General features: G+C 34.1%; 7 protein-coding genes and 2 pseudogenes across 9 annotated transcripts in view; 5 read left to right on the top strand and 4 right to left on the bottom strand.

The window, feature by feature from the left end:
- Nucleotides 1-662, bottom strand: part of LOC116006495 (cysteine--tRNA ligase, chloroplastic/mitochondrial-like) — a 7,375-nt gene extending 6,713 nt beyond the window's left edge. The window contains exon 1 of one of the 2 annotated variants that reach the window (XM_031246894.1): nt 358-662. The gene's annotated coding sequence lies outside the window, so the exon portion shown is untranslated. The remainder of the gene's footprint in view (nt 1-357) is intronic. The other variant, XM_031246895.1, reaches the window with a different exon arrangement.
- Nucleotides 663-4,122: 3,460 nt separating this feature from the next.
- LOC116006336 (mediator of RNA polymerase II transcription subunit 20a-like) lies at nt 4,123-8,563 on the bottom strand. 2 transcript variants are annotated; one of them, XM_031246668.1, is made up of 6 exons: nt 8,406-8,563; nt 7,510-7,621; nt 6,932-7,074; nt 6,228-6,406; nt 5,707-5,796; nt 4,123-4,665 (listed from the first exon to the last, which is right to left on the bottom strand). In XM_031246668.1, the coding sequence occupies exons 2-6, from the start codon at nt 7,521-7,523 to the stop codon at nt 4,423-4,425; spliced, it is 669 nt and encodes a 222-aa protein (XP_031102528.1). In that variant the 5' UTR covers nt 7,524-7,621; nt 8,406-8,563; the 3' UTR covers nt 4,123-4,422. The 2 variants fall into 2 exon arrangements, with proteins under 2 accessions (XP_031102528.1, XP_031102529.1); XM_031246669.1 differs by having other exon boundaries at nt 7,510-7,652; nt 8,406-8,555.
- A 4,746-nt stretch (nt 8,564-13,309) lies between these two features.
- Nucleotides 13,310-17,740, top strand: LOC116006076 (uncharacterized vacuolar membrane protein YML018C). Its single transcript, XM_031246342.1, has 8 exons — nt 13,310-13,846; nt 14,621-15,019; nt 15,270-15,487; nt 15,928-15,998; nt 16,087-16,188; nt 16,844-16,961; nt 17,130-17,265; nt 17,476-17,740. The coding sequence occupies exons 1-8, from the start codon at nt 13,766-13,768 to the stop codon at nt 17,536-17,538; spliced, it is 1,188 nt and encodes a 395-aa protein (XP_031102202.1). The 5' UTR covers nt 13,310-13,765; the 3' UTR covers nt 17,539-17,740.
- Nucleotides 17,741-18,460: 720 nt separating this feature from the next.
- Nucleotides 18,461-20,720, top strand: LOC116005864 (replication factor A protein 1-like). Its single transcript, XM_031246102.1, has 9 exons — nt 18,461-18,562; nt 18,676-18,946; nt 19,082-19,178; nt 19,260-19,387; nt 19,472-19,559; nt 19,644-19,782; nt 19,883-20,167; nt 20,264-20,491; nt 20,577-20,720. The coding sequence occupies exons 1-9, from the start codon at nt 18,461-18,463 to the stop codon at nt 20,718-20,720; spliced, it is 1,482 nt and encodes a 493-aa protein (XP_031101962.1).
- Nucleotides 20,721-24,987: 4,267 nt separating this feature from the next.
- On the top strand, nt 24,988-30,799 carry LOC116005865 (annotated as a pseudogene).
- Nucleotides 30,800-33,330: 2,531 nt separating this feature from the next.
- On the bottom strand, nt 33,331-36,940 carry LOC116005867 (synaptotagmin-4-like). Its single transcript, XM_031246103.1, has 13 exons — nt 36,836-36,940; nt 36,529-36,633; nt 36,188-36,238; nt 35,958-36,078; nt 35,742-35,863; nt 35,464-35,565; nt 35,313-35,387; nt 35,106-35,185; nt 34,842-34,992; nt 34,493-34,723; nt 33,997-34,284; nt 33,779-33,892; nt 33,331-33,477 (listed from the first exon to the last, which is right to left on the bottom strand). Exons 1-13 carry the CDS (start codon nt 36,938-36,940, stop codon nt 33,331-33,333), a joined length of 1,692 nt encoding a protein of 563 aa, XP_031101963.1.
- Nucleotides 36,941-38,603: 1,663 nt separating this feature from the next.
- On the top strand, nt 38,604-48,662 carry LOC116005868. Its single transcript, XM_031246104.1, has 12 exons — nt 38,604-38,616; nt 39,247-39,349; nt 39,646-39,869; nt 46,417-46,475; nt 46,569-46,845; nt 46,927-47,035; nt 47,256-47,380; nt 47,458-47,545; nt 47,631-47,763; nt 47,851-48,129; nt 48,206-48,427; nt 48,504-48,662. Exons 1-12 carry the CDS (start codon nt 38,604-38,606, stop codon nt 48,660-48,662), a joined length of 1,791 nt encoding a protein of 596 aa, XP_031101964.1.
- A 2,993-nt stretch (nt 48,663-51,655) lies between these two features.
- Nucleotides 51,656-55,310, bottom strand: LOC116005869 (annotated as a pseudogene).
- A 10,672-nt stretch (nt 55,311-65,982) lies between these two features.
- On the top strand, nt 65,983-69,260 carry LOC116005870 (receptor kinase-like protein Xa21). The gene is made up of 2 exons (XM_031246107.1): nt 65,983-68,569; nt 68,777-69,260. Exons 1-2 carry the CDS (start codon nt 65,983-65,985, stop codon nt 69,151-69,153), a joined length of 2,964 nt encoding a protein of 987 aa, XP_031101967.1. The 3' UTR covers nt 69,154-69,260.
- Nucleotides 69,261-71,886: the final 2,626 nt, after the last annotated feature.

Below are 71,886 nucleotides of genomic sequence, written 5' to 3' on the forward strand. Positions count from 1 at the left end.
AAAATAAAAATTTTGACTTAAACATGTTCGTGTAAGAAAAATATGGACTATGTACCACAATTGAAGTGAAAATTTACGAGAGAAAGCTGTCAATTGTCTATTTTACATATAAAATACCAAAATTGAAAAAGTTATAAAAAAAAAATTAAAGATAATACTTTTAAAATATTCATGTACTAACTACTAAGTAAAATTTTTAACAGAATTTAATAATTTTGTTCTTTTAGGGGTTAGAACTGCAACTTTTTTGAAGAGTTAAGTGGTATATATTGCAACAATAAAAAGTTAAGAATTAAACAACTAGCAATGAATGTCCTGGCATAGTGGATTAGTGGCATTAAGGGCTTAAGGCAATACCTGCGGTCTGCGGAGGGCAAGTCGGCAACCGGAGTGGGAGGGCGGCGGCGCTGCTGGCCTGCTGTGACTGCGAGAGGCGGCTCTGAACCTCTGATGGGCGATGGTAGACAGCAGACTGGAAGCGTGGGCGGTGGCGGGTGCTCGGTGACGGACTGGCGGTGGCCGGTGCTCGGTGGCGGACTGGCGGTGGCGAGGCGAATCACAGGGGCGATGCTGGTTTCTCACTTTCTCTTCCCTTCGTTAATCGTTAGAGGCTTAGAGCAGCGGCGTAGGCGTTGGATTAGGGATATAGGGCTCCTGAATTTCTTATCCAAATTCCAAATTCCAAATACATAATAATAATTCTCTAAAATAGCAAATTTTACTTTTAGTCCTCTACTATTGTGACATTAACATATTTAGTCTTATTCTTTTAATTTTGTCATATTATGTCTCGGACTTTGAACAATTTTCACTTTTAGTCCTGGACTATTGTGGCATTGTCACATTTAGTCCTATTCTTTTAATTTTGTCATATTATATCCATGACTTTGAACAACTTCCACTTTTAGTCCTCGACTATTATGGCATTGTCACATTTAGTCCTATTCTTTTAATTTTGTCATATTATATCCATGGTTTTTTGTTAAAAATTTCATTATTTTATCCTTAGAATTAACAAATAACAAAGAAAAAAAATTCTTACACATATCGTAATTCATATTTCAAACACATTAGAAATATCGTAAATATCAAAGGATGTAATATTGTAACTCATAGAAATATGAGTTACGATAGGTATAAGGATTTTTTTTCCTTTGTTATATGTCAATTTAAGGATATCATTGTATTTCAATATCGTAACTCATATTTTTAACGATAAAATAATAAAATTTTTAACGGAAGATTAATGGTGGCAATCAAATGAAATTCATGGATGTAATATGACAAAATTAAAAGAATATGATTAAATGTGTCAATGCCATAACAGTCGAGGACTAAAACTGGAAGTTACTTAAAGTCATGGATGTAATATGGCAAAATTAAAAGAATAGGACTAAATGTGACAATACCACAATAGTCGATGACTAAAAGTGAAAATTGTTGAAAGTCAGGGATGTAATATGGCAAAACTAAAAGAATAAGACTAAATGTGGCAATATCACAATAGTCGAGTCGAGTACTAAAAGTGGAATTTGCTCTTCTCTAAAAGTTTATATATATATATATATATATATATATATATATATATATATATATATATATATATAGGATCGCGTTCAGGTGCGTACTGGCCACCCAGGAGAGAACTGCGGACGAATCACAGCGCGCCACGTGTCTGGAATGTAGTTGCACATAACGTTATAACTAGGTGCACGTAATGTTATAACTAGGTGCACATAGGTACACCCAGGTGCATAAATGTTAACAAAGCAAATTACTTGCACCTGCAAGTGAAAATAGGTGCACACGTGCAAGTAAAATATATTACAAGTGCAAGTAAATTGTACAATGAGCATCAATACTAAGTGCACCTAATGTTATAACTAGGTGCACCTATTGCTATAACAAGGTGCACATAAGTTGCAACCAGGTGCATGAATGTTAACAAAGTAAATTACTTGCACAAGTGCAAGTAAAATGTATTGCAGATGCAAGTAAAATGTATTACAGGTGCAAGTGAATTGTACAGTGAGCATCAATACTAGGTGCACCTAATGTTATAACTAGGTGCACCTAATGTTATAACTAGGTGCAACCTATGTTATAACTAGGTGCACCTAGGTTGCACCCAGGTGCATGAATATTAACAAGGTAAATTACTTGCATTTGTAAGTGAAAGTATTTGCGAAAATAGATGCATGAATATTAATAAGGTAAATTACTTGTACTTGTAAGTGAAAATAGATGCGAAAATAGGTGCACTTGTAAGTGAAACTAGGTGCACTTTTAAGTGAAACTAGGTGCACTTGTAAGTGAAACTAAGTGCACCAAAGTTCCAGTTATTTACGAAAATGCCACCGCGTCATTTTTTAAAAATTGCATCTGTTTCGTTGATCTGGACACGTGGACGGCTGTGGAGCGTTCTCATTTCCTACCTGGCGAGAGTTCGCACCAGAGTGCAACACTATATATATATATATATATATATATATATATATTATAAATAAATAAATAAAAAAGGGGCTAAGCCCGCCAGCCCGCGGCCGAAACGTGGCGGGCCAAAAAAGCCCACTAAATAGGTTTCCGAAACCCACCCCTACCTAGCTAGGAAGCGGGGCAAGCAAAGTCCGTTTTGACGGCTCTAAATTAGACCACTAAAATTTAAATAAAATTACAACTGAATCCCTAAATTAACCAATTTCATGTAATTAGTCTAATTTGTCAATTTTTGCTATTTTTAACCGGTTATCAAATTTAATTTTTTTTAAAAATAAGTAAAACAATTATTTAAAAAAAAAAAAACACTTCGTCTCCAAGAAGACTGGCGGAGACGAAGGTCTCTTTTTTTTATTTTTAATTAGTTTTGGATTTAAAATTATTTTTTAAAAATACTTTTAAATTGGGTAACCCGTTAGAAACTGTAAAAACTTGTAAATTGGATTAATTGCATGAAATAAGTTAGTTTAGGGACTCAATTGTAATTTTTTTTAATTTAGTGGCCTAATTGCATTATAATGTACAGTTCGGTAGCTTATTTGAACCTCATTCCAAAATATTGTGTGTGTGTGTGTGTGTGTGTATATATATATATATATATATATAGAGAGAGAGAGAGAGAGAGGGCCAATTACCATGTATTGTGATAAGTAGTCATATGTTTGAACAACGGATATTATCTTGTAAAAAATCATGAGTATGTTAAAAAGAAAATTGAAAAATTAAGTAAAGCCCCCTCCAATTTTTCCACATTTATACATTTTTCATTCATTTTATTAATATTGGAAAAATAATAATTTAAAAAAAAAACTCAAACTTTGGTGCAAGTGTTATAAGTGCACCTAATTTCACTTACAAGTGCACCTATTTTCGCTTACAAGTGTATATATTTTCGCTTACAAGTGCAAATAATTTACCTTATTAACATTCATGCACCTAGGTACACCCACTTATAACGTTAGGTGCAACTAGTTATAACATTAGGCGCACTTAGTATTGAGCTCAGCGCACATTTTACTTACACTTATAATACATTTTACTTGCACTTGTGCATCCATTTTTGTCCAGCTTTTAAAATCGTCTTATTTTTGTCACTTTTTGAGAAAACCTTCCCATTAAAGTCTTTAACCCTATTTTAATGATGTAGAAACAAGTAAAAAGAAAAATTAAGTATACCCTAAGATTGAATTCAAAATCTTGTATCCTTTTTTGAATCATCACTCCTTAAGGGAAGTGAGAGCAGCTCAAATCAAAGACACAACAGCAGTGCAGAAAACAAGACTAGCCCAGTTGGATATGCATACTTGAAGCTAGATAGACAAATTGTGTGGACCATACTATTAAATAATGCACATTCAATATAAAAATAATGTACATTCAGTATAAAAATAATGTACATTTAGTACATTAAAAATGTACATTTGATTATGGTCCACATAACTGTGTGGACCATGGTCCACACAATAATTTGCCGACAAGCATGCAATCATTATTGCATGGACCATGGTCCATGATCCACAAAGTTGTGTGGACCACAAATAAAAAGTACATTTTTAATATACTAAAAAAAGTACATTATTTGTGTACGTAAAGTACATTATATTGTATGTTGTCAAATAATGTACATTCAGTACACATAATGTCCTTTTAGTATATTAAAAATGTATCTTGTATTCATGGTCCTCACAGATATGTGGACCATGATCCACATAAAAATTTGCCACAGGCATGTAAAATTCATTACCCCTTTCAAAAAAGAGCTCTGATCCTAGCTTGAAAAATGAAAGATCTGAAACCAACAACAGGCTTTTACAAGAGTGATAATTTCCATGCTCAAATCCCCATTGAAATGCAGAAGAAGGTTCATACTCAAATTGTACAAATGAAGCATCTAGAGGACTACATGGAATGAGGATCTTGCCTTGTCTAGTTTCTCATCTGGGCAGCTGACTGAGCTGTGGCTATCATTTGAGCCATGATACAAGCATACTGAACTGCTGTGTGTTGAGAAGTATACTGATCGGGGAGGCCAAACTCTGTGAAGTTTGGTTCGATGTGCATAAAATGACCTGGTAATGATCTCTTCGACAGAGCATCCTTCCAGATATCAAAGAACTCACCCATGATTTGGTGTGATGTTTCCCATGAAGAAATGGGAAGATACTCCATCTGCAAGAAAACAAACATTATGCTTATTAGTAATCTGCCAGCCATCTATCACTTGAACCAAAATTATCTTGTTTCCTCTTATTTGACTTGACCCCAGCAATAACTCTTTAGGCCCAGAAAGAGTTATAACTTACCACTAAATTATACGCCTGAACTACCGCTTAAAGACTACATAATTCATTTGGTTTTCGGTGTTTTGTTTCCACCGGAAACCAAGGCTTTCACTCTTGGGAACTATTTGGAAAATGACTTCCGTCAAATTTTGGCAGAAGTCATTTTCCTCCAAAACAAGCTTATTTTCCCTAGTCAACGGAAAATGATTACCATTGACTTGATTTTACGGACACATCCAAACACTGGAAACCTGAAAAATGATTTCCAGAAATCATTTTCTGGGATTCCAAACACACCCTTAGTGGAATATGTAATAAAACTCATGTAATTGAGTTAGCACACCAGTTCAAACTTCTTATTCTATATTCTAACTTTATCTACATCGTTCTTAAAACTAGAATTACAAATTATTACCTTTTCTTTAATCCCAATACACACATGAATTGACCTCCAAACAGGAATTCTTATTTGTGCTGTGGAAGTTCTCAACTATTCTCTTTTCCCTTGGCTAGTATATATGTAACACTATTCCTTTTTGCGTAGTTTTTAATGCCAAGAGAGTGATAAGCACTTGAAGATCTCAAGTCCAATAAAAGTACAATGTCACTTAAGTTACTGTTTCAGTTATCAGCATTCAGCAAAAATATATATTTAAAAATTTCCCACAAATCTGATTTAAGAAAATATGATCAGAAACAGACTTAGACAAATACCTGTACAAGTATTCCCTTTTATTTTTTTCCTTGGAATGTGGGAAGACTAAAAGAAATCAATTCAAAGAAAATTCATAGTTCCAAACTGGCCTAAACTCATCTCACTGGAATAGAAGAAAAGGTGACCAAGAGTCCAAGACAACCTCAAATGTGAACCCCAAGTCAATGGATTCAGGAATCAGGATATAACCCAAAAAGTAAGGAAAATGTGTACCTCCATAACTATTCCCCTCAAGTTCTCAGAGTGGATTGGGACAACTTTTCCCACTCGCAGTCGGAAGTCACCAAGTTGGTATTGGAACCCCTGAATATAATAAAGATACCTTAGCAAGAATAGTATGAACTAATATAGAAGTATAGAACAGATGTGAAAATATGCAATGGGTCTCATTAAAATAAAATAAAATAAGATGATGAAAGGGTGGCAGGTGATGCAAAAAATTGCTTGTAAATTTCCTTTGCCATGCTTACAACGAAACTTGCTCAAAACAATAAAACCCTTCTCCAGCCTATTAGTATCTGCTTGTATTATCAAGTTACAGCATCAAGCATTGTGAATAAGTAATAAAAGCAAGTAGTTATAGCCTGGTTATCAATCCCCCACCACTTCTGCAAGGGTGAATCATGTGCACCTAATAATGAAATGATTTTTTTTTTAAATGTGCTTTTCAATTCAATCAAAGATTTTGACACAATGAGAAATTTGGAGTTCATAAATTGCACAATCCAAGCTACCTCAAAATTAAGTGCAACCCTAGTTTTGTAAGACTGAAGCTTCTCCATTATGTTCTGAATTGATGACTCTGCTTCCATAACTAGCCGTTGCCCTCTAATGACAAAGTAATACTTGTCAGGCTGCTCTTGAAGTGAAATCCCCCAAAAGTCACGCGGAAATTCATTTGCATTAGCTATGTCTGGTAAGGAAAACCAGTAAAAAAAGAAAGATTAGAGCACATAAAAAAACTTATAGACAAATATGTTTAATAGGTTCAGAAAAAAGCAGATGCATAATTCAGATAGAGATTGAAACAAGCATGAAAGCAATTATCTCCAATATATAAATGTTACTTCCTAGTTCCTAATATGCTATTTTCCATTCTAACATTTTCACGCTATTTTCTCATAAATTGTGAGTCCATTTATTATCAATAAATGAATAAATAAACCAAATTGCCATATTCATTCAATGCTGCAATTTTGCATAAAACTTCAAAAGCAGAATTACAGATTCTTTAAAATAAGTAAATCTCGCACACATGTTTCTGTTGGTTTTCTCTTTCCTTTGAAGGGTTGGGGTGTTGGATCTGTCAAAAATTGAATTTTGTTTTTTTTAAAATACCTTTTTCATTCAATACACACATATCTGTATGATTAATATACGGTGCAATAATAAGAAAGATCAATTTTGTGATCAAAGTGTGAAATAGAAAAGCCCTAACCTTTGAGCATTGGCTTGTAGAAGCTGAGAGTAGCTTTCCACCTTCCTTCCTTGACTCCATTAATGCCTTCAACACACTGAGAAACCTCAGTCAGGATTTGGGTGTTCACTGTTGTGCCAGCATTCGGTTGCCAATGCAAGACCCTAGCAATATAAACAAACGAACACTTTACCTACATACAAATATCTTAGAATCTAAGATTGGGATGAGGTCACTCAACTGGGCTGTAATGCACATGGCCAAACCACACTAAAAATTGAATTCAATCAATTAGCTAGTCTAACCCAATAACCTTATAAACCCATATGTTTCCTCTCTTGTTTTTAATTATGGGACTCTTAATACACACATACAGAGAGTTGTGTAATGCAAATTGAAGCTCATCAAAATAACCAGAAAATAAACAAGCAAACCCTTAACCAGATGCAGATAGTGACATACATGTACACATTCACACATAAACCAACACACAGTTATCGGTATACTCAATTGAAGCCAATCGAGATAATAAATCAGTGAAAAGCTTGATTTCATTTCAGAAAAAGAAAACTGGATAAATAAAACAGTAAAATAGATACCATTTGATGGGCATAATGGATATCAGAATGCTCGAGCTTTGATCCGTGAATTGATTGCTCTTTTTTTGTTGGGAGCCTATGTGTCTCTTTGTGCAGGCAGTACGGCAAATCCCTGTACAAGCGGAGGCGAAACCAGGAAAAAACTTGAGGGATGGCAACAGGGTGGGGCGGGGAGTGGGGTCCTGTCCCCGAATTAGGTCCCCATTCCCCGTACCCGTTCCCGAAATGGATTTGAAATTACCCCATCCCAATCCCCGTGGGGATTTTTTGGGAACGGGGATTCCCCGCCCCGTTTTTTGAATAACTTGTCAAAGAAAAAAGCAGAGTATGTAGGTGAGAAATTAATTAAAAACTTTTGAAATGACGGTTCTGCACTCTAAAGAGCCAGTATTAACCAATAAAATTTTCCTCAGCAAAACAACACTCTCATAACCACACACAATTGACTATTCCCTAACAATACAAAGTAATAATTGTCTCACAACCCAACACCACTCTGCAGGACACCAAAGTGTTCAGATCCGAATTCTCCAAGCTCCCTTCTGTAACAATTCCATTTTACTTCCCTAATCCTGAATCTTTTGATTCCAAATTTTTTTAATATGAAGTTACAATGCATCATTATGGGATTTATGGGTGTGATTTTGATTTTTCATTCCCTTCAGATTTCTTTCCATTTCATTCTCAGTTTTGACATCGGAGCCTGTTATATGTATGAGGAAATTGCAAATTTGATATAATTTTGGTCATGATGGTAATCTGCTGACCTGGGTGTGTATTTACTTAGAAAAAGTTTAGTGAAATATTAGAATGCGGAGTTGCACATAATGATCCAAAAATACATGTTAAAGAAAAAGAGTAGATATGAAAGAAATTGAAAAGGCAATAGTCATTACTTGTTTCCACAGTCTTCACTGGACATGGATGCCAGTGGCGACAAAGAAGAGATTGGCGGACGGCGAGTGGCTGGCGACTATTCGACGAAGCAGAGATGGCGGACAGCCGACGGCGAGGCTGGGGCCTGGGTTTGAGTTTTGAGACGGACTATAACCTATAAATTTCTGATGAAAAATGAAATTAACTCAAAAACAAAAAATATAATACAATATGTAGTAATTAAACTAGTGGGGTGGGGTCGAGTCTGAGTAGAGGTAACTGTGGACTCTTTGTACTTTAGTAGGTTGAGAAAGTAGCTATGAAAATATACTACATTGTAACAGAGTCAGTAGCACTCAAAAAAAATTAGTGGGGTGTGGTCGAACCTAAGTGGTCATATTAACTCTTTGTGCTTCAGTAAGATTAGAAAGTAATTATGAATATATGCTACATTGTAATAGAGTCCATAGTACTAAAAAAAAAATTAATGTACACAAAAGGAATTAATGACATTTTTTATCTTTTGTTTTTCTATTCCTTTTGCAACCCCTTTTTCATTTGTGGTAAGAATTAAAAGAATAATAATAATACCATTATAAAAGGTGAAATGTATTATTTTTTGAATCATCACCTTAACAAAATATAAATGTCATATTAGAATTATCCTAATGATACATTTTATTATCTTTGTTTAAAACAAACATTATTTGTTGTAGCACAACATTTAATTTTCAATTTCAAAACTATATTGTTTCAATTAGAATGTACATTTTATTACAAGTTAATATATATAAAGTGATTTCTATTTTCGGTCCTACTGTTATTATGACATTGCTAATTTTAGTCCACCACATTAATTTCTGCCAGTCTTTTTGTGTCATTGCCACTTTTGGACCATCGTTACTATTTCCGTGAGTTGGGCGTCAACCTGAGGGGTATTGTTGTTCTTTCATGATCTGGTCTTCTAATTGACTGAGGAAAATAAAAAAAGTAAAGTTAATATCCTAAGTCGTAAAACGTAATCCCCTAACCCTCCTCGAATACGATCAAAATCGCCCCAAAATTGTAGCAAATCCGACCAAGAGCGAAGAAATTGGAAACCAAATTCTATCAAATTCGAAAGTACTAGCACGCACGAAGGGAAAAGCGCGATGGATTCGGATATAGAAGCTGACGCATCAAACCTAGGTAAATGTTGAATGTTTTTGTTTTAGTATGAATGTGTTCTGAGTTTTGTGTGTTTATAGAGTGAAAAAAGTGTTGGGGCGGGGTGGATCATTTATATATGTGTCATTGTCCTTGTTTGTCTACCGATTGTTGAACATGCGTGAGTTGTGTGGTGTCCACTTTGCTTTTGAAATTTTGGAAATATAAATACATATTCTGGGTAACACATGCTGGTAGATGTTTAACTTTATGCTCTGCAAAAAATTTCCATTTTCCTATACTGTGTGGACCACATATTTCTTTACTCATACACATTACTTTATTATTTGTTAGAATATATTAAAATTTGTTAGAAATCAAATTAAGGTGTGTTGTATGTATTTATTCTGAGTTCTGTATGCATTTAAAGTGGTTGTCTTTGTTGTGTTTATGTATGCATTTAAACAGATACATTTTCTTTGAAGTTAAGGCATGGTGGTTGCCTTAAAAGGAATGAAATAGGATATGTTGGAGGGGCAACTAACTGTTATAATTTGGATATTGATTTGTGGGGCATGATTACTTTAAGGGAAACAGTTGAGGAATTAGGATATAACATGTTAGAAAACTTTAAATACTTCACACCAACCAGTACTGGGGTTTTATTTGAATTAGTGATAGATAGTGACTGTTGGACAATTTGTGACATTGGACAATTTCCCAAACAGATTGAGGTTTGGGTGGTAGGTGAGGGTGAGGGGCAAGGTGAAGATCAACCTTTAGCTAAAGGGGAGTTTCAGTTAGAAGATGATGCTGATTATGATAAATTTGAGTACAATGATGATCAGAGTGAGAGAAATGATGACTTAGACTTTGAGGGACAGGTAGATCCAAATATAGAGTTTGCAGGGATAGGAGAAAGTGTTGATGTTGATAGTGGTGAGAGAGTTACTGGGGCTGCGTCTGTGAATAAAGGAAACATGACTGTAAATGAGACTGGAATACTGCCTGGGAATGGTATTGGAAATGGGACTCAGACTCCTATAGGTGTTGATCATGCTGCCAACCAGACTGCTGGGAATCAGATTGCTGTTGATACTGCTGCCACCCACATAAAGGTATAGAGGTACCTTAACTGTTAATTTTTAAACACTATGTTTTACTTAATCCATTTACTTAATTTTTCTTGTCATGTAGCCTAATCCAAGATGCAGGAACTTAAAGCAGAGTGTTGGTACTCAACTTACTACCAGACCTGGCAAGCTTATTCCCAGGAAAAGGAAAATCAATGAAACACCTACAACAGAACAAGGGGATGGTTTTGAGCCTGTTGTGCCACTTGGAATTGGTATAGAGGACACAATAGGTGTTGATTTTTGGACTGAGGCAGTGGAGGTGGCAGCTATGTTTGACAATGTAAATGATGCTGGAGTGGATGTTCAACAACAAGAAGAAATCTCAATTACAACACTCAGCCAAAAATCAGACCACAAGTGAACAAAGCTTCGAAGACTACCCGTGTTCAACCTGTGAGAAGATATGGCACAATAAGTAGTCTAAAGTCAAGATTTACCAACACTGTTAACACACCTCTGCAAATTGACTGAAATGCATGAAATACAAAGACTATTACTTTAACTTTTTGCTAGTCTTGGTATTTTGATACTGTTAATCTTGGTATGAGTGATCGTTTAGTTGGTTAGTAGTGATCAAATGTTAATGTATTAGTGTTGGTATTTTGATATTGTTAATCAACTAAAACAGTTTATCATTTGATGTTTTGTTACTGTTATTAGTGATCATTTAGTTGGTTAGTAGTGAACATAATCATATTAATGTATTTTGCTGGTAATGAATTTAGTTCATAATGAAGTTTAATGGTTGATTCCAGTTTTGGTTTTGTTTTGTTTCAGTTTTGGTACGCAAGGGATTTGTTATGTTTGTCAGGACATTTACTATGTTACTGCCTAACCAGTTTCAGTTTTGATTTCCAATATTATAACTATGTTACTACCCAAGTATTTACTATAACACTACAGCACTTGCATAGGCACATTACACACAACAATTTCCAACATAAGACTACAACTTGCATTGGCACATTAAACATAATTGTTCACAACAAAACACTACCCAATTGCATTCAACATAACCATTTCCAAACAAATTAACACAGTGTTTTCACCTTATGGGAGCATAGGCACATTCTTGCCAAAGCTCTCATTGCTCCCTATAACAAAAAAACTAATTACCAGTACAATAACAACTACGACAACCATCGTGGATGTACATTTATACTCCAATGCTTATCCTTCACTTCTTCCATAACATTACAATAACAACCACTTCTCAATTTGGCATTTAACATTGCATTTTCTTTTTCATTTTTGTTAAGTTTCATCAATAACCCGGGTATTATCTTCTTTGACCTAGGACACATCGGGGGATCATACCACCTCACAAACCCACGTGAATCAGCCTGAAAATTGCAAAATTGACAAAAATAACTACAATTATTCCCGGCCAGACAGTGCAAGCTGAAAAAAACGATTGCAAATTGACCCATTCTAAAATTTTATAAAAATTACAAACCTTACATCTTGAACATTCCCAATATCTTGAACATTTAATTGGAGGTTGCGCAATAAGAAGAACACAAAGTACAATATGTTATAGCAGACTATTACACCTACATTTTTTTAGTTCCAATTAAGGGTCTAACATTATTGGCTCTTATTATAAGTGTAGACAATATATAATATCTAATATATTATTACCATAGAAGAATATAAGAAAATATATTGAGTATGCATGTGCATCGTAATAATAATAGAAAAAGATTACAAACCTTACAAAAGTTATACCAGTTCTTATATCGTGTTTTGTGGACCGCGGTCCCAAAACGACGTCGTTTCAGTAAGTGGGAGACGGAGCCTGTAATTGACACTACAGTTCATCTCAAAAGATACTGCCATACATTTGTTTTGATATTATCGAATGAAACTGTAGTTATATCGAAATTTAACTGCAGTGTATATGAACTGATACTGAATAACAGTTTCACATTTGTGTTTTATATTATCGAATGAAACTGTAGCTATATCGAAATGTAACTGTAGTTGTGTTGAAATGTAACTGCAGTGTATATGAACTTATACTGAATAACAGTTTCACATTTGTGTTTTATATTATCGAATGAAACTGTAGTTATATCGAAATGTAACTGTAGTTGTGTTGAAATGTAACTGCAGTGTATATGAACTGATACTGAATAACAGTTTCACATTTGTGTTTTTTTTATTATCGAATGAAACTGTAGTTATATCAAAATGTAACTGTAGTTGTGTTGAAATGTAACTGCAGTTGTGTTGAAATGTAACTGCAGTGTATATGAACTGAAAGTGAGTGGCGCGAATTCATCCGTCTGTTTTCATTAATCAAAATGACGTCGTTTTGATGCGCGGTCCACGATATAATTTGCGATATACAGGTAGAGATATTTTTGTCTAAAAAATTATATAATTACAACTCTTATATAAAAATTAATAAAAAAACCAGAAATACAGACCGAGACTTAATATATTTTTAAATTAGTAAGTAAATTAATTCAAGATGCATGGAATAAACGTAAATTAGTTAAGCATAACAACCTTTTAAAGGAAAAAAATCAGTTTTCAAATATTATATTTTAAATACTCCGTATTTGTTTGATATTTATTATAGTTATAACGTATCATATACATACTTTAGCATTTGAGAAGTATCATTAATTAAAAAGAAACGTTTATTGCTTGCAAATTCCTCCATCCAGAGCTGTGGGACAAATTCTCCGAATTCTTCTATTGAAGCAATTTCGATTAAAATTTCCCTCTATTTTATTTCTATTCTTAACAGGCTTTCCTTGTCTGTTTGTTAAAGAGAAAGAAATAAGAAATTCTTGAATACACATAAATTTTTTTTCCCTCGTTGGCACATCGGCATCAAACGCTTGTATTGTAATCCACCGACGTGCTTTTAGCAGGTCAAATTTCACTCACAGGTGCGGGGTGCCCCCAACATTTCGTTGCGTTTCAATTTTCTGAAGGAGAGAAATAAAAGAGAAGAGCAGAAAAAGTAGAAAGCCGAAGTGTTGGGTCAAAGATCCGAGGCTTTGAGGTGAAAAAGATCAGATCTTTGTTGTTTTCTTGACCAGAAAATAAGATTTCAATCTGGGTATTTACTGATAGTGTTTGTGATGGGGTGGAGGTACAAGGCCGGTTTGTTCCTTATTGCTGCAGTTGTTGTCATTTGGGTTACCTCTGCTGAAGTCACCCAGGTCAGAACTCTTCCTTTTAACTTTCAGAAGCTTTTCCTTTTTTTGTTTTAATAGTTATATTTCTATGTTTCATAAGGGGGCATTTTTCTCTGCAAGTTGCATGATTATTGGAACAAGAACATTCCGTGTTGAAATGACTTAGATTTATGGTTAGGACTGGCGAAAAGAGCTTCATAAGTAAACGCTAAGGAACTAGAAGTATTTTGTGGGGATGGGGTTTGTTGGGAAAACATGTTTTGTCTGCTCAAAAGAACAATTTGGGTGAATTATTAATGATGGTTGCTTGGTTGCTATTAGATGGCTAGTGGGTGATATGTTATAGTTCCTTAAAACCTAGACTGCAGTTCAAGATCAGACAAGATCTATTATTCCAGTATGGTAGTATAGTTAACAGTTCAACTGCTGACTTCTTGTTGTTGTCTTGATATTATCTAGTTGACCTGTGAGCAACAAGGATGCCTTTTAGATCACAGATGGGGATTTAGAGATTGAAGTTCGATGAAAGGATTTAAGCCTTTTACATAGATTAGTCTATCTGTCAGTATCATTTCATTCCTTGCAGTTGTACCGCTTTACAGCCTAGTGGTTTTAAGTTCCTGTTTCTGTTGTACCTAGTTTCTCTCTGAGCCTATCTGCACCTTCCCTCCCCTGTACAATACCCGTAAAGGATAAACATGGATCATAATGCTTCACACTAGTGTAAGACACGCTGAACGTAATGGTGTGATTAGCATGTCACAACAATAAAAAGAATTTTTGTGTGTGCATATACAGGGTATTTTCACGGACTATAAGCAGCCATTTGCTGTGACATATCTTGGTGCTTCTTTGCTGATAATTTATCTCCCGGTAGCTTTTCTCAAGGACTGCATATGTGGCTATCTTAATAGACGCCGTACTAAAAGTGATAAGAGCATTGAAAGCAATGATGCATCGCATGCTAGCATTAGCTCTCCTTTGAAGTATGTTGGGGAGAAAGTCTTTGAGATTGAAATTCAGGGATCCTTGAATAGAAAAGACAGTGATCTAAATCTTTCTGGTGAGCAAGAAGGAGTGCCATTGATTAGTAGCTCCGCTGGTGATGTCAATCATATCAAACAAGAAAAACAGGTCACAACCAGAGAAATTGCTCGCTATGGATTTTATATTGCCCCTATCTGGTTTGTTACTGAGGTATGCTCCTAAGTTGTTTCTTTCCTTGAAAGCCGATATTTATTCAAATAACTTGTAGACTCTGCTGGGATACATATTCAGTAATTTAATATTGAAAATGAATCAATGATTCAAATCTAGTTTCAGACTGGCAACCCACCAACTCCCTCTTAATCCCACCCTTTGGTGATTGAGAGAAAGAGAATAATAAAGAAATTTAAAGTTCAACATCCCTAAATGTGTATGCTTATCTGTGTTGATTCTTTTGCAGTACTTATCAAATGCTGCTCTTGCCTACACCAGTGTGGCTAGTACAACAGTATTATCTGCTACTTCGGGATTATTCACTCTTTTCTTTGGTGTACTCCTGGGTCAAGACTCCTTAAATATGGCAAAGGTAGTTGCGGTGTTTGTCAGCTTGGCTGGTGTTGTCATGACCACTTTAGGGAAAACTTGGGCCACTGATGAAACTGAGTTAACTCCTTCCTTGTACGTCATTCTGTAACTTATACAATTTGACGTACTATGCCTTCTTTCATTGCATTACTTCTGTTAAAAAGATCATCAAGGTTGTTTAATTAACATCATCGTTAAGCAGCACTCAAATTAAAGCCTTATTTGTCTTGCTGTTTTCATTTTGTGATTTTATGTGGTCTGCTATACATGATTTCAGACTCAACATGCGAAACAAACAGTAGAATCAGTTTAATTAGAGATATCTCCTCACTTGAACTTCTGTATTGAGCATCTATTGTATAATGGCTCGGTTATAACATTCTTAGTCCATCAATGTTAGGATTGCATATCTAGTCTGGGAAGAGAATCTTGCTTTTAATATTTACTCTCTTCTGTTTCTTTATGAGTTTACATATTGTATCTTATGCTTTCAGGGCATTGACTTATCGTTGAACTTTTTGTTTCTTTTAAAGAAGCGGGAAACGCTCCTTGATTGGGGATTGTTTTGGCCTTTTATCAGCTACAACATATGGACTGTTTACAGGTTAGATGTTCTCTTACTTTTCTTTACGTAAATGGTAGCTTCTAATAGAAGTGAGCTTTGATAATAATAAAAAAAATTCATATTGCAGTACTTCTTAAGAAGTTTGCTGGTGAAGAGGGAGAAAGGGTTGATATGCAAAAGTTATTTGGATATATGGGATTGTTTACCCTAGTGGCACTTTGGTGGCTTGGTAAGATTTCGGGTTCTAAATCTTTTCTGTAACTTGAATTTCAAAGAAATGGTATATCCCTTAATCAGATTTATTAAATAGTTAGTTGATGGAAACAAGCCAAGAAGATATGTCCTCTTGTCCACGCATAATACTCAAATGTATGGAATTAGCCCACTTATGCAAAAGAAGAAAAAGTTGAAAGGGGGCAACCCCGGCCAAGTTGGTCAGGCTGTTGACTTGATAATCACAAGGTTACAAGTTTGACTTCCAGCGGGAGCGGCCTAATAGCCTTCTTGGTTGAGCCGGTCAACTATGGGCAACCTAGTCTGGTTTACCTCCTTCTGGTCTTTTGCCGGCTAAGATCACAATGCGAGGTTTACCCAGTGCACACCCTCGGGTAGTGGCTGTGGGTTTCCCTCGTCACCCAAAACAAAAAGATGTTTAATAGTGATGGGTTGCATCTCTAGTTGGGTTGTTAATTATAACTGTTTTCTTCTCCTTCTGCTAGAAGTTCTGCCCTTTCCTTTTTGTGGTTCTGATGCCAGATGTTTCGTTCAATTTTTTCAAGCTTCATGATATACATTATTTTATGCCTGATTGTGTAATATCTGCTACTGACTACTGTATCTTATTATATTTCACAAGTTAACCGTTAATCCAAATTTTATTTCAGTATGGCCACTGACAGCCTTGGGCATTGAACCCAAGTTTACGATTCCTCATTCTGCTAAGATGGACGAAGTTGTGATTGCCAATGGACTTGTCGGAAGTGTTATTTCTGATTACTTTTGGTATGAATCTCATTGTCCAGACCTCGCCTTTTTTTCTTTAATCTACTCTATAACCCAACGAAAAGTTGAAAACCATAAAATGCAAGAACCTCCGTGGTTATGCTCACTCTTTATGTTTAAGTGCTGTTGTGCCCTTTAAGGAAGCTAACTCCCCCGCCGTATCTTTAGGGCATTATGTGTTGTTTGGACAACTCCATTGGTGGCAACCCTGGGAATGTCTCTCACAATTCCACTTGCTATGGTAGCTGACATGGTAATTCATGGCCGGCATTATTCCGCAATCTACATTCTCGGTTCGGTTCAGGTAATATGTCGTTCACCGAACATTTAATACCAAAAACTTAAAAAATCCGTACATAACCATCAATGTGCTCTTGGTGAGCAGAAAGCGTGAAGGGGCCGCCGGCCATAGGATAAAAACTGTTCATTATTCTTATTATATCTGTTCATTAGAATGTTCCTTATAATCTGCTCTGACAATATTTCTTCTCCTCTTCTTCTTCTTCTTGTGCAGGTATTTGCAGGCTTTGTAATAGCTAATCTATCTGAGCGGTTCTCAAAGATTCTTGGGTTATAGCATTCAACAGGTAGAGATGTTTTCATCATTGGATCTATGGAAGAAGCAGTGATATTTTCTTCATCCCACTTTTAGTATTTTTTTTTCTCCCACATATGTCAAGTTGATTGTCATTTATTAGATCCACGGTTTGTTAAATTGTAACATTTGTGGTGGAATGCCATGGTGTGATATATACAAGCTACTTTACTCTTCGTCTCTTTGTAGTTGGTGTTTGTTGTGCTTCTTACTTTCTTTTATTATTATTATTTTTTATTTTTAAAACCAAACATTATGATTAAATCCAGAAATTTTAGTTAGTGGGGGCGAAAATTTTTCTTAAATAGTCATAGACTTGGTGTATATAAGCCAAGAATAAAACACATCAAAATTTTATAAAAATACCCATAACAAAATATGAAAAATAATTAATTTTATAAAATAATTCAAGTATAAAACACATCTTCTATAATAAAAAAGCCAGAAGAAGACCATTAAATGCAGTTCCCGCCCAGTGCAAAACGGCGTAGTTTTGGTTTATAATTACGGTCTATCAGATTTGTAAAACGGTGCAGTTTTGTAATTAAGGAAATACCAACGATGTAAATGGAAGATTAACTACTGTGAAAGGAAACATAATGATTTCAAATAGTAAGTGTTAGGCCACACGTTTGTAAACGGCGTAATTCCCTTTACATCGGAAAGGGAATCGTTGCCGTCGGTTCGACATCCCAGGCATGCCTGCACCGTGAGGGCCAAGAAGTCCATTAATGCGCAGCCTTATATATTACAGGTTAGTGAAGGATCCCAAATAAATGCAATTTACTAATCAAATTTAAATTCCTGCAATCTACTAATCGAGTTGAAACTGATATCCCATTTGCATTCCAACTTCATAATCATGGGAATGTATTGTCTTTTAAATGAGTTGACGACGTTTAAGATGAGTGCTGTCAAGGTTCGAGTGGTTCGATCATATACTGTAATGGAAAGGAGAGGATCATCAGAAATCAAGAGTAAAGAGTTGGTGCTGCACGACGAAGAGGTATCTTTCATCATCATAATTTCTGCAAAAAAAAATTCATTATTTTGTATTTTGATCATATAAGATAAGATTTATAGATGTAGGGTTTAGTGTGTAACACTTGCTATGTTCAGGCAACTGTAATCCATGCCTGTATACCAAAGGATGTTTTACCAAAATTCCCAGAAAGCTTTATAGAAGGAAATGTCTATTGTTTCAAGAACTTTTATGTCGTTGCCAATTGGCATACCTATAAGACTAGCATGCACGAGTTCATGCTGCAGTTCAATCACGAGACTATCATGAAGGAATCTAGGTCAGATAATTTCCCTTACCACATGTTCAGACCGAGACCATTCCATACTTTGAAAGGTAATCCATCACTAGATGTCAAGGAGTTGATTGGTAAGCTTTTTTTTCTCTGCAGTCAATTTCTATTTCTATTGCTTATTTTCTAATACATATTATTAGATATGGCAGCATACACTTTGTTTTATCTTCCTGTCTGCTGAGTATTTTTCTTTACTATAATTTTATTAGATTTAATTGGCCGTATTGTTGAAATACGTGCTCCCCAAGAAAAAACAATTTCTGGACAGAATACTGTCCTCATAGACTTTGTTTTAGAAGATGCAATGTAAGTCAACAAAATACTCATCTACTTTCATTTCATTTGTATTTCATTTTAACTAACAATATGTTAAATGCATTCAAATAGGGGTAGTCGTTTGAACTGTACCTTTTGGGATGAACACGTGGCCAAACTTGAACCATTGTACAGATCTGCTTCAAAGGACCCTGTTGTTGTGTTAATCCAATTCTGCAGAATCAAGCTTGGTGCTAGAGGTTAGTAAACACCATATTTCATTGTTTGCTTATTAGATAGTTGATTTAAACAGTTTATTGACCATATATATTTTTTATTTGTAGATGGTGATGTGAAAATTTCATCTTCATATGATGTTACTAAACTTCTAATTGATGTGGACTGCCCTGAGATTCAGAACTTCAAAGAGAGGTATGCTAAACTTTAATACATTTTCTTTTCTTCTATTGTTTTTTATTCAGATTTCTTTATTTTAAATGCTCAAAACTACTACAGTCTGGTGGACATTGGTGAACAAACTCCAATGCGCAGTATTGGTTCAATGACAAGCTTCAGTTTCACAAACAGTATTGAAGAGTCAACCAGTAGAACAATGCAGATGACTACCATTTCTAAGATCTATGGGAATGAAATGGTAAAAAAAAATTCACTTCACTTTATTTGTTCTGATTTCGTATCACCCTAAACCCTAAACCCTAAACTATAACTTAACAGATTTTAATTTCTCTTTGCAGCATGGAGAATTCTGGGTTGCTGCCAAGATAAATGGCATTGAGAAGTCCAATGATTGGTGTTATACTTCATGTAGAAAACCGGGTTGCAATAAGAAACTTAAACTTTCAGAAGGTGTTCTGAAATGTTTCAAATGTAACATGACTTGGGAAGGGGGAGTGCTAAGGTACAAAATTAGACTTAGGGTTGTTGACCTCAAAGGTACTGCATCCTTTTTGTTGTGGGATAGAGATTGCATGGAACTTATTGGTACATCTGCCACTGAGTTATACCAGAGGAATAAGAATGTAAGTATCCTTATCCAAATTTTCCGTTCTAAAACATTTTCCTTATTTAGACGTAATAGTTATATACTATTAATATTTTTCATTTCTAAATTACAGACTCCAGGTCCACTAAAGGAGATCAAGGCATTAATTGGCAGGATAATGTTATTTAGAGTCTCGGCAAATACAGACCAATTTATCAATCGGTCGTATGCCTTCCCAGTTTTAAAGATTAACACTGAAAGCAAGTTTGTTCAACAGTATTGCAAGGAACTCTTGGAGGCTCATGACAAGGAACTTAACTCTACTGTGCAATTAAGTAATGATGATGAGGAATTCCTACAGGTAACTAATAGTTCGTTTAATTTGTATATCGTCATTAGAAATAAGAAAATACCTTGCAATTTTAATTTCTGTTTATCCATTTCAGGGGTTTGACAGTGATGAAGCTGAGAGCCCTATACAGATGCTGCCACCTATGAAGAATGCTGAAACCTCTGATGGACCGGTGAAGAGAAGTTTGATGGATCAGTTCTCTTCCACCAAGTGCTGCAAGAAAGTGAAAAGACAGTAAAGTGAAGATTGAGAAGACTGATTGAAAAGATGTTTCTAATGAACATGGATTGACTGTCACTTTGTGTTTCAAAACAATTTATGTTTTGCTTGCTTTTAATTTTTAAGACTGTTAAGACCGTTTTTATGTTTTACTCATGTTTTGGACTTGCTACTTGATGAATCTTGGGGTTGTATTAAATATTTTCATCTAGTTCCTATATTTTTGAATTTAAAGTATACTGTATGCATTTTTTTTTTTTTGCAGGTTAGTGGTCACTTATAATCTTCTACAATTGCTGTAAAGATGCTGTATTCCAAGGCTCCATGTTGAAGTATTTTTCCTAAAACTATGTATGAGTAGTAATGTAAATGTAAATGTCAAATACTCTTTTTTTATCCAATCATTGTTTTTACTTTTTTAATCCAATCATTTTTTTACTTTTGTATTTAATCTGCTATCAATAAATCTACAACTTACCTTTGCCTGCTTTACTACTTCCTTTCTTCCTTCTGTATTAATAGTACCTATATGCTATTCAATTGAGAATACATAACTGAATCACATACATAATACATAGCAATGAATAAAGATTTCTAACATAAATTATTTGTGAAATATTAACAGTAGTAAAGAAATGGTTCCAGTTTGGAACCATAGTGGAAAAAAATCAGCTATTCGAACCTTCACAATACTAACACTTAAAGTAAAATGAAAAAAAAGAAGTATGATCTGTTAGCAAGGTCATATTCATTAACAAACTCAATTGCCGTTTTAGTTACTGTTATTTAGCAAGCATGTAGTGTTTCTGTAGGATCTTATTATCACAATCAGACCAATTCAAACCAGTAATGCACTAGCCTTTCAATTTCTATGTAAGAATACACTAAAAGAATAAAATTCAAACCCAGGAATACTGTTTATTATTCATTCTTCAGTCATTATTTAGCCATGAACTGCTTAGAAACATTAACGTCTACTAATGGAGACAAAGTACATATGGCTGCTGTGTATTCGAAACCCTTTACAACCTGTTATGTATAGAAAGAATGCACTACAAGCGCACTCTAACGCACTTGCTAAAATAAAGGCAACGGAAAACCTTAACACGCACACTTAAATGCAAATGAAAAAAAAAGTAAGTCCTATTAACAAACCTGGATTATCAAATGCAGAAAATACTGTTTATTTTCACTACAAAAGCATGACTTTATTTTTTCACTACAAAAGCATTTCATTTTCAGTAGAATAAGTATTAATTTCGATTTCAACTAAATATCTTAACATCTTAAATGTTTACATTCTATCTAGAAGAAATAAAGAAGGTTACTCAATATTCTTTTAGTTCTATAAGAATAGTGTATCACTTCATATGATAAAATTTGTTGTATGAAAGAAAGAAGGTTACACATAAACTTCAGCTCCAACACAGCTCCCCCTGCAGCTCCAAAATCTGCGTTGTCTTGCTGAAAATAAAAAAATCTTCTATTAAAAATCTGTATACAAATTTGTAAAACTAAACTCAGAAACTTTAAAACTCATACAGTCCAGAAAACAGCAGATGTGGCTTCAACAATTGACACCTGATGAATCCCAAAATCACGGACTTTCAATTTCCGAACTGCATTAGTAAGGATTTTCTGTAAAAAGAGATTGAATTAGAACATTTACCGTAGTTCTCTTAGTGCAGAATATAAAAATGTTGACTTAACTTGGCTAGAAGTATTCATTTTCCAGATTTGTGTAATAGATAGTATTAACTATTACAAATGGTTATTATTATTGTATAGTTTGTATTCTTCAACTTAAACTATTAGGGTTGAGTCATGTAACAGTACAAAGTATAGGGTAAAACACTATCTTAAAAAGCGCAATATTTGTGTTTTAAGATAGTGTTCTGCTTTGTACTCTTACATGACTCATAGGTAAACATTGGTGTTTTAAATAACTATGAGCATAGTTGGTTAATACCATATACGGTTAATAACTACAATCTTAAGTATAATATGACATACCTTATTACCAATTTTAAAATTGCTGATAATAGTTTAAGTCCTTTTGAATGCATGACTTTCACAATAACAGATCTGCATAGGAGATAGTGGGACAGTACTGTCATAGTCAAACTAAACCATGCAGATGGAGGTGTTAGTAGCACCATTAAGAAATAATTAAAGGTCATGAGATAATTGCAGTTTAACTAAACAAAAATCAAATTATGGAATGGTCAAATAATTCTTTCTAATATCTAGGTTACACTTTAACTCAAGAACTACAACTTATTTCATATTGTAGGAAAGAAAGGAGGTTACACAGGAACTTCAGCTCCAACACAGCTCCCCTGCAGCTCTAAAATCATATTTAATTCATCAGTATTTAAAAAAAATCTGCTATTAATAATCGGTATACAAAATTAATACATTAGAAACATATAATACAAAAATCAAACTACAACTTATTCCATTTTTTAAGTGGGTGGACTATGAAATTAAATACTGTGGTAGTACTACTATGTAATCATTATGCTTTTCTGCCTTAATGATGTTAGGGTCTTTTGGTATTCCCAGATTAAACTACATATTATCTATCCAGTCAAAAACCTGAAGGAAGTATTAAAATACCAATCCCAACTACAGCTAAAACAGTTTTGTCCCAAATCACCCTAGATACAAATTGGGGAATGCAAATATGAGGCATATAACCTGTTCAGCAGTCATAGGCAGCAAAAGGAAACATAAAACTCAGAACAAAGGTATTCTTCAGTAATCTCAAATCACTTTTGCATTCCCTTCTACATTATCACCTTAATCACTTCAGTTCATATTATCTAAGAATCAAATTTGTATTCACTAGCATGTACAGTTCATCAAATTTTTAGATTTATATCATAAACTGTTATTACCAATAATTCATTTTCTTAAGAACTATGAATTCCTTAAATGTAAACTATAGGTATTGTAAACAGTATAAGAGCTGACACTAGCAAGAACTAATATTATTGTAAAATTTGAGAACCGTACCGAAATGCTCTTTGTAATCCTTAGGCTGGAATCAAATAGTCCACATATGTAGAACAGATCTAACATGTGAAACAAAAACAGCACAGAATTGTACGAATTCATCTACAAATTCCTTAATTACAAGTAACCGTAGCTCGATTCATTAGATCCACAAATCGTAATCGCTGATCGTCGGAATCTGCGAATGAAAACCTAACATTTGGATTCCGGTTGTGGATTTCGCCATCTCTGTGTCGAAGACTGGGTAGATCGACCGAAGTGGAGCTCATACAGCTCCACTTTAGTGCACAAAATCGATATGAACATCGATTTGGCAACCACGATACACAAAATGGAAAGAGCACTGCCAGCGTTGGGTTTGGTCTGAAGGGAAATCGCAGATGCAACGAGAGGATAGCTCTGCGTTTTTTTGTTGGGTCCAAAAGTGTTTAGCTAATGGATTATATTATTTATATATATATATATAAATAGTATTATATATATATTTATACGTAATATTAGGTAATTATATAAAATTAGGTAATTATATATGTATGTGATTTTGATTACTTTTTGTGTTATTTTTTTAATATATGTGTATCTATTGTACTGATAATAACATCGTAACGGGCAGACTTTGTTGTTTACTATTGTCCTAATAAATAGATTATATTGTTGTAATATTTCAGAGAACAACAGCAATGCGCGAGTAACGGATACTTATAATAACACTCCAAACAATGGGAAAGGTGTACAGACGGAAGTTTCGTGCATTTCCGGTGTTTTTAAGAATGCAACCAATTCACCTTTGAGCATCCTGACTAACAGTAAGTTTTTATATCTTTTAATTTATTATAACCATTAATTTGTAGACAAATCGTAGACATTGTTGTAATATTACAAACAACGTATTTGACTCAACGACATGATAATTTTCAGGTGGTAACTTAATCAAATCCAGTATTATTTGCATGAATAACACATCAGAGACGTCACATGAGTTAAAAGGTATGCGAAAATTCATTTCGTACACGAGATTTATTCCATATTAATAAATTTTAATAACGGTTCTGTAAATGTTTTTAACAATTATATTATGTGTTGACCGTCTTGGATATATTGAATAAGATTGAAGAAAAAACAAAAACTCCCGTTACAAGATTTGACTAATGGTTAGTTATCAATTCTGTCCATATTATTATGTCATAATATATACATTTTTCGCATGCATCAATTGAGATATTTTTTGCATGTGCAAAGGGGACCCCAATAAACGCCGGTTTCATGGAATGGTATACCCGATGCAGTCAAACAACGGGATCCCGTACAACAATGATGGAACTTTGTCAAATTCTGCTCTAACAAGAGTGAACGGTACTATAACCGATGTCTCCAAAGGTTAGTTATTCTAATTAATAAGTTAACATTATTATATTTTAATGTATTATTAGGTAGTTCGGATACGATCATTTACTTTTATTATGTGTATAGTAATACCTTATTAGATATTATTAGCAATGATACATGGTTAAACAATGTTGAATAACGCTTTTCATTTGTACTTGATAGCTATAGAAACTGGCAAAAGCCATGTCAATCATGCAGTTGATGACCATTTAGTAGTGCGCAATCTAGCACAAGATTTCGCCCAGGTAGACAACGAACATGAACAACTGCCGCTACCCAATGAAGGTACGTATTATACGTTATTAACTATTTTTCCGAAATTTCTTAAATACTTGCCTACAATTGTTGAGTTCATTGGTTCAGAAATATCAATGAATTGTTATTAGTGCATTTAGCATAATAAATGCCATATTTTCATACGCCAAAATATGTGATATAATATTGTTATTTAGTTAATGCTCATATTCGATTGTTTTTTATTGTGTCATTTTGCAAACAGAATCACACTTCAACAGTAATGATCACCCTACATGTCAATGCTTTGAACCAGACAATGAGTTGGTTATACCACCAACACCAACTCTTGGTATGCTATTGTAATTGCAGACTTAAAAATTACTCCCTCCGTCCCATTTTATGTGTCTGGTTCGGTTAACGAGGCTTGACTGAAGTTATTTTTAATACAATTTTTCATAATATTAAGTTTAGTATTAATATACAAAATTTATATATTTAGAAACTACATTAAAAGTACTATTAAACACAAAAAATTAAATTTTAAAATAAGTAAAAAATAATAAAGAAAATAAACAAATAAGAAAGAGTTGGTTTGACCAATGAATAGTAAGTAGGACAGATAAAATGGGACAGAGGGAGTAATTTTTATTATTTTTTTACACTTTATTTTATCAAATCGCATTATATATCTTACATGATTGCATTTTTGCAGTTGCCTACATGGATATTGGTGACCCAAACAATATATGCGAACACTGCAACGCAATCTATTGGTTTGAGGAGCGTGTTAATAAGGCTGTGCGTAGCGGAACAACTAAATATTCAACGTGTTGCGGTCATGGGAAGATCAAACTACCCAAAATGTCTTTACCTCCAAAAAGGATTTTCAACTTATTCTTTCAAAGAGGCACCAAACAGAATGAATTTTTAAAACACATAAGGAGGTACAATAACATGTTTTCTTTTACGTCGTTGGGGGCTAAGGTGGATAAATCCATCAACCTTGGGAATTGCCCACCAATATTTAGGATAAATGGGCAAAATTACCATTTAATGGGAGGACTACTGCCAGATCTTGGTAAGAGCCCGAAGTTTGCTCAGTTATACATCCATGACACGGAGAACGAGGTAGAGAACCGCATCAATGCATTCAGGTATTAAAATTTTGTATTTGTTCTTTAACCTCATCGATTACTTTTTAATTCCACAAAATTATTACAAGAATATCTTTAACCAATGTTTTCCTATTGATCAAATAGTGGTGCTGAAATGAAGGACAAAACGCATGTTGATATAGTTCAAGATATCAAGCAAGATCTAGATGAGCACAATGTGTTGGTGCAATCTTTTCGTTGGGCAAAAACTCAGATTGACAACAATCCACAAGTAAATTTTAAGATGAGGCTGATTGGTAAGCGGCAGAGTGATGCCAGAACATACAATTTGCCCACTGCTTCGGAGGTTGCTGCTTTAATTGTTGGTGATCTAGACCCTACACTAGGGCAACGAGATATAATAGTGGAGACAAAGGCCGGGTCACTTAAGAGAATAAACGAGCTCAATCCAGCGTACTTGCCGTTGCAATATCCTATTTTGTTCCCGTTAGGCGAAGATGGTTATCGTGAAGATATCCAGTACTGTACTACAGCTACAAAAACAAATGGCGCTAAGGTTCGTGTTTCTCAGCGGGAATATTTTGCTTACAGAATCCACGACAGGTTTAGTGAACTGTCAACGATGTTATATGCGAGACGACTGTATCAACAGTTCCTGGTTGATGCTTACACCATGGTGGAATTCGGCAGGTTACTTTACATTCGCAATAATCAGAAGGCACTGCGGTGTGAGGCATACAAGGGGTTGAGTGATGCTCTTACTAGGGGTGAGGTTGATATAAACAAGCAAGGTAAGAGGATCATATTACCTTCGACTTTCACAGGGGGGCTCGATATATGATACAGAATTATCAGGATGCAATGGCCATTTGCAGACATAAGGGGTATCCTAACTTATTTATAACATTCACATGCAATCCTAAGTGGCCTGAGATTCAAAGATTTATGGAAAAATGCAACCTCAATGCAGAAGATAGGCCAGACATTGTATCTAGAGTCTTCAAGATGAAGTTGGATGCTTTAGTGAAAGAGATACGCAATGGCAAGCTATTTGGTATTGTAACCGCAGGTATTTCATTAAATTATTTTAATGCCTTCTTTAAATATGACAATAAAAAATAATTAAATATGTATATGCTCTTTCTATTTACTATATGTGTTCTGATTTTTGTTTTATTTTTTGGATATACAGTGGTGTATACTATAGAATTTCAGAAACGTGGGTTACCACACGCTCACATACTCATATTCCTAGAAAGATTGACCGAAGGCTTTTCAACTAATCACATGGATGAGTTCATATCTGCCGAAATACCTAACAAGGAACAAGACATTGAGTATTATAAAGCTGTTGGGGAATTTATGATGCACGGGCCATGTGGACAAGAAAGACCTAAATCTCCGTGCATGGTCAATAAAAAGTGCTCTAAACATTTTCCCAAAAAATTTGTTGAGGTATCCACATTGGATGATGACGGTTACCCAATCTACAGGCGTCGTGACAATGGTGCAACAGTCGAAAGAAATGGGGTGCATTTGGACAGCAGGTACTGTGTGCCGCACAATGGATATCTACTACTCAAATACAGGGCACATATAAACGTTGAATGGTGCAACCAATCAAGATCAATCAAATATTTGTTCAAGTATGTCAACAAAGGGAATGATAGGGTGACTGCTGAATTCTACAAGACCACAAATGATGAAAACGAAAATGTAGCCGTGGATGAAATTACAATGTATTACGATTGTCGCTACGTCTCCGCGTGCGAGGCAGCATGGCGGTTGTTGAGTTTCGATGTACAGCTTAGGCACCCCCCGGTTGAGAGACTAAGCTTCCATTTGCCAGACTGCCAAACAGTTGTTTTTGAGGATGATGACAGGATTGAAAATGTGCTTAATAGACCGATTGTCAATCAAAGTATGTTCACCGCATGGTTTGATGCTAACAAGAAATATGCATCAGCTAAAGAGTTGGCTTATATTGACATGCCAAGTAAATTTGTGTGGAAGAAAGATGTTAGGGAATGGCATCCTAGGAAGAGGGGTTTCTCTATTGGACGCATATTTTTTGTACCTCCTGGTAGTAGTGAAGTTTACTACTTGAGATGTCTTTTAAACGTAGTCCGTGGTCCGACGAGTTTTCAAGACATCAAGACGGTCAAGGTGTTGTATACCCAACTTTTAGAGATGCATGCTATGCTAGAGGGCTGCTAGACGACGACAGAGAATACATTGATGCAATTAATGAGGCAAGTAATTGGTCTACTGCCCAATCTTTGAGGAAATTATTTGTCATATTACGCACTGCAAACTTGGTGAATCGACCTGAGAATGTGTGGAATCATGTTTGGCACCATCTATGTGAGGATTGCCAATATAACAGGAGATTAGTACTGAAAGACATGGGTAATTTCTTAATTCCATTTCAAGCCATGTAGTTTACATAATAATTAATCTTTTGATCTATCGTGAATTACATAACTATGTCTTATTTTTAAATCTGCAGGTTTGCGATTGTCTGATGATGAGAAGAAAAACCTAGGTCTGCTTGAACAAGAGCTTTTATTGCAGCTGTACAACAAGTGTTTGAAAGATTACCCGCAAATGCCAATTCCGAATTATGATGATGCATTATTGGCTAACAATCGTTTGCTGTTTGATGAGCTTAACTACGACAGGCAGGCTATGAGACAAGAAAGTGAGAAGATGGAGAGTCAATTAACGGATGAGCAGTTTGTTGTATACGACACCATTCTAAGTGATATACAAAATCACAAGGGGGGGGGGGTTGTTCTTTGTATATGGTTATGGAGGTACAGGGGGGGGGGGGTTGTTCTTTGTATATGGTTATGGAGGTACAGGAAGGGGGGGGTTGTTCTTTGTATATGGTTATGGAGGTACAGGAAAAGGGGGGTTGTTCTTTGTATATGGTTATGGAGGTACAGGAAAAACGTTTGTTTGGAAAGCATTATCTTCGAAAGGTACAGGAAAAACGTTTGTTTGGAAAGCATTATCTTCGAAGATAAGATCGGCAGGTGATATTGTACTGAATGTTGCATCAAGTGGTATTGCATCACTACTACTCCCAGGAGGTCGAACAGCTCACTCAAGGTTCGCCATTCCAATTGCAGTTAACGAGGATTCCACGTGCAACATTAGTCAAGGTAGTCAATTGGCCGAACTGCTAATCCAAGCCAAGCTAATCATATGGGATGAAGCACCCATGATGCACAAACACTGTTTTGAGGCGCTGGATAAGACAATGCGAGACCTTATGCGGTATAGCGATCCGCATAGCGTGCATAAGACATTTGGCGGGAAGACAGTGTTATTAGGGGGTGACTTCAGGCAGATATTACCGGTCGTTCCTAAAGGCTCTCGGCAAGATATTGTGTCTGCTGCAATCAACTCATCTTACCTCTGGGAGTCATGCCGAGTACTACGCTTGACAAAGAACCTGCGTCTTAGAACACTTGACGCGTCGGACAGTAACAAGCATATTGAACAGTTTGCTGCTTGGTTGGCTGATATAGGAAATGGAACTTTAGGCGGACGTAATGATGGCCATGCAAAAGTTGAAATACCGAAAGAAATGTTATTGCCATCAGATGGTGACTACATATCTACAATAGTGGATAGTGTATTCCCTATGTTCAGGCAGGGCGGATCAGACTTTCAACAAATGGAGAATCGTGCAATACTTGCGCCAACACTAGATGTGGTCAATGCGGTAAATGAGTATATGAGTGATTTGCATCTTGCTGAGAGCCATACATACCTAAGTTGCGACAGTGTTTGTAAGTCTGACTCAACGAATGGTATACTATATGATATGCACACTCCAGAATTTTTAAATGGTTTGAAAGCTTCTGGCATACCCAACCACTCTTTAACTTTGAAGATTGGGTCTCCCGTAATGTTGTTGAGAAATATAGATCACTCAATGGGACTTTGTAATGGTACAAGATTGATCATTACTAGGTTATCTGATCATGTTGTAGAAGCAAAGATTGTCGGAGGCCACAATGCGGGTAATGTCGTGTTGATACCAAGGATGTCCATGACTCCAACTGATACAAGATTGCCATTTAAATTTCAAAGAAGGCAGTTTCCCCTCATGCTGTCATATGCAATGACTATCAACAAGAGCCAAGGACAGACTTTAACACACGTCGGGCTACTACTAAAGAAATCCGTATTTGTTCATGGTCAACTATATGTTGCTGCTTCAAGGATTAGTAACCCTTCTGGGTTAAAAATTCTAATACCAAATGAAGGAGGTGAAAGTAGTAACCACACTACCAATGTTGTGTACCATGAAGTTTTTAATAATTTGTAAATTTCCTTTTTACAAATTAATGTTTTGTACTATAAAGTATTTTATTTTATAATGTTTTTTTAAATTAGCTCCCGTTACATAGATTACAACAGATAAACTAAGTTAGTTCTATGGATTATATCAATGTAAACTACGTAATAAAATCACATAACAATATTTAACTTTAGACCGTGCAACGCACGGGTATAATACTAGTTATAAATTATATATCTATTTATTAATATAAAAAAGTTATAACATAATTAATTTGGTAAAATAATTCAAATAGAAAATACATTATAAATTACATTAAAAAAAACTATATATATAAAACAAAGAGCAGCTATAAAAGAAGTAAAAAAACAAAGAGCAGCTATAAAAGAAGTATACATCAAGATCAAGACCTTAGGTAGGCACCATTTCAAAGTGTAAATGGTGAATGGTGTTGATCACTCGTTGATATATTGTTTCCAACCGCTTTTCAAATGGTTGTTTGAATGTATTATAGTTGGAGTGAATGAAGCAATTTAGATTGTTCGACCTATGAAATCTTACTTTTAAAATGTCATATTACTAAATTTGTATAAGTTAATGGTAAAATTTACAATTTTACTTGTCAGAATTGCAATGCGTGGATAAAAAAGAAAAATAAAATAAGGACATATAAGATTGCAATTCTCTCGATTACAAGACCGCTAATGACCTAATTACTCTCACTATATAAATTCAAGTGATAGATGTAATGTGATTAGAGTGGTTTTTAATTTGGTCAGTCCCCTACCACTTAGTGTGCTGACCGTTGGGACGGAAAATTAATTTTTTGGCTATCGACTGGAGGGATACCTTTAGGTAACTAGAAAAAAATTTCATTATTGTTTTTCTGTTAATCAGGGAGAGTATCTATCAATGGCTAAATTAGTCTGATTGAAGTTTAATTTTTATATTAAAATCTCTCATCATATCTCACAGAAGTCCTATGTCTCATGAGAAACTAACTAGTGATAACATAAAAGTTTATACATCAAACAACTCTAACAATTATGAAAATGAGCTCCAAAAGTAATGGACATCTTGCCCAACACACTCTTAGCTCCTATTTTTATTTTATTTATTTATTTTTAATTTCATTCTTTGAACTAAACACGTGAAAAATTTGGATAGAACTCCCTACATCTAAGGATATACATAATTCGATGAAAAATTGATTAACCGACTCAATTGAAATGTTTTGGTTCAAATGTTCAATTAGTGGTTAATTCAGAGTAATTTTTAAGAATTTCGGTTAATGATTAATTCAGTTTGAAAGTATTGGTTAACTGAATTACATGTATATATATATATTTTAGTTTTTCAATTCATAAATAATATTACTCTGTATTAAATTAGTTTTTTTTTTTTTCAAAATTTGTCATTTGTGTATTGATGTAATGACTATTTTATAGTGAAATTATAAATTTACAAATTTTATTTATAAATTTTAAAATTATTTAAATTTGACTAAAATATTTTAATTAATCGGTTAACCGACTGATTAACTTCGATTCGACTAATTCAGAAGTAAGAATTTCAGTTTCGTTAATGGTCGAAGCATTTAGATATTGGGGAATACCCCTCCCTACCTACATCACTCAAACTTTGAAAGCAAGAAATGTGAGATATTACAAAACAATCCCCACAAAAAGGCAATCGTTATATCGTGGACCAAGGTGCACAGTGCATCCTGATCCAATACACAAAATTTGACTTCATAATGTACAGAATTCATGTTCATAATACATATACACATAAACACGATATAATTAACATAAATTATGTGCATTATGAATATGAATTCTATGTATTATGTTAAGTGTTTAATTTATGTTCATTATACCGTGTTTATGTATATGTTTATTATGAACATAAATTCTATGTATTATGAACATGAATTCTGTATTTTATGAAGTCAAATTCTATATATTGGACCAGAGTCCACCGTGCACCTGGTCCACGATACAAATTGCCACAAAAAGGGCAATGGGCTGTGATTAACAACAAAGAAAATCATCTAAGGCTACATATTATGATTTGATTCTATCCATTACTTCTGTACATTACACATCTACTGTTACAACAAGAAAAAGCACTGACTCTAAAATTCTCCTGTTGGAGAGAGATTTCTTAATTGCTCCCTCTTATTTCTTGCCTGCCTCACTGCACCTCTTAGCATCTGGGCATGCCTGCAGTTTCCTATGAACTTCTATTATATTCCTAACAAAAACAAAAGGAGTTAATACCTAATTTGGTCTCTCGACTATTAGGATTTCACCACTTTGATTCTCCACTTTCAAATTTGCTCACTTTCATCCTCAACTATGCAATTGTTAAACAAAATGGTCCTAATCAGGACAATTTTAAGTAAAATTTGCATAGTTAAGGATGAATTTGAGCAAGTTTGAGTATGGATGATCAAAGTGATGAAATCCTAATAGTTAAGGAACCAAATCGGGTATTAACTGAAACAAAAATTTTGTCCACACTTTATATCCTTGTGTATACATATAGATATATACTCATAAGTCCCGGAGTATTGGTTGCGGCGTCCATTTAAGATGCAGGTTTAGCTTCGCACTTTTGGTTCCATCTACTGGGAAGCTGTCTGTAAATTCGCATTCCAGTATGACTCTTGTAAGTGTCATAATGCATCGACCGATTTTGTCCTGACAAAAATGCACATAATATGTTGACAATATATTATGTGTCTATATTTAACATATTGTATACCTGTAGTTAACCATTTATGAGTTTTTGCAGTTATCATTTTATGTGCCTTCAAACATAATATATCAACTGTAGACACAGATTATCTCATAATAAGGTACAAAAGTCTCCAACCAAACGCCACCTAAGTTATATATGCTACAACAGAATATAATGATGCTATTCCTTGCAAAAAATGGTTATTGATAAGTAGAATGGCAAGGACTGAATCTCCAAAGCACAAGGAAGAAAAATGCTTACCTTCCCGAAGGTGTCGTGGTCCCAAACTTCGACTATTAGCAAGTCGCGCAATCCATCCTCGACGATTATGTCAAATGTTTGGTTCCAAACGGGATTCAATGTGTTGTTCAGAACCTGACATTATGGATTAGTTATCAGACAAAAAAGTCTCCGGGGCAGCAACAGATGATACGATTGAAAATTAGCAACTCCAAATGGAGAAGGCGAATAGAACTCACTCTAGTTTTGTTCTTTTGGTCAGATTTTTTCATCGTTACTACAACAAAAGGGTCGGATTTTCCTGTTAGATCGGTAGCTGGCAACTCTTCTGCTGATATTACTGTCACGGTGAGTACTCCTCTGAAGAGGATGTCACTTTTCTTCTGTGAGGCCAATTTTGTCTGTTCAGCAGGATCTGGTCCGGGGCGAAGAGCCTTCTCTAAGGAAGTCAGTCTGAAGTCCGCGTTAAAAGCATTCATAAATACACTCTCAGTGCCATAAGGACAATAAAGCAGTTCCAAGTGAACCTGTACATATGTAATTCAAAAGTGAAACTAAACATAAAGTGGACCGAACAGGCTTCAATCCAATCAATTAGCTAGTCTAACTCGTGGCTTTATAAACTCATATGTTCTCTCTTATATTTTCATTGTGAGACTCTTAGCAGCACCCAACTCCAGAAACATTCAGTAGTTCAAGAATTAGCCCATCACTGAAAGAAACTCAAACACTCACCTGGCCTCGATTTTTGGTGTCCCTTTGTATTTCTAAATCCTTCAACAGTTTCAACCACACGACCTTCACTTTCCCGGGCTCGAGGTCTTTTAATGGAAATTGAGCACAACCAATGAGTTCGGAAGACTGAACACCTTCGTCGTCATAAACCTTTACTGTTAAGTGTTGAGTGGCTATATCTTCAACTTCAAACTCAAAATGCTCATTCCATATTGGATTTAATGAATTACTCTTCAGAGCAAAAAAAAAAAAAAATCAAAACAAAAAAAAGGAAGAAAGATGGGTTAAAATCATGGAATAGAATAACAGAAAAAGTTTAGTTGACAAAGTAACTTAGCTCCCTTCTTACAATAACTTTGCTGTTCTTCATCCTGGCACGTAGTGGACGGACGAACACCTCTGCAAATGGATCAGATTTGCCGATGAGATCTTTATTTGTCAATTCTTTAGCTTGGATGAGCTTCACATCTAACATTCCAACCGGCTTCAATTCCAACTCACTATAATCACCGAGATATAAACAAATGTTTCAAAATACTAGCTGTATATTTAACATCGGGAGAACATTGATAAGACATTGCAGAGAAACGTTTGAATTGACAATTTAGCATACCTGTAATCCCCTGGTAATATGGGTATGATTATACGGACTGGCCAGGTGATAGAATCTTCAATTGCATCCCTTATTGTAGTCTATATGAAGAAAACGAAACACGACAGACATTACAGAGAAAACGTTAGCTTCGTACTTCATATCTTTTAATATGGCCATACTGGTACGATATCACCACCGTAACATTGAGAGAGAAAACCTTCCCACCTCTATTGCATCAGATACTCCAGGAATGGACGCGATATCACCGCCAATGACTTTCAGTGTGAAATCCAGATTTCTCTGCAGGCAATCCCCAATTAAGTATCGTTTTAGCATTTTTTAAAAACAAAGATGATAAGATCATATTCGAACTCACCTTTTCCCTTAAGGAGAAACAAATAGCTCCAAAGCAAGGGAACTCATCAACAAGTGGTTTGAATATTATCCGAAAAACACCAGTAAATCCGATGTTTTTTACCTACATATAACAATCAGAGTACGATAATACGATATTAATAGATTGTAATTAAGCATGCTGGAGAAGAACGAGAGAAACATTTCCAAAGACATGAAACGAGAAGTCCTATCATGTTAAAGTTACAATGAACATGTCAGAAATTAGAATTATGTTCAGAAAACGTTTCATAAGAATACTTGTATAGGCAGCGCAACGCCGACTAAAGTCTTTATATCAAGTACAATGTTGGGATTTCCATCCCATTGCATCTCCATCTCCATAACGATTTCTTTAGGATCACTTTCCATAATGGTAACACCTGAAATGCAAAGACCAAACTTTCTTATCGAAAAAGTTGCAGATTGTCTTTCTTTTCAGATTAATTTTTATAGCATCACGTGCAACAAGCTTACCTGTGAACTGTGGAGCCACAGTACCTAATGTCAACCTCGAAAATTTCAGAGCAGCTAAGATAGCTGGTCGATATTGCTCAAGAATTGGCTCAACGGAGTTCCTAATTACTTCTGATGCTGCCTACACTACCAGATTGACATAAAAGCTTTAAACTAAATCAAACAGGAAAACGGAAAACAAATCAAATCTGATTACCAAACACACATTAGAAACATGACATCACAATTACCTGATCAACATATGGCCATAGTTTCTCAAGCTCACGATTAAGCCAATTTAACTGCAATTAGCCAAATCAAAAAACACTTTGGCAAATCATAGTAGCACTACTGATTATGCAAATAACTTATTTAAGTATTCAAACGAATTGAAGCATCTGCTCCATCTCAATTAAAAGCCTAAGCTAATACTTAGATATATTATATGCTCAACACGTCCTCACATGTGCAAGCTGGTTACTTTGATGGGCTCCAAGTCTCTTTTTTATCGGGTTATGCGGAGATTCGAACCCATGGGGTTAGTTCTGATACCAAATTGAAACATGTAAGATAGTGTAATATTGAAACTCACTTTTTGCCTGTGTGCAAACACAACCCAAGAAGGGTACACTTCAGGTGGAAGGAGTTTCCTTGAATCTTGAACTGTCATTCTTGCAAATGCTGCAACCGTGGCAGCCTAACATAGATTTGAAAAATTTTCAAAAATTGAAATGGCCCCAAAAAAGAATAACCAAATATTGCACTTATACTGATTCTCCCAGATCAAAATAATCAATGATAATCAAGAAAATAAAACCAGAAACCAAGCATGCATGAGGAAATAACGTATTCTATACAAATATATATATGTTATGTGATCATGAAGGATAGAGAAATACCAAATCATTTCTTTTAAGCGATCTGATATTCTGATATCTAGCAAAAAAAACTATCAATACAAAGCCCAATGCAGCTCCCATGAAGATACCCAGAAAGAATCCCATTGTTCAATATCCAAGCTAGATTCGAAATGTAAAACAATTAACCCAACAAAAAATACAGGTTAACAAAAATTCAATATCCTCTTCTCTTCTGCTGGTTGTAACGACTTTGATGAAGCTTTTGATTGAGGTTAGGGATTGCCGACGGGGTGGGGGATGGGGGTGGGTTTGTTGGTTGAATGTTGCTTGCTTAATAAGATTTCATTTGATCAAATAATCAATAGGAGATTTTAATTGATATTCATTGTACATTTCAGTTTGATCGGGAAACAAATTGGATATGTTCTTTTCTGAAGATGATATGCATGCGGTTATAATATTATGTTATTTCCGTTACTCAAAAACTCTGCACCAAATCATGTACTTAGATTTATAAATTATGTATAATTTCAATCTACAATTAACCTTAGGGTCCGTTTGGAAAGCAGGAAAATGACTTCATGTTTTCTGGAAAATGAGTCATTTTCCGAAAAACAGTTTCATTTCCAGTGTTTGGATGTATTATGGAAAACTGTCTTTGTGTGTTTGGTTCATTTTCTGGAAAATGAATAGAATTGTATAATTAAACATTGTAATTGTTTTATTTAAAATATAAAAAAATTATAATAGTTATTAATGGTATTTAGTAAAAAATAGAATTTATAAAAAAAATAAAAATTAAAAAAATTTAAAAAAAATGTAGCAAATTCGGCGGTTTCCCACCTCCTTGGTCCATGGTCATGGGTGATATGACTTGGTTTTGGTCGAAAACATACGAAACAACTATTCTGGCGATTCCGTAAAATGACTTACAGAAAAAAATTCCGTAAGTCATTTTCCGGAAAAAAGAACTGATTTTCCTTGGTCAACGGAAAACATTTTTCGTTGACCACATTTTCCGGACGTTGCCAAACACAGAAAACTCGGAAAACATTTTCCGAAAGTCATTTTACAGGTTACCAAACACACCCTTAATTTAATTAAGCGGTTCTATTGTTATTTTCATTAAGGATTTTTTTTAAAAAGTAAACTAGCTATTCCATTAATTCGTAACATAAAACGTTTACATCAATGATCAATGAAATGGTAAACCATTCCTTACAGTTAGACATAGAAACAATCTTTCTAACTATGCTATAGAAAACTTGAATCGCAGACTGTTTCATAACTATGAAGCTATGTTCCTTCAGGGAGCTTAAAGCTTCATCAAAGATCTGGGTCTTCGTCATTATTCTTTTTTGCTCGCCCAGGATAAGATCAACACTTGTCGAAACCAAACTAAATGATTTATGCTAATTAAAATAAAAAGCTTGTGAAAGTAACGAGAGGAAAAATGCTGGTGAAACTAACGAGAGGAAAACACAATAACAGAGAAAATAAAATGTGGGTAAAGTCAAAGTAGGGTTGGGAGTTCAAGACTACCAACACAAACCCCAATACCTACCTATATATTATTATTTTATTCAAAGGGAAAGAAAACAGAAGAAGAAGATCTGTGGTGGTGGTCGGAGGCGGACGGAACTGCGATGGTAGTCGGGGCGGAAGAAGAGCGAGAACAAACATAAGAGGTGACCAAAACCGCCGGCTCAAAGCTCCATTAGAGCTCCGGCTGGAGGCCGGCGGTGAAAGCCGAAATTGAGCAACAGAGAAAGAAGTTTAGTTTTAGAACTTTTTTAAAACTTGAAAAATGAGCTCAACAGGTTGAGCGATGCGTTACGAAAATATTACTTCATAGTTCGAAAAACAAGCATAACAAAACGAAAGGGTTAATGGTAAGTTCGAGTCATGTGATATAAAATCTTGTTTGCTTTAAAATGAGTTTTGTAACATTCATATAACATACATATTTAATCTGAAAATTAATTCTAAGAATTAAAATTGGAATTAATTCCTAAGAATTATAGAATTAATACGTTCTAGAATGATACTCCGAAAAGTACACCCAGAAAGTTACATCAGAAAAGTAACTTCAAAGACAAATACTCTTGTGAGATGAGTCGGGTAAGTAGAATTTAAGTCTTATAATATATGGCTTTAGCAATATAATATTAATTATTTTCTCCAAACTGTCTATTATTATTTTGCTATAAAGTATTATATTTATGCCATAAAATATTAAATACAAGGCTTAAAATATTGATTATATTTTCAATTCTACTATTTAATGACACTTTGTTTCTACGTGACACTTTGTTTCTTGCAAATTTTTTATTATAGTTTTGCTATAAAGTACTATAGTTAAGATATAAAGTATTATATATAAGGTTTAATGTATTAATTATATGTACAATTATGAGTATTATTCTGAATTATGTTGGCTTGATTTGCAGCATTGTTTTCAGAAAAGCATAATGCCGAGCATAAGGATGGAAGATTAAAACAGTTGGCAGACCAGCCTGTTCAATCAGATGGAACTGCTGAGAAATCTGAAAGGTGCTGTGCCGAGAATGGAATTTGCTCTCATGAAGTTCTTCGAAATGGTTATATCCTTCAATAAGTTGATTCCATTAATTTCAAAATATCTCACCAAAATAATAATAATAACAATAATAATAACCAAAGACCTTGTGATCTAGTGATTAATCTTCCGTAGATTAAATCTCTTATACTAGTTTCGTACTAGTAGCGGTGCGATTAATCCTTCGTAGATTAAATCCCATGGATTGGTTTCGTACTAGTACGTTGTGGTGGATTATTTTGACAAATAAATCCCTATTTCGTTCATGTAGAGCTAAGGCAGGAGCGGTTTTGTTGGACCCGAATGGTGACTTTGTTGCAACAATGAGTACTCCACTCCCATTTTGCGACTCACCGTTAATGGCTGAAACTCTTGCATGTAAGGAAGCTCTTTCTTGGTTGAAGATCAGGAACGAGGTGGCAGTTACTATGTTCACGGATTGCTCTTTACTCTGTGGAAATCTTCGGTCTAATTCTGAGATGTTGTCGTACATTGGTATTTCCACGCAGGAATGCCTTAGAGTTATGCGTTCTTTTGCTTTTTGTTCAGTCTTTTATATTCCTAGATCAAGTAATGTTTTAGCTCATGCCTTAGCACGAGCATGTTTTTCCATTTTACAAGATGATGTTTTGTTGTGGGATGTTGTTCCCCCTGCCTCCATTGCGGAGCTTTTAATATAATCGGTTTCTTTCAAAAAAAAAATGTTATGACTCATTTTTATTAGATCTAACTCATCTCACAGATTGAGACCCGTAAAATTATCTAACAGGAGATCAACCCTTTTTCAAATTAATTACTCTCTTATGCTTAGCTCTCTCTCATTCTCTTCTGAGTGGTGTCAAATAGATGGTTGACCGGTCATCTCCCCAATTACTATTTGAATTGGATTAGGTTAGTTTGACTAAAATTCAAGTCTGGCTTGGCCAATCAAAATAGTAAAAAATCTTGACTCATCTTAATCCACACTTCCACAGTCCAAAAATTTTAAAATTACAACTTCAAACTTATTTATTTACATTTTTATTATAGTTATTATGGTTAATCTTTTATAACTAACTAGTATTTTTACTAGTGCGATCGGAATGGATTTGTTATAATATATTAAGAATATTTGAATCGATATATAATTATATAAATTATAACATCAAATATTATATAATGCAATTGAAAATATATTTTGGATCGATTATGTTTTCTGATGTTATATCCTTATTTGAATTCAAACAAATAATTGCTTAATCAATTGCTAATGTGTAGATGTACACATGTGGTTCTGAAACTTTAGAGATTTTATATATCATTGTTTAAGATTTTTATAAATTGGGCAAATATGCTTGTTCTCTAGTAACTCAGTTATAGGAATCAATGGTTATTCTAATTCATATGTATGGAAGAAAACATAATATCACCGATTGTATTTACACATTGTTGAAAACCTCTCTATAGACAACATTGGTAGTAGCAACACAATCTTGTCTATCCTTGTCTAGAACTAATTAACACTTTCAGGCTATCAGGATGGGTGACTCGGGAGAAAGCCATGTACGATTGACCATGATTAAAAACTGGTTTTTTCAGCAATAACTTAACGTGAGTTAGTGTTCGACCATGTCTTTTGTTGATAGTCATGGCATATGCAAGCATCAATAAGAATTATTTATGCTAGAACTTGAAGGGCAATCTTGTACGAGAAAGAGTGAGAGACATTCGAGGGATAAGAACTTTGGTTCCTTCATGTGTCTCATTAACTATTCTTGCTTCAACAATGTGATCTGCCAATCTTGTGATGATGTGTCGCGTACCATTACCAAATGGAGTGTATGACTTTTTAGAATGATGCCCATCCAAACTGTTGAAATGCGATGTCCATAACCGTTAATTGTCAGACTACTCCTGCTTCATATTTCATCAAAGTATCCGTTTCTTATGATATTATGATTTATAACATATAAGAATCAACAAATAAACTATAGTATGAGTCTTTCTTACATGCAACAAATATCACAAAAATTCAGTGTTCTGAAATAAGTGTATAATATAACAAGGTAAATTACTTGCACTTGTAAGTGAAAATAGGTGCACAAGTGCAAATAAAATGTATTGCAGATGCAAGTAAAATGTATTACAGGTGCAAGTGAATTGTACATTGAGCATCAATACTAAGTACACCTAATGTTATAACTAAGTGCACCTAAAGTTATAATTAGGTGCACCTAGGTGCATGAATATTAACAAGGTAAATTACTTGCACTTGTAAGTGAAAATAGGTGCACTTGTAAGTGAAACTAGGTGCACTTATATCACAATTACTTGCACCAAAGTTCGAGTTATTTACGAAAATGTCACCGCGTCGTTTTTTTAAAATTACATTTTATTCGTTGATCTGGACACATTGGCGACTGTGAAGCATTCTTATTTCCTTCTTGGGCGGTAGTTTGTAGGGGAGCGTGCCCCTATATATATATATATATAAGATTGCGTTCTGGTGCGTACTGGCCGCCCAAGAGAGAACTACGGACGAATCACCGCGCGCCACGTGTCCGGAATGTAGTTGCATATAAAGTTATAACTAGGTGCACCTAATGTTATAATTAGGTGCACATAGGTGCATAAATACTAACAAGGTAAATTAGTTGCACCTGTAAGTGAAAATAGGTGCACACGTGCAAGTAAAATGTATTACAAGTGCAAGTAAATTGTACAATGAGCATCAATATTAAGTGCACCTAATGTTATAACTAGGTGCACCTAATGTTATAACTAGGTGCACATACGTTGCACCCAGATGCATGAATGTTAACAATGTATATATATATGTTTGTATATATATGTGTATATATATATATGTGTGTGTGTGTGTGTGTGTGCGCGCGTCACTGCCGAACGAGCGGACGCGGCCCGGACGCACGCGTCCGACGCTGCGGACATCCGCGAGTCCGCGTGACGCGGTTCCGTTTTCGACCGAACCTTCTTCCGATGTTTTTGCTCCTGAATGTGATGATGTTTGGAAGGCCTACGGGCAACCGAGTCAATTCTTTTTGAAAGTTCAAATATTATTTTGTAAACTACGTTCATTAATTTGGAGAAAAATTGTGTTTTTAAGAAACAAGTGTGACCCTTGTCACTTGGAAATTTCATGGTGAAAAGTCTTTGACAAATATGTGCATTTTGGAAACATATTTGGATAAGAATGATTGTTTTGTGTCATCATGGGAAAATACTAATTAAACTCAAGGAAAGAAGGAATGTTTTAAAACCTTAGTTTCTGGATAAAGTTGTGATGGATATGTTTGACTTTACGGGAGGCTTGTGAGCCGTGGCCCGGAAGTTATTGAGATGTTTGACTTTACGGGAGGCTTGTGAGCCGTGGCCCGGAAGTTATTGAGATGTTTGACTTTACAGGAGGCTTGTGAGCCGTGGCCCGGAAGTTATTGAGATGTTTGACTTTACGGGAGGCTTGTGAGTCGTGGCCCGGAAGTTATTGAGATGTTTGACCTGCGGGAGGCATGAGTGCCGCGGCCCGAGGTTCTTGAAAATATTCCAAGTATGCCTTGCACTTATCCAGGGGGAAACTAAGTAAATTTTACTAACCATGAAAATCTAGTTACTCCGTAACTAGGTCGCAGAATAAAATGTCATGAGTTCTGAACAGTAAGTGTGTGTGTTGTGGAACTCACTATTTTGAATTAAATGATGGAATTCTCGGAAATGAAAGTATTATATGTTGATGTCGCTCATATGCTATGCTATACTTTCTTTTGTTGATAATCTGATTGCAGGTAGATTGCAACTTATGGGTAAAGCTTACAGTTTTATGAGTATTATGTTTCTTTTTGAAACCTTTGTTTACTTTTGAGTGACAATGGATTTCCTTACTTAGCCGTCGTGCTAACTACACTTCATTGTGTCCTTTGTCAGATGGAATCTAGTGTGGGCTCATGCAGCCCCGCGGACTCCGACCCATCGGAGTTTGAGTTCCCCGTCTTAGATTACGATGACTACGTACAGTATCTGTCTGATGGTGACCCGTTTGCCCCCGGCTACGCTCCAGACCCTCCAGTACTGACTTGTACTCCCGACCCTGTTCCCACTTCCGCCTCACCAGCGGTACCCGTTTGGTCACCTGCTCCTGTTGACCCGTTGTGTCCTCTAGACGTCATCCAGGCTAGCTATGGGTTCTATCCCATAGAGGTTTTACCCGAGAGTGATCCCCTCGAGTTTGTCGTTCGCTATCCCTACCCGTGGGACCCGAGTCCCCCGGAGTATCATGAGGACTGGATGATGTATATCAACACTTGCAACTTTCTGGACCACATCACCTGGTTCGAGGGTGAGTGGCACCTCGTTTGGGGCACCTATACTGGCCCGGTGTACCACTCGTTAGACTAGATAGTGCTTAGGGTGGGAAGTAAAGTCTGGCCTTTTTGTGTATATATCTTTTGTAGCCATGCTAGTGCTAAGATGGCTAGTGAGGTCGGGTCTAACTCAAACTCTCTTGGTGGGCTGTAACTAAACTTTGGTACTTGTTAGTAGCTAGTTTAGCTACTCTTTTGTTGATGCTATGAAAATATATATCAAGTTATGATGGTCATGATGATATAGTACAGTTTCCTTATCTTTAGCCTGTGCATCTAGAATGAATCCTATCTGTATGTGATTGGGTTTAGTCTAGGTGTGGCGGTAACTACTCCGGCTGTTCGGTACAACCAAGTACGGGTGTTACAAAGTGAGAGAGTGCGCGATAGCGGCCTCTATCGCGCACTCTCTCACGAGCCCAACTCATCTATATCTCCGCTCTTAATCCGAAAGGATGAGATCCGAGAGGAGTGGTAGGCTAGGTGTTCGATAAAATGCCTCAACCGAATGAGGATTGAAAGTTTGAGTGTGACGCCACTCAATACAAAGACCGTGACTCCCTAGATCAATCCCGAAACCCAATTCCAAGCTACCAACGATAATCAATCCTTTGGCTTAACTTTGGCATGCACCCCTTTCCTTTTACCTTTTGTATTTTCTATCTCCTTTTTACCCAACCAACCATGAACAAGACCCTCCCCTTTGATTCTTGTAACTCTTACCTTTCAACTTCCTAAATGCCACACATATTCGGTTCCCATTCGCCATCCTTGAGAGACACGACACTCGGGGAGTCTTGACTCTTCGTTTTACCACCTTCACATATACACTCACCATATACACAACATCAATAGTCTTTTTGTTATTTATGTACATTACAAAAAAAAACTAATTATTTAAAATATTAACTATAGTCAAATGTTTTTTATTATTATGTATTATTTCTTTAGTAATTATTTAATAAATTTGGAAAGTAAATGATTAAAAAAAAAAAATCTCTTCTCAATCTGTGATACCTTGGTTATTTTAATATTTTATTGCAAATATTATTGTTTTTAGTAAACTATTTTACTATATAAATATTCTTTTAAGTAAATTATTTTTACTATATAGTCTATATAAATATTCTATTATATTTTACGTGACCTACAGTCATTTGAGTAAAATTATTTTATGTCTATTACACTTTCCTAAACCTATATTACCCTTAAAATATGTTATTTTGAGCCCAATAATTTTCCTAATCTTATATATATTTATGTACCTAAAAAGCTACGTGAATTTCCTAATCTTATACATATTTATATATATTATATTCTATACATGATTTTTTCTTATTATCATCATAATTGTCTTTCCTAATATATTTTCTTTATATATATATCATCTTTTATATATATATATATATATATATATATATATATATTTATATTATGCTATACAGAATTTTTTATTATTATCATCGTAATTGTCTTCCTAATATAGACTACTCCGCCATTCTACTATTATGTACTATATCTCTTTATACTTATATACACACACATAGATTCCTAATTCATTTGCGTAAACTTTTTAATTGTAATAACCTTCAACTCATACTATTATTTCTATATATAAAATGAGTAATTTTAGGAACGGGTAAGTGTTATTTTGGACAAAATTTATTGTATTTTAATTTTAATTTCTAACCATTTATAACCAAAATTCAAATGATAATATCCTACTAACATGGTCAACCTTATTCCATTTTATAGTAAATTATTTTTACTATATAGTCTATATAAATATTCTATTATATTTTATGTGACCTACAATCATTTGAGTAAAATTATTTTATGTCTATTACACTTTCCTAAACCTATATTACCCTTAAAATATGTTATTTTGAGCCCAATAATTTTCCTAATCTTATATATATTTATGTACCTAAAAAGCTACGCGAATTTCCTAATCTTATACATATTTATATATATTATATGCTATACATGATTTTTTCTTATTATCATCATTGTTGTTTTGGACAAAATTTATTGTATTTTAATTTTAATTGTACTTTGGTTCATAAATTAAATCGTAACAAATTTAATCCATTGTAAAACTTGACTCAGACAATTGTCTGGCTGCTAAGCACCTCTAGGGAAATGGGTATATATAATAATCGTCATTTTCATTATCAAGCATTCTGTTATTCATTTCTTTAAAAATAACGTAAATTGAACTAAGAAACCCTAATTTGGTCTAATTTGAGCTTGACAATTTTTTTTTAAAATAATTTATTAATCAAATACTATTATTTAAAAAATCATACAGATATTACCAAATAAAGACTTAAAAAACCAAATCAAATACTATTATTTAAAAAAAAATCAATCACATATTGATTTTATGTTACGGTTCTTATGAGTCAAATATTCAAGTTTATTACATTTTAATTTATAACCATTTATAACCAAATTTCAAATGGTAATATCCTACTAAAGTGGTCAATCTTACTCCATTTTATTCATATATATATATATATGCTACACCTCATGATCAATTTACATACATATTATTTTTTCATTGTATTAGCATTCTATTCAACAATAAAGTATGGATTCAAGTCTTCTTTCTGCATCCCAACTCTCTCTTAGGACAAAAAAAACATCCATATGCCTTCGTTTAATGCGTTATTATTTTTCTAAAGAATATCGACGCACACCACTAAACCACCAAACTCTAGAGTGCTTATTTCATGACTATAAGGTATGTATTTCATTATACATTATTTAAACAACAAAATTTTCTCTTTTATTGAATATCTACATAATAATTTTAATTACTGAATGATTCTCATAGGGAATTTGCATCCATTTACAAATTCCAAAAGAATATGTTCAAAAATTCAGTACTCTTTTGAGGGAAGGAAAGGTTTATGACGTTCAGAATTTCATTGTGCATACATCTCGCATGAGGTTTAAGACATGCGAGCACAAATACATCCTTAAAGCAAACAATGATACGGTGATCAGTTTTTCGGATCAAGATGATTCCATCTTTCCGAAAAACATGTTTCAATTTAAGGATTTTGGATCCTTAAAGGCTACAGGAGGTGTTGATTGTAACCAGTTAATTGGTAAGTTACCATTCCAATGTCGTTTTATATTTAATGTTATACAAATCCTATGTCATTTTAATGTATTTATTATTTTCACAGATTTGATTGGTCGTGTCGTTTTCATTCATCAGCCAAAAGATATTCAAGTTAAACAAAATTCCCAAAGGTTGATTGATTTTGTTATTGAGGATTGTAGGAATGCACGTTTGTAATTTGTTATGCCTTATTATTTTATTTCAAAATACAAAAATAATATATTGACCGTAAATATTCTTTTCTAAATAATATTAAAGATTTCATTAAGCATGATATCCAATTTACAATGTTCAGTGAATGTCGATTGCATTAAGCATGTTTACATAAAGCATGATATCCAGACATGTGTAAACATATAGCCTTTATTACAAAATTAATTTGTTTTTATTCAGGGAAAGTCGATTGACCATAACCTTATGGAACGAGCATGTGGATTCCGTTTTGCCCTTTTTTAATGTTGCTTTAACAGACCCATTGATTGTTATACTACAATTATGTAGAGCTAGGGTCACTGATGGTGAGTAATAACATAATGGTATATTTTATTTTATTTGTGTGGGATATACTTATTTACAAATACTTTTTGTATATTAGATGATGAGATTAGGATTTCCAGTTCGTATACTGCAACTAGGGTTTTGTTCAACTATGAATGCCCCGAGGTTTTTGCATTCAAGGATAGGTATTAATACAATTTACTTTACTGACACCGTATAATATGTTTTTGGTAATATCTTTTATGATTACAAGTTATTTGTTTTAAGTAGTTTGCCTAGGTTCTTGACTCCAATACGGAGTATAAGCTTAAGATCTAGAAACACGGGATCCGGATCGTTGGAAACTATGTCAAATGAGAATATCACAGTGACTTCTTTAATGGATATTTATGATGATAAAAAGGTCAAAAACATTTATACTCAATTTATATTAAATTCATTTCAATATTCAATTGCTCAATTTCTAACGCATTTTAAATACCATTTATAGATAGGAGAATTTTGGGTCATTGGAGAAATTTCAAATATTCAACGCGATTGGTACTTCATTGCATGTGCGAATAAGGGTTGTGGGAAGAAACTTCAAGAAATTAATGATCAAATGTATTGTAAGTCATGTGACCAACAGAGTCCTGACGAAATAATCAAGTATAAATTGGTTATTGATATACTTGATGATGAGCAAGATGGACAACTAATTCTTTGGGATAATTTGTGTTCGCCTCTATTAGGGATCACTGCTAGCGAGTTAAAGGGGAAATATTCTGAGGTTAGTGACTTTGTTTTTGAGCATGTTAATAATATTATCCGTTTTATACTATTTAATGTTTATTTGGTTGGCATAGGAAGGTTGTATGCCCAATGAGATTGAGGGATTAATTGGAAAGACCATGAAGTTCATGATAGTTACAAGAGAGGATCAATTTAAGTACAGAGGAAATGCTGTTTTTACTGTTTTAGGAGTGCAAGCTGACGAAGCAATAAGCAATTCTTTCAAAAAGGGAGAACATGGCAGTGTGATTAGGAAGCTTGCTAAGGAAAAAGAATTCAATGAAAATTTTGCACAAGTTTGTACTATTTAACATGTTTTTAAATACTGTTTTAAATTCTTTTATGCAAATGTTTATTATTTTTTTGAATTAGGGCATTGAAACACTAGAAGTTATACCTTCGTCTAATCCAAAAGTAATCATTCTTGATGAAAGCACTCCTGACCAGCAATCTTTGAAGAGAATAAACATGGATTGTTCATCATCTTCAAAGACTTTGAAAAAGCCTAAGAATGAGCCCAACCCATGCTAGCCTTTGTTATTTTGGAGTTGTTTAAGCATGAACAATATGTATTTCATTTCTTCTTTCACACTTAACACTTAACAGATGGTTTATTCTGTTAAGTTTTACACTTTTGTTTAATAAATGCTATAATTTGATGTTATGTTTTTGTATTATTCTTTTAAACAATCTTTAAAATGCTGCCACTGTTTTGCAAAACTTAGCAATATTTCATTTTTGAACTTTCCATAACGCATTTAATATATTTTCACTTATTAAGGATAGTACTAATGGGGGCATATTCAAGGCCGAAATGTAGAATCTATAACCAAAGAAAAACCAAACTTACTCCCATGGAAGAATATGTTGTTGGATTAGCTGTTGGGATCTGGACAGAAGACGAAATATTTTCCTACGGTGAGAAAATGAAGAAGGACGCCACTTTCAAACCAGTGATCGAGGAAGAAGTGACAAAGAAGAAGGTGGATTCTTGATGCAAAGCTGTTTCAATAACTTTCGACTTGGCTGATCTATCTTTGTAACTGAATTCTCTTCTTTTTCTTCATATTAGTTAGGTTCTTAACTAACTTCCTTCTTACTTTAGCCAATTGGCTAGATCCAAGTTCAAGTAATACAAATCTGCAAAGTTCAAGAACATATCTGATCCGAAAATCGAAATTCCCACCCCTAATCAGAACAAGAAAATACAACAGAAATATCCAAAACCAACAGTTCCATGAATGGATAACTACAGTCATAATGCTAGAAATTTGAAAAGGGAAAAACAGAAGCAATATTCTCAAGAAAGATGAATAGTATGGGAAAAGCATGAACTTTTTTCCACATAATAATGAAATTCCCCCCATAAATGCAGAGCCAGTGAAGTCACAAACCTAATACACAAGAATTTAAGCTAATTCTAGGCTAAGCAGTAAGCACCAAGAACCAAGAGGACCAGTAATTATTATGGCAAATAATATAACCAAAAAAGACAGAGACACTATATAACCCTGATAGTATTATGGCACTTAGAAGGTCGAGCGATCCTTTCACCGACTTTAAATGTGGTTGATCAAATTAATCAATACATGTGCAATATGAACACTGCAGAAGGTCGAACTTATTTAAGTTGTGACTCTTTGTGTAAGGCAGAATCAGACGGCAAAATCTATCACAAGTACACACTCCTGAATTTTTAAATAGTCTGAGATTGTCTGGGCTTCCCAATCATTCATTGATATTAAAGGTTGGTGCACTTGTTATGTTATTGCGGAACATAGATCACTCTCTTGGTCTTTGCAATGGTACGCGCCTCATTGTCACAAGATTGACAGATCATATTGTGGAAGCAAAAATAGTTAATGGGACACATCAAGGGACCAAAGTTCTTATTGCCCGAATGTCTCTCATCCCATCTAATACGAGATTGCCCTTCAAATTCCAGCGTAAACAATTTCCGTTGATGCTTGCATATGCAATGACTATCAACAAAAGTCAGGGTCAAACACTAACTCATGTTGGGTTATTGCTAAAAAAATCGGTCTTTAATCACGGTCAGTTGTACGTGGCTTTTTCGCGAGTAACTCATCCTGATGATCTGAAAGTTTTAGCTCTAGACGAGTATGGGCAAACTTCTTTTACTACTACCAATGTCGTCTACAAAGAAGTTTTCAATAATGTGTAATTCAAAAAAGTTATATTATGTATTCTTTTTTTATACAAAGATGACAAATTTTTTATATCTATATAAAACATATATCTTCCGTACATATAATTTATATCATTGAGTTGCTACACAACGAAATAATTAAACCAATTCATACAAATCCTAAACATTGATATGCAAATTGTTTAATGTATCAACACCAAATGTGTATATCTACATGTTTGTTATTAATTGGTAATTATTTGTTCATATTCAAGTTATTTCAAAAAAAAGTTTGTTCATATTCAATCAATAATAACATCACAAAACACAATGAATTAAACTCAATTCTCCAATTACACTATATAATATTTGATATTACGGTTTACACAATTGTATTACGATATAAATATTATTCACATAGTATAACAAATACAGTCCGTGCATCGCACGGGTGGAAATACTAGTATATAGTAATATAGTTATAAATTAACAAAATTGCATTACATAATAAATTGACGAGTAATGTGGGGCAAAACCTGCGTGATATGGGTCGGATAGGATCATATTAATGAGGTCAAAGATCCGACACATTAATTAAAGATCCGTTCCACCGGTCTTTAAGACGGTCTCACACAAGTGATACTCATAATGTATAAATTCACTTAACTATTACTTGAGAGTCAATAGGATGAATATTCTTTTTTAAAAAAAAATGATGAATATTACTCTAAAATTAATCAAAATTACGATGAAAAATATCTAGACTTTACATTAACAACGTGGTGTTTTTTCATATTTGAAATTGAAAGTATTTTTAACTAAGAATATATTGTGTTATACAACATGTAACAGGGTCAATAGTAATTAAAAAAAAAAAAGAATATGTCCTATTGGAGGAGATCTACCACCATATATTGCTAATATCTTAAATCTCAAGGACTTTCATACTGCGAAGGACCTTGTAGTCCAGTGTCATTAAACCCTTCCCTTTATACGGGAGGTGGTGAGTTTGAGCTTCAGTGGAGTCAATATTGACTCTTGTGTTTCAATAGGTTGAGAAAGTAGTTATGAACAGATACTGTTTTGTTATGAAAACAAGCTTAGTGGGTTACATACCAAAAGAAAAATTTCATTCACATTCAGGACTTATATATGTAGACATCTCAAACAACAGTTTCAAAAGCCCCTTTCCTTGCGAAATTGGTGATTTAAAAAGTTTGACCACTTTGATGCAGAAGAAATACATAGTAAATAATACAGGAAACATATTGCTAAACAATGTTGAACTTTTTGAAGCAGCTAGAAAATGACATTAACATCTCTCATTGTTGCCTTAGCTCTCTTAGTCTTAGAAGGTTGGCTTTGATTTTATTCATTACTGTGCAAGCATCCATCCTTTCTCTTGGTGAATCCACTGAACAAGCAATGCCAATCCCAAACACTGAAACGAGTATTTCAACAACTTTATCTGAGAGCAACTCTTACTCTTACTTGAAGTGTCCTCCTTTCTGTATAGCATTGTTGCATCAGCAATAATCTCCATGACTCTATCAGGTAGGGACATTTTAGCATATTCATGAAGATTTAGACCATCACTGAAGCTATCATTGGTGGGACTTTTACCCGTAAAAATCTCTAGTAAGAGTATTCCATAGCTATACATATCACCTAATGTTGAGAATTCACTCCCCATGCCATACTCTGAAAGATAGTTTTAGACAAGTAATTATTATAGAATGGCAACTCATATCAGGTTGAAAAGTATAACACTTTATACTAAATTAATTCGATCTGCAGAGTGTTGTCACGCTAATTACCAAATCTCTCAATATAAAGATTCACAGACTTTTCCAAAAAGTGAAAAGAAACAAAGTCTAATAGGATGAGATATTCATGTAAAACTCGGAAATTACCTTAAACTACAGTACTAAAGGATAATGGTTAATTACCTGGAGCAGCATATCCAACAGTCCCTTTAACTCCCAAAGAACTCGTATGTGCAGCCTCTGGAAGAAACCTTGCCAATCCAAAGTCGCTTACATGAGCAATTAAGTCACAATCCAATAAAACATTACTTGGTTTGAGATCGCAATGAACTAAAGGTGTTCCGCACTCAACATGAAGATAGTGAAATGCACAGGCAATATCAATTCCAATATATTTACTCTTTCCAACAAGTTCAAATTTGTGCGCTCGCTATTTTTGTCATTTTCTTTTGAAGGATGATGCAGCCAAGTTTCCAGGTTTCCTTCATCCATGTACTCGTAAATAATTGCCTTGATAATCAATGCTGGAGCACGACGATACAACCTTTACTAGATTCCGATGTCTAATATGCCTCAATGCCTCACACTCTGCTATAAAACTCTTTGAAGCTCCTTTCACTTGCAATTTGATTACTTTTATAGCAACAACTTTTTCTTGTTCATCTAGATTGCCTTTGTACACTGAAATGAACTTTCCAGAACCAATTAAATTTTGTAGTCAGAAACCATTGGTAGCATTGTGTAGGCTCCTGTAAGACACCATAGGCTTGATGACCTCTTTTGTTGTTTTGTTCTCCAAGGAAATGCTCGATCTTTTGATATTTCTTTTGAGGTGCATTTTGGCAAATGTAACTCCTGAATACCCCGACACAGCTTACTATTGTCTTCAAAGAAAACACCACTTTTGTTTCCAAAAATTCCTTCAAGTGGTACCTCTCCCTCTAGATCATTATTTGACAAGCTAAGGTGTGCCAATGAACTAAGGTTGTCCAGAAAGCTTGGGATTTTCCCTGAGAAGTGATTAGAAGAAAGATCTAAGGTTTCAACACTTGACAAAAACCTAAAACTTTTAGGAATTGAATTTCACCAAAAAAAAGTGATTATTTGAGAGGTTCAAAAAAGTCAAAACTTTTTAAGCTTATCTACCTCTAAAGGGAGAGGACTTGTTAAATTGTTGTGTGAGATGTCTAGATGTATGATAAGTGCAAAAGATGCCATCTTTATAAGGTTGTTATCGGATCGTCTAGTGCACAATTCGTAGCTTTTGTGTTTGATTTGTCCCTTTATTGCGTTAGAATGCTTCATATTGCCATTGGACCCCGTTCCACACTTGGTTAATCATTTTGTAGGTAAAAAGATGGGCAAAAAGGCAGAAAATGGCTAGATTTCGAAGAAGGATTCACGAGTCGAAGTTGGAGTGCGAAATACACCATGGACGCCCAGTGGACGCCCCAGTGGACGCGCGTCCAACGCGCGTCCACCCTTGCGTCCAACTTTTCGCTCTCTGATTCTCGCACAGCAGAACAGCAGTCTGCTGTGGACGCGCAGTGGACGCGCGCGTCCAGCACGCGTCCACCAAGCAGCTCTCTGAAGTTGAAGTCTGTGCAGCAGAAACGCAGCAGAAACGCAGTGGACGCGCAGTGGACGCCTCAGTGGACGCGCGTCCAGCGTGCGTCCACCCGTGCGTCCAGCGCGGAAAATTGGCGGTTGGGCGAGATTTAAAAGGGGAATTGAGCCATTTTTCAGAGGGATCCATCACATTTCATTTTAGATCTCTTTAGAATATTTCTCTCTCTAGGATTAGCCTAGAGAGATCTCCCCCAATTCACTCCACATTCCCAATTCACTCCACATTGCAATTTTTAGTTTAGATTAGAATTAGAGAAGAATTCCATTGGTGCAAGATTGTGATCTACATTCAAGTTCAAGATTAAAGTTCAATTTCAAGTTCAAGTTCAAATTCAAAGTTCAATTCCTAGCTAAGTCTTCCTTTTAATTTCTTGTCATTACTTTTGCCTTTTGCTATTTCAATTTCAAGTATGATTAGATAGATCTTTGTGGATTTGGATTGAGCAATGTTTTATGGATGTTCTTGAGCTTTGAATTGATCAATTAGGTTTTGCAATCGCTTTGATTATGAGTTTGATTGTGTGAATGGTGATCTTCTTTGACTCTTGTGTGGGAATGATCAACCAATATGAGAGGTGTTTGGAGAAGGAGTCTCACCTACGAGAGTAGGGATACTCCTTAGCCTAGCCTAGCACGTTTCCTTCCCACCTTTGAGAAAAGGGGGATTGGAAGGCAAATAGCACACCATGTGTTCGATAATTTGCCTCACCTAGCCTAGTTGCCATGAGAATGGGACTATGGACTAGATGATAGGCCAATGACCACGAGAGTGGCGTTGGCATAGTTGTCTTGCCTCATTTTCATTATCTAAGTGTTGCTAGCCTAGTATCTTAGGAAATCAAGGATACCTATATGAGTTGCAATATCCAAATCCTCCTTTCCACTTAATTGTTTCCTTTGTTTGTTCCTTATTTTCCTTATGTTTCATGCACCTTTCTTACCTATGTTTGGGTTAGCTTTCAAACACTAAACACTCTTGTGCTTAATCCCCTTACCGCTTGAATTCCCTCCTTGCCATCCTTTGAGAACGATACTCGGGAACTTCTTCCCGTTTTACCACCTATTACTTTCCATCCACCGCGAAAACTACACCCTTCAATGTATCAGTCCCCAATTTGAATAAAACAATCCTTTTGGTATGAAACCACTAAGATTGTTTCCATAAGGTTTATATGAAGTAAGAACTTGCAGTTGGCTAGACTAGATGGTATAACCCCCTATAAATTGTTTGAAGATATAGTGAGGACACTTAACAAAGTAACATTTTCTAATGAAGATGGAATTTCTCCTAGCAATTTATTCTTCTGAAGAATCAACAGAAACAATTTTGGAAGTCCCTATAGTGTTTGGAATAATTCCCCTCAAATGGTTACCCATCAACACTAACCGTTCCAAGTTAATGAGTCGATCAATCTCAGTAGGGATCTTCCCACTTATGTAGTTATCTCCAATATTAAAGGTGTTGAGATTTGAGATATTAGCAATATATGGCGGTAGATCTCCTCCAAAATTACAACCACCAAAATCAAGATATTGCAAATCAGTACAATTGGTTAAGGGTGCCAAAAATCTAAGGTCTCTAGATTTTCCACTTCCAAGATGCTCATTTTCATAGAATATAATGAAAGGACCCATTCACAAAAGGTGGTAGACTCATTCCATGACGCTGTGAGTTGAAATGGATCTGATATCAGTCTGGCTTTGAAAGCTAGCAATGTTTGCTGATCTGTAATGTTTCCAAGTATGGAGAAGGAAGGGTGGAAAAGGAGGAAGAAGGTAAAGAAGAGGAGTGTCTCCTCATGCAAAGCCGCCATTGAAGAGATTAATATTTATGTTGGTGAGTGAATTTGAAATGAGAGCGGAATTAGTATTTGTTTAATGCTTGAGAAAATAAAGCTACAAAGAAAGAGGTTATATAGAGACAATGCAATTTTTTCCACTATCCCACAAGGCCACAAATACAGGGTGTGTGTTTGGTTCGAACATGAGAATCAGAATCGGAATGAGAATAAAATACTTATTAATGGTAATGAGTTTTGGTGAAAGTATTGGTAGTAGGAAGGAATTGGATTGGATACCAATATTGAAGTTTGGTTGTGTATGACTGAAACTAAATGTTTTAAAAATACAAAAAAGGCAAAAACTTGTGTGAGACCGTCTTATGGTGAGACGGGTCGGGTCGGGATGTAAATATAACACTTGTACGCACAAATGTCATACTTATATGCTCAAATGTAATACTAATCAGGAATAAAAATTTTGTTACTTATAAGGGTAAATGTAATACTTAAAAATACAATACTTTTACATTTCGATTTAAAAGTATTACATTTTTCCTCAAAAGTATTATATTTTCCCTTATAAGTAAGGAAAACTTGTTAACATTACTTATTATGAAAAATGTAATATTTTTTCTCTTATAAGTAACAAAAATTGTATTCTTGATTAGTATTATATTTGAGCATATAAGTATGACATTTGCACATATAAGTGTGACATTTGCATGGTGCTTCGACCCGACCTGACCTGTCTCACGAATAAGGATCCGTGAGACGGTCTCACACAAGTGTGACCCTACAAAAATAAAAATAAAAATGCAATTGATCCTAATATAATGATATCCAAAACATCAATATACACAAAAAAAAAAAATCAAAACAAAAATCTAATATTATTAAGCTTGACTTAAAATTTAAATTTAATAAGATGGAATGATACCTCTTTTTAATTAGAGAATGAGATTTTTAATTGGAGGGGTAATCAAATTTTATATTTGTGTTTTAAAAAGTTGTCACAACCAAACACTAACTATATGATTCCGATTTTCATTTCTAATGTGTAAACTCATGAACCAAATACACTCACTATGTTACTTTTATATTTAGTTCTCAAGTAATATTGTTGACTCATGTAGTGAATGATTTTTATTTTTGTCCCATTTAGTCCTTCTAACCAAATAGCACAATTGTAGCACATCATATTTCCAATTCATAACTACATTACAGGGACACTTTTGAGAAGAAATGGGTCTTAACTTAAAACATGATGCAGGCCTGCAGTCATATTATATTGTTTATAGTAGATTTGATTCAGAAGAAAAAAAAAAATGTGACAAAAAATGAAATATATGCCCCAAATGTGATTAAAATAATTGTTAGAGATCAAGTTTAGAAGTGAACTAATAGGTGTGAAATTGAAAGTTTAAAATAAATCACGAGACTCCTAGAGCCAACTTTGTCAAATATAAATGTCATTTTCATTTTGGAATTGTTCTTCAACAAGTATGGAGTGTTAATTAGAAGAAAAGAAGTCGGAAGACTTGAGTCTGCACCCAAATTTGTCAAAATTAGATATATTTCATTTTCCATCAGATTAATTAATTATTCGAATATAAGTTGTGGGAAGACTTGACTTTTCAAGTGTTGAATTAGTGAATTCTTTCAACAAATAATAGAAGCATTAAAACAAGAAAATATGAAATTATTAGAAAATACAAACGAGGATATGTATAGAAAATATATATAAGAATTCATATAAAAAGGGTTATGGTAAAAATTGAATCTTAGTGATATAAAAATACAAGAAATCAGAAATATAGTAAGGAATGAAATCAGAGAAATTGTTAGAAGAAATTAGGAATGCATGGAACAACTCAGAGATACCAACTTTAGCATTAATATTAGAAAAATTAAACTTTTTTTGAAAACTAGAAAAATTAAAATTAATACTAAAAGAAAAATATAGTATAAGGGAAACCCGTTTAGTATGAAAAGAAGAAAAAACATATCAGAAATAGCATCTATAAATGCTTGGAAAAGAGGAATAGAACCAATAATGATGATGGACATTAGTAAGATGGAACCTAGCGTTCTAGAACCTGGAGAAAAAAATATTAAATAGGTTATAAGTTTTCTTAAAAATCAGGGATAAGGGTCAAATAAGCTCTTTTACATTATTTATGAAGTACAATTAATCACTCGAACTAAAAAAAAAAAAAAACTTCAATTAGACATCCACTTGAAATTAGAAAAAAAAAGTACACTCTTTTTTTCTAAATTAAGGTGTTTAATTAAAGTTTTTTCTAGTTCAAGTGCTTAAATGTACTTTTATGAATAGTTCAAGGATTTATTTGACCCTTATCCCTAAAAATTATGAAAAAGAAATAATAGAAAGAGAGAAGGCTAAATATGAGACGATTAAGGAGAAATTTAGAGAAAATAATCTTTTAAAAATGAATAAAAATAAAATGATATTATATCGTCACAGATGGAAAATATTTTATTAGAACTAATAAAATTATATAAGAACAAAAACAAGAAAATATGAAATTATTAAAAAATAAAATTGAGGATTGGTATAGAAAATATAAGAAATATAAGAATTTGTTGTGAAGTCGAACGTCTCCTCCCGTGAATAGTTGTATGATTTCGATTATATTGCAGTACTAGTAATGATAAGATAAAGAGAAAGACAGAAAATACAGAGAGAATTATGGATCATTTTATTAATCATCAATTAATCCAATATATATATACCAGATATACAGAGTTCTAATATAACTAACTACTCCGTATTAAAGATGAAGAGGTTTGTCATAATATAATACCTCTATTAATGTCCACATATATTTATTCACAACACTCCCCTTGGACATTTTTATATCATACTCATGCCTCGTTAAAAATCTCACTAGAAAAACTCAGTAAAAAAAAAAAAATTAAACCTAATTGAGGAAAAGGGTACATGAAATGTATGCATATGTTGCATTATCTAGCTATCTCGTTAAAAGGGTACATGAAATGTATACATATGTAGGAAAAGGGTACATGAAAAGAGTACGACTTTTGGTCTTCAAGACCCAATCTTTAGGATTGCTTCGAGTGGTTCACTCCCGCTTAAAATAACAATCTTCAAATCCTACACGTAAAAACATCTTTCCAAAAATAAGTATATATAGGAAGGAACTCTATGAACAAATCTACTAGATTGTCACTAGAGTAAATATTTTGTATAATATTCTTGTGACTCTTCTAGATCTCATGTGGGTTGAATATTGACACTACATATACTTTGTCAAATATTCATTAGCATACCCATTTATCATGTGTGCAACACAAGCTTTATTGTCTTCATTTAGGGCATTGAGGGTAATGCATAGAATAACCAGTTTGGGACTTGGCATCATGGGGATCAATAAAAAATAAGCTAGTACCCAAGTAGCCCATCAAAACCATATATTGGTTTATCTCATAAATGCCAAACTCTTTGTAACTCGGAGATACCGGAGAATGTGCTAAACACTACTACAATATTTCATTGTAGAAAAGTGCTAAATGTTACTAGCAATTTCGTCACGAATATAATATCAAGCCTTTTGCGATTATGGAACTTCTGGTCTCCAATGTAGTGCTCCAATGACAATGAAGTAATGGACTTTTGGTCTTAAATTATCCTCACTATCCTCTTTGAGTCTAAACTGTTCCTTATATACATCAAGAGATTATTAGGCAACTAGTAGAGTGATAATAACATGTTCAAGACGTTTTCAAGATATGCTAACTAATGTATAAAACTTTTTCAAGGAGATACTCGAACTTCAGGTTGAGATAATGATACTTGGTCATCCCATGTCATTCATTTCAAACTCCATCTTTAGGCATAACCAAATGATAAGTGCTTATTTGTTTATATTTTCTCCCTTTTCGCTAAGTCATTTTTCTTATTGGTCATTCTAAATTTAATGAGAACATGACTAAATTGTGTTATTTTGTAAGGAGTTTGGATTTGGAAGCAAAGATGAATATTTTCATACATTTTGGAGGGGACTAGAGTCAAAAGGAACATTTTGGATGCAATTGGAGTTCATGGGAGTCAAGGAGAAGCTAAGAAGAGGGATAAAACACTTCCAAGGGAGCCTAAGAGTGGTATTTTCAATGGTTTTGATCATATAGACAAATCAAGGCAAAAGTGGATCAAGTGTCAAAAAGCTGAAATTCTCGCATTGATTGGTCACTGTTCGGTATTTGAACTATATCTCAGCCTAGAAATATCCAAATTGAGTGATTTTTGTGCCATTGGAAAGAAAAATCAAAGGACTACAACTCTTGTGCAGACATTAAAGCTTAAAATGGAAGCCAAAGGGATCAAAATTGTCCAAACTTATAGATTTTGTCCAAATCTGCCACTGTTTGATATTTTAACCATATCTCAGCCTAGGAATGTCCAAATTAGGCGATTCTTGCGCCACTGGAAAGAAAACTCAAAGGGCTACAACATTCGTGAAGACCATAAATCTAGAAGATGACGTTTCAAAGGTCAAAAGACACGGTCAAGTGCATGGCTGTGTCACTAGCTGTGTGTTTTTGGCTCATTTACAGTGAAAAATGTAATTTCTAGAGACTTGGTACACGGCCGTGTAATTTGCCATGTGGCTCCTGCTCTGTTTATATTTAAACTCGTTTTGAGCATTTTAAACGTGATTTTTACCCATGGTTGAACCCTAGACACTCCCATTCACTTCCTTTCATATTTTTAGGTTAGATTAGGCTTAGATTTATGTTCTTCAACACTTTTGAAGGTTGTAATCTTGGATTTCAAGATTCTACAACCCATTTCAATAGAGAAAGTTTCTTTCCCTTATCTCTTTTATTTTGTAAGATTTATGTTTATAACTTGTGCTTTTCTGTTCTTTATGCTATTTAATCACGAGTAATTAGTTTATGGGCTTGAGTTAGGGTTGTATTATCTATCTTGATGCTTAATTTCTGATTATTGTGAAAAAGGGCAAGAACCCCAACCTAAGGTTCATGTGTTTATGAGTGTATTGTGTTTGAATCTTGCTTATGTTTGATGTCCACATTCATTGGCATGTATTTGGAGGATTACTTGCCTTAATGAGAGTTGGGTGATGTATTCGTGTCACCCCTTGCATAAATTCGATTTCTTCCCATGAAAATATATAGGGGAAATTGGGGGCTTTAAAATGTTTATGTGCTTTAAGAGCTAGGATTGATATACCATGAAAGTGGGGCAATCCTTGCTCTAATCCTTGTTTATTTGCTTACAATTGTGGCTTTAGATTAGGATTCCTACGTGCATTCTTGCTTGATTCCTTGGTTATTTGTTCTTCCTAACCCCGTAGGTTGTTGAAGCATCTAGATGGTAATGCCCCCTAACTTGAGTCATATTTCTTTATTTTGTATTTATCTATTGTTCATAATAAACACATAATGACACATATTATTTGCACATTCCTTCTTCAGAGGAAAACACGCAGTCAAATTATTCCAAGACACATAAAATTGTCATATATAGTTTAACATCATACATGTTGCGATTTTCTCTCATTTTGAGAACTTGAAATCCTTCCGGGACTTTTCGAAATAAATAATAGCTAAATATCTAAATTTATTATTTATTGACAATGATATTATGTAAAGGAACTTAGGGGTTGTTTGGTTCACGGAATGTCAGATTACTTTAGGGAATGTTGAATTGATGGGAATGTTAGATTCCCGGGAATGTTAGATTTCCGTGTTTAGTTAAAACTGAGATATATAATATAAAACTGTTTGGTTGAAGTATTGTTATTTATGTTATAATGACTATTTTACTTTAAAATTTCCATTCCTTCATCCAAAAAGTTGATTTGTGGTTGCATACATGCAGATTCTTTCATTTCTTCAAATTCAAATGTGGCTTCTGCAAATTTGAATTTTCATGTTAAGCAAAGTAAACTTAGCTTGCTTGCTTTGACCGAAAGGTTAATTTCCCTGTTTTTTTTTTTCAGTCAAAAACAAAGCAACATGATTTAAAGTGAAGGGCAAAGTTAGTAAAAAGTCCAAGGGAATCTTATAATATCTAAGAATTTTAAGGGAATCACATTTCTTCCAGGAGAGGAAAAATGGTGTTGTGGAGGTTAAATTTTATTCCATGGGAAAATTACATAACTCCAACCAAACATGAGAAACTTATATAACCAACCAAATATATATAACTTTTGTTATCTTAGATAACCCGAACCAAACGCCCCCTTAGTGTCATCTTTTGTAGGAGAGTGTATTCGATTAAAATCAATTATGGGTCTATATGTGAACCCTCGGGTTACAAAACTCGCCTTATATCGCGCGCATACCTCATTATCCTTATTTCTCTTTCGTACAAACATCCATTTATAACTTATAGGGATAGCATACAATGGTGTACGTTTATAGAGATAATATATATTTCTTTTTAGCGTTGAATAATATATATGCCATAATTGCCCCTTTATGTGTTGAATAGTAAATGCGTTTCTAGCGCTTAGCTTTGGATCTGGATTATAATATGATAAATTATATAGGCAATTGTGTTTTCGACAACTATAATATTTTTTATCATAATTTTTTCCATATCTATAAAACTTCATGGTCATTTCTATGTTAACCAGATTTAGCCATTTTCAAAAAATATTTTGATCTTGTCGTACCGTATCCTTAGTATTATATTTGTTTGATGCACATATAAATTTACTAGGGGTTTTTCGCTTTAAGATAACAAGTATGAAGTGTTGATTAGAAGAAAAGTAGTCAGATGACTTGTTGGAAAAAAAGGGCATAAACATGTTAAGTGACTATTTTTTGTACAAATATATGTGAGGTTCACTTTTGATTTGGGTCAGACCAAAGTAGATTCGGGTTCTTCAATGTGAGACGAAGAAATCGATATATTGTACATTCAAAACAGATACTGGGTGAATGAGAAATTGATTTTCAAAATAGACTCATTTAAATTTAGAAAATGAAGGTAGAAAAACTTGAAAGAAGCTTATGTCCTACATTGGAAAGCTAAGGGAAGTGGATTTGCTGTTTGCACTAGTATATATACAAGTTCTTTTAGAGGTCAAGTAGTTTGAATTGTATAGCATAGATGCTCTCTTTTGTGCACAGAGTGCAAACCAAATTAAAGAATGAGTCTAAAAAGGCTTGACATGTGTCCACCTGCAACTTGTGTTCATGAATGTTGCCCGAAAAGTTAAGTGTTACTTTTCGAAGTACCGTTCTAGCATTGACCGAAAAGTTGAATACCATCCTGGCACGACTCGAGCTAACCCATTCCTTTCGTTTCTTGTGCTTGTATTTTCCGTAAATTAATATTTTGTAATATTATTTCCTTACAAGACTTGAGCCTGCATAGCTAAAATTGTCAAAGATTATATATACTCCGTATTTCATTTTCCTTCAGATTAATTATTATTTGAAGAAAATTTGTGGGAAGACTTGACTTTTCAAGTGTTGAATTAGTAAATTCTATCACTTTCTATCTTTTCAAATTGCTGTGGTCATCTTATCTGTACGTACTCATATGGTCAAGAATGCAATCCCATGATTTACTTTTTACACCAATTTCCAATTTCCAACTTCCAAGGCGTGAGTAGCTTTAAGTTTTAGTGTTCAAATTTATATAGTCAAAGAAACCTCCAGATAGTAAAACACTTGACTTTTTTTTTTTTTTTTTTTTTTGAAAGGGATAAAACACTTGATTTTTAAAACCTGTTTTCATAAATCATATTTATATATCTCCATATTACAAGAAACATACAGCATGCCTTATAAAATTATAAAATGCTAATATACTTTGCAATTTAATTGCAGTGCTAGCTAGGCTGCTAGAGAAGTTTTGTTTGAGCCCCATTTGAATGTAGCTCTCAAGTCCTTGGCAAAAAATTTATATAATCCATCTAAATTCTAACATTTCATTATTCAATTTTTTTGAGTACTATTGACTCTGTTATAATGTAGTATTTGTTCATAGCTACTTTTCTCAACCAAATGAAGCACAAAGAGTTAATATCGACTCCACTGATGCTCAAACCCACCCCCTCCCATGTTAGGGTGCAACCGGGTGCCACTAGACCATAAGGTCTTTGGCACATTTCATTATTCATTGATTACGCGTGAATTCATTTACATTTATCACTATACTAGTTTTTCACGTGTATTGTACAAATGTGATTATAATGCTTAATTTTAAATAAGTATTTCATAGAATATCAATGCAAGATTACATAGGTAATTGAATGTTGAATTTGTTTATTTAAATAAGTAATTCAAAGTATATATGAACGCAAGATAATATATGAGAGATTGATTATAATTGTCACTAAAATAAATGTTTACAACTTTGTAATAACGATACTCTAAATACTTAGTCTAAAAATGATAGTCTAAAAAAATATTACTTTTGGTTTGAATTTCTCTAAGTCTTCTTAATTCTCTTTTGGATAGTATAATTGAAATATTGAGTTTGTTCTAAATAATCAAAAGAACATTAACTAAAAAAAACTTAACCTATTTTTTTTTAAATGCAAGAAAATGATTTTTAAGGCTCTTTATTTATAATTTTTGATGCTCAACTTTGAATGCTATGTATTTAGTCGGACTAATTATTTAATTTAAGAAAACTTTATGTTAAATTTTATATTGTTTTTTTATTACATTCTAATATATTTATAGTATATGTTTAACAATTATATATGTCAACTGTAATTAGGATGAGATTCGAACCTAAGACCTTTCTTATAAAAATCAATGGCTAAGTTAAGAATAATAAATAGTTAACGAAATTTTCCGTTACTAAAGTTTATATTAACAGGATGTGGGGTTAGTTAAGGGAAGAAAATAATATAATAAAGGGTAAAGGAGGAAAATCATTAAAAAAGTACTAAAATCAAAATAATATGAACCATTTATTTCAACAAAAAATTACACAAACATTTTTTAGTTCCTGTTAAGTGTATAACTTTATTGGCTTTTATTAGATAACTCTACTTCTCGAATAGTACAATGGCTATTAAGTTGGAAAAATTTGGTGAAAGTTTATAATGCATGAACTAACAATCCCGTAAGACAAACGCTTAGGAAAGAGATTAATTTTAGGAGATCAATATGAAATAAAAAAATAATTAATAACCAAGCTAAGAACAACCAAGAATTTGATATCGCAGTTAGTTGGGAACACCTCCTAATCTGCGAGGTCACACTCAAAACTTTACAATTATACAAAATGCACCTACCTAATCAATCGTTTTGTATATGAAGTTTTAAATGTAGGGTCACACGCCCAAAACTTGACAATTATACAAAATGCGCCCACCTAATCAATCAATTTTGTATATGGAGTTTGAAATGTATGCTCACGTGCCCAAAACTTGACAATTATACAAAACATACCTACTTGATCACTCGTTTTGTATTGGACACTACTGCAAAAAGTCAAAAATGAACTTAGAAATATGCCTATTCACTACACTTCTTAATAAGTGTAGTGTATATAATTGAAAATGTAAGTGTACAAACCACACATCTAATTTTTGGAAAACATGAATAGAAGTTTATCTGATCTACAAGTCCGTACAAGGATTTCGTGTGTGGAGAGATGTAGTAAAAGGTTCCAAAATCCACACTAAATTTACGTTATGTTAACATTTGCATAGCTGAAGACTAAATTGAATAACTTTGGTATTCAATAACTAAAGTGGTAAAATCCTAATAGTTTAGTGACCATTTTAGATAAAAATTGTAAAGTTAGGGACTAAATCGAACTAATTTGGTAGTCAATGATTAAAGTGATGAAATTCTAATAGTCGAGAGACCATTTTAGGTAAAAATTACAGAGTTAAGGACTAAATTGAGTAACGTTGGTAGTTGAGGACCAAATTGGTGAAATCCTAATAGTTGAATGACCAAATTGGGTATTAACTCAAATTCAAATTATGATTTTGATTCCCATTCCTAGTGCCTAAACTCATGAATCAAACACCCTAAAAGCACTTTATTTAAGTAATGAATGTACATTATACAAAATAATGTACTTTCAGTATTCAACAAAATAGGTACTTTCTCTTAATACAAAATACATTTTTAATATATTAAAAATACATTATTTATATACTAAATAATATACCATACATTATTTGATAGTATACAAAATAACATAGTTTTAGTACGACGTATTTTCAAATAATGTAATTTTTATTTATATTCCACAGAATGATATATCATGGCGCCACCTCATAGAATTTTAATTTTTTTCGGCTTGGGGGAGTCCACGAACTTTCTAGCTCTATATAACCTCTTCCTTGTAGCGTTATTCTCTTAACCATTAAACAAATACTCCTTTCGCATTCCACAATCCACAATCACTCACACACATAAATATTGGTCTCTTCAATTCTTTGTAGGCTTGTCGCCTTATTCTCTTAACCGTTAAACAAATTAAATACTCCTTTTGCATTCCATATCCATATATAATCACTCACTATAATATAATGTCTTTCCATGGGGAGATACTTTGTGGGCAATTCCTCTTACCCATCCTCTTTACCTTCTTCCTCCTTTTCCACCCTTCATTCTCCATGCTTGGAAACATCACAGATGAGCATGCATTGCTAGCATTCAAAGCCGATCTAATATCAGATCCATTTCAAGTCACAACCTCATGGAATGTGTCTACTCCCTTTTGTAAATGGACGGGAATAACTTGCGGTCGCAGGCATCAACGAGTTGTCAAAATTAACTTGACCTCAAGCAATCTCCAAGGCTCATTGTCGCCCGCAATTGGGAACCTAAGTTTTCTTCGGATGATTTTGCTGGATACAAATAGTTTTACTGGCAAAATCCCAAGTGAGATAGGTGGATTATTGCGGCTACAAATATTGCACCTTGCAAACAATTCATTTTCAGGTGAAATACCAAACAACATATCAAGATGTTGGAATCTGAAAGATATTAACTTGGCTAGTAACTATTTAACTGGCAAACTTCCAGTCCAGTTTCAATCTTTGTCCGAACTTCAAATCATGCGTGTTTTCCGCAACAAGTTAACAGGAAAGATACCTCCACAGTATGGAAACCTCTCCTCACTCGTTTGGTTCGGTGTAGAAGGAAACAATCTACATGGAGTTGTCCCAAATTCTTTTGGTAAGCTCAAAAATTTGAGGCATATCATACTGCACAACAACTTCTTTTCTGGTACACTTCTATCTCTTTCCAATCTCTCATTAGTGGATATTGACCTTCAAAGCAATCAACTTGAAGGAGGTCTTCCTCGTAATATGAGCAACACATTTCCAATATTAGAGTTTTTAAGTGTTTTCCAAAATCGCCTTGTTGGTTATATACCACTTTGGGTTTCAAATGCTGCTAGAATTAAAGTGCTTGACCTTAGTGATAACAATTTTACTGGACAAGTGCCAAATTTTGGAAACTTCAAGCACTTGCGTGCCCTTTCACTCTATAAAAATGAGCATATTGGAAGTGGAACAAAAGACTTGAGATTTATGGCACCTCTAACCAATTGTACTGATTTGGAATATCTTGATTTTTCTGATTGTAATTTTAGAGGAAATCTACCACCATATATTGGTAATATCTCAAATCTCAAGATCTTTGATATTAGAGATAACCACATAAGTGGGAAGATTCCTATTGAGATCGGTCAACTTATCAACTTGGAACAATTACTGTTGATGGGCAACCAGTTGAGTGGAACTATTCCGAACACTATAGGGAAACTCCGAAATTTGTATTACTTGATTCTTGAGGGGAATCAATTGTCAGGAGAAATTCCATCTTCATTAGAAAATGTAACTCTGTTAAGTGACCTAACATTAGGCTCAAACAATTTAGAGGGGGCCATACCATCTGGTCTAGCCAAATGCAAGTTCTTACTTGAAATACACCTTTTTGCAAACAATCTCAGTGGATACATACCAAAAGAATTTTTTCATTCAGATTCAGAACTTGTAATCATTGACATTGCAGACAACAGTTTAAAAAGTCCTCTTCCTTTAGAAATTGGTGGGTTAAAAAGTTTGACTTTTTTGAACCTCTCAAGCAATAGTTTTTTTGGTGAACTTCCACCAACTTTCAGTTCTTTGACAAGTGTTGAAACCTTAGATCTTTCTTCTAATCACCTCACTGGAAAAATCCCAAGCTTTCTTGAAAACCTTAGATCCTTTATGTACCTTAGCTTGTCAAACAATGATCTAGAGGGAGAGGTACCAGTTCGAGGAATTTTTGGAAACAAAAGTGGTGTTTTCCTTGAAGGTAATAGTAAGCTATGTGGGGGTGTTCCAGAGTTACATTTTCCAAGGTGCAACATAAAAGAAATAACAAAAAAATCACGAATGTCCCTTGGATTGAAGATGGGAATATCTATTTCGTGTGGAATTTTGGGTTCAGTTTTGGTGGTTCTCTTCATAGGGACTTATTTGCATAGAAGGAGAAAGAAGAGTACTTCACTGCAAAACCAAACAAAAATCAAGGTCATGCCTATGGTGTCTTACAAAACCCTCCACGATGCAACTAATGGTTTCTCAAAAGAAAATTTAATTGGTTTTGGAAAGTTCAGCTCAGTGTACAGAGGCAATCTAGATGAACAAGGAAAAGTTGTTGCTATAAAGGTGCTCAAACTGCAAGTGAAAGGAGCTTCAAAGAGTTTTATAGCAGAATGTGATGCATTGAGGCATATTAGACATCGGAACCTAGTAAAGGTTGTATCATCGTGCTCTAGCATTGATCATCAAGGCAATGATTTCAAGGCGATTGTTTATGAGTACATGGAGGAGGGAAACCTGGAAACTTGGCTGCATCATCCTCATCATCATACTGAGCCTACGCATTTGAGCTTGTTGGAAAGAGTAAATATTGCAATGGATATAGCTTGCGCACTTGATTATCTTCATGCGGAGTGTGGAACTACTTTAGTTCATTGCGATCTCAAACCAAACAATGTTCTATTAGATTGTGACTTAGTTGCTCATGTGAGTGACTTTGGATTGGCAAGGTTTCTTCCAGAGGCAGCATATACAAGTTCTGCAGGAGTTAAAGGGACTTTTGGATATGCTGCTCCAGGTAACAATTTCCTTTAGTAGAATAAATTAAATAGCTTCAAGGAAATTTCCCAAGTTTTACATGATTAATCTAAACATATTTAAATTTCCTTCTTTTTCAATTTTTAAGCAAAAATGTCGTGACTCTTTTTTCAGCATGATATGACATGCATGCATCTGTTGCAATGCTATTATTATGATTGTGCGATTCTCTTAAACTATCTTTCAGAGTATGGCTTGGGAAATGAATTCTCAACATCCGGTGATATGTACAGCTATGGTATACTGTTGTTGGAGATATTTACAGGAAAAAGTCCCACGGATGATATTTTCGCTAATGGTCTAAATCTTCATGAGTATGTTAAGATTGCCCTGCCTCATAGAGTCATGGAGATTGCTGATCCAACACTGCTATACAGAAAGGAGGACAGTTCAAGTAAGAGCTCTCAGATAAGCCCTAATAAAGTTGTTGAAATACTCCTTTCAGTTTTGGGGATTGGTATTGCTTGCTCAGTGAATTCATCAAGTGAAAGGATGAATGCTTGCACTGCAATGAATAAACTGCGCACAATCAAATCCAACCTTCTAGGAACAAGGCAACAATGAGAGATGTTAATTTTCATCATCATTTAGCACTATGTTTGCTGTATCATTTGTTAATATTGGAAGGTGTTGTTCACATTCTCTAGCTACAGCTTCAGAAGTTCATTATTGTTTAGCAATATGTTTCCTGCATCATTTACTTTGTATTTCTTATGTTTTTGAATTCTAATGTAATTTACTTGTGTTGTGTACAATGTATTTCTTCTGCTTTTTAATTTTCATTAATTTCTACATTATTATATACTACACACTAATTAACTAACTAATATGCATTATAAATGATTACGGAATTAATGAGGTTAACAACAATTGTACGCATATACTAACTTTTTCCCTTATATGTATATATTATCTTCTTCTTTTTTCCTTATTGCTGCAATACTATACACCTATGACATACACGTATAATATTAATACCATAATTTTTTATTTCTTGGAGTGCATTTTTTTTTCTTAATCAAACATGCATTCCATGAATTCTCTTTTTCCTGCCTATGCAGACTTTTCAAAAGTATCCTACTTTTGTATCTCATAAAAAAATCCACTCAATAACCGTGCATGTTAATGATTCAACCAATTGTATTGATTTGCAGTATCTTGAGTTTGGTGATTGATATTTTGGAGGAAATCTACCACCATATATTTCTAATATCTCAAATCGCAAGGCCTTTCATATTGGAGATAACTAAGTATCTGAGAAGATTCCTAATGAGATTGATCAACTCATCAACTTGCATTCGAACAACTAGTGTTGATAGGTAACCAATTGAGTGGGATTATTCCAAACATTTTAGGGAAATTCTCTAATCTGATCTATACGAATTATCACTTGATAGCAATAAATTGTCACGGGCGATTCCAAGAGTCTTAAAAAACGTAACAATGTTAAGTATCCTCGTTTTAGCTTCAAACAATTTTGAAGGGGTCTAGCTAAGTGCAGGTTCTTAACTATGCTGGAGCTTTATGAAAACAACCTTAGTGGGTTACATACCAAAATAAATTTTGATCAGATTCAGGACTTATATATTTAGACATCTCAAACAACAGTTTCAAAAGCCCTTTTCCTTGTGAAATTGGTGATTTAAAAAGCTTGACCACTTTGAAGCTCTCAACCAATAGTTTTTTTTGGTGAAATTCCTCCAACTTTTGGTTCTTTGAAAAGCGCTGACCATAGATCTTTCTTCTAATCACCTCACAGGGAAAATCCCAATCTTTCTAGCAAATCTTAGAGCATCCCCACCAATGGTTATTGGTGGGGATAATGTCAGTGTAATGCCACATGGCATGAGAGAGAGATAAAAAATGAGAAGAGAGAGAAAAGGAGAAGAGCTTCTGCAAAACAAAGGATATTGCAGATTAATGGGTCCCACTAAAGTAGAGGAAGAGGCGATCACGCGTGCGTGAGCGCTACTTACAGCCCCAGTAATCACACTTACAAAAACTCCTCAATTATCGCGAAAAAATCCCACTAATAAGGATGCTCTTAGTTTAGAAACAAAAGTGGTGTTTTCCTTGAAGGTAATAGTAAGCTCTATAAGGGTATTTTAGAATTATATTTTCCAAAATGCACCAAAAAGGAAATAACAAAAAAATCCAGGATGTCTATTGATGAGATTGGTGAACTTGTCAACTTGGAGCGTATAGTGTTGATGGGTAAGTGGGTAACCAATAGACTAGGATTATTCCCAACACTACTATTGGAAACTCCATAATTTATGAGTATGTACCAACATTTTTGTGTATGCACAAATACACCTTGCATGGATAAATTATGTTCCACACGGTGCTATGCGCTAGACCATAACAAAAAGTACATTTTTTATGAATTAATTTTTTTATTATAAATTTATAGGTGATAGTCCATTTTTAGTCATTTTTTTCTTCAGAACATTAACTTTTGGTCATTTCGGTCTTCAATTATGAATTTTTTTTCAACAAAATAAATATAAAAATCAACCTACTTTGTTTGAAAAAGACAAAAATGTCCATGTATTTAACGACATTTCAACGATTTTATTGACGGAGGACAAAAAATGGCCATGTCACAATAATACTAGAATCAAATGAAGATGTTATAATAAAAAAAAAAGACTAAAAGTGTAATGTTACCTATAAATTTAGGACTAAAAATTGACTTAACTCCATTTTTAATACTCCGTATACTAAAAGTATATTGTTTGTGTATCAAATTTACATTATACAAAATAATTAACTTTTATTACTCAATTCAAAATAATGTACTTATTTGATAAGTTCTACTATATGTACTCCCAAATCTTACTTTCTCAAATTTATTTCCTGTGGCGGGAACTGATAGACTATTTTCTTCAAGTGGCCCCTATAAATGTTTTTACACCAAAATTTTAAGTGTGAGAGTAAAAGTTGATAATAAAAAATAGAGATTCATATAGTATTTTTCCTTATTTGATAGTATGATCCGCACACCCGTGTGTATAGCATAATGATTGCCTCGCATGATACCAGGCCAGTTCAATATTAAAAGAACTTGTCTGATATATACTCCGTATTTCATTTCCTCATTGGAATACTTTAATGCCTTACAGAGTAATGTAGTACTCTGTTATTACTCTGTAAGAGTGTAAGGCCTTAATGAATTCCAAAGGCAAAAAGAAAATTCAGATAAATTAGTGAGAAAATTAAAAAGAAATACATTGTAAACAACAAAAGTAAATTACATGAAAATTCGAAAGCAGAAATACATAGTTAATAATACAG

This window comes from Ipomoea triloba, chromosome 15 (genome assembly GCF_003576645.1).
Source record: "Ipomoea triloba cultivar NCNSP0323 chromosome 15, ASM357664v1".
NCBI lineage: Eukaryota > Viridiplantae > Streptophyta > Magnoliopsida > Solanales > Convolvulaceae > Ipomoea > Ipomoea triloba.

Coding starts and splice junctions, on each gene's coding strand:
- LOC116005864 (XM_031246102.1), top strand. CDS start 18,461: ATGAGTGCTGTCAAGGTTCGAGTGGTTCGATCATATACTGTAATGGAA. Junction 19,179..19,259: donor TTTGTTTTAGAAGATGCAAT/GTAAGTCAACAA, acceptor GCATTCAAATAG/GGGTAGTCGTTTGAACTGTA. Junction 19,783..19,882: donor AGATCTATGGGAATGAAATG/GTAAAAAAAAAT, acceptor TTCTCTTTGCAG/CATGGAGAATTCTGGGTTGC.
- LOC116006336 (XM_031246668.1), bottom strand. Junction 6,407..6,931: donor CTACAAGCCAATGCTCAAAG/GTTAGGGCTTTT, acceptor TTTCCTTACCAG/ACATAGCTAATGCAAATGAA. Junction 4,666..5,706: donor TGAGGGGAATAGTTATGGAG/GTACACATTTTC, acceptor GTTTTCTTGCAG/ATGGAGTATCTTCCCATTTC.
- LOC116005868 (XM_031246104.1), top strand. Junction 47,764..47,850: donor ATATTTATGATGATAAAAAG/GTCAAAAACATT, acceptor TACCATTTATAG/ATAGGAGAATTTTGGGTCAT. Junction 48,428..48,503: donor TCAATGAAAATTTTGCACAA/GTTTGTACTATT, acceptor TTTTTGAATTAG/GGCATTGAAACACTAGAAGT.
- LOC116005867 (XM_031246103.1), bottom strand. CDS start 36,940: ATGGGATTCTTTCTGGGTATCTTCATGGGAGCTGCATTGGGCTTTGTA. Junction 35,566..35,741: donor GCGTTGCGCTGCCTATACAA/GTATTCTTATGA, acceptor TGTTATATGTAG/GTAAAAAACATCGGATTTAC. Junction 33,893..33,996: donor ACCAAAAGAACAAAACTAGA/GTGAGTTCTATT, acceptor CCATAATGTCAG/GTTCTGAACAACACATTGAA.
- LOC116006076 (XM_031246342.1), top strand. CDS start 13,766: ATGGGGTGGAGGTACAAGGCCGGTTTGTTCCTTATTGCTGCAGTTGTT. Junction 15,488..15,927: donor ACTGAGTTAACTCCTTCCTT/GTACGTCATTCT, acceptor TTTCTTTTAAAG/AAGCGGGAAACGCTCCTTGA. Junction 17,266..17,475: donor ACATTCTCGGTTCGGTTCAG/GTAATATGTCGT, acceptor CTTCTTGTGCAG/GTATTTGCAGGCTTTGTAAT.
- LOC116005870 (XM_031246107.1), top strand. CDS start 65,983: ATGTCTTTCCATGGGGAGATACTTTGTGGGCAATTCCTCTTACCCATC. Junction 68,570..68,776: donor TTTTGGATATGCTGCTCCAG/GTAACAATTTCC, acceptor ACTATCTTTCAG/AGTATGGCTTGGGAAATGAA.